We start from the raw sequence: 72089 nt of genomic DNA on the forward strand, positions 1-72089 counted from the left end.
ATGTAAAAATCATTGACATCCTGCAATACACATTCGATTGTTATCACAAGACCTAAGAAGTGACGTATATAATTACTTGTCCTTACGCCGTCTGCTTTAAGGACACCTACCTTGATAATACATTGACATATTTTTATTTCACTAAGGAGCGCCACATTTCCTTATTTGTAGCATTGATGATTCAATCTCTTCCGCCGAACCTTGCCTTTTATCTGGTTTAAACTGGAATAACCTGACCAAAGCTATAAACATGTTTAATTAGCCTGTATATAACGCTGCGTTTCATGTGGTATCCTTGTGGTTGTTGTGACAATGTATATAGTAATTAAAACAAGATCAAATGGTTTATTTACAGGTGTTTATTGATAATGGAATATTGATAATGGAGTATAGTAGTAACATATTAACGTGAGGAATATCAACATCGTCAGGTAACTGAAAATACAGTTCACAATGTTCCTGTTACCTCTCATTTTTCTCTCACTCCAAAAGCTGCAAATGAAAACGGCTCTAAATCAATACGGTCAAGCACACTAACACAACGTTGTTTCATCCTTCTCTTTCTTATACACAAACAAAAACACATGAATGAAAAGAAGTTTTTCAAGATCTTTTATATTTTATTCGCAATTTGATAATAAGGTTACAGTTGCTGTAAGAATATTGCACTTCTTGGCAACGTCAGCTCATATCGTTACATATAATTTACCAATACATACATATTAGTAGCAACCTGACCTAATCCGCACACTGAAAACTAACTTAAGGACCCAACATCACCGACCTATCCGATGAAAGCAAAACCCAAACTTGTAAAGACGTTTCATTATCAGTAGTTTTATGAATAATAGTAAACACCTACGTAAACACCTATTCTGATCAAGAGAGAGACATCATCAAAACACTGTACATGAGCGTAAGCAATAATACAAAGGTGCCATTCTGCTCTCAACTCAAGAATCCAATTACAATAAAAACAAAAGTCCTCAAAACAAACTTCTATTATTATTACTGAGAGAGAGAGAGAGAGAGAGAGAGAGAGAGAGAGAATGTCTCAGTGTGCAAGTTCATCTGCATTTAGAACATACTTCTTTGTAGCTTTTATGGTGTGTAATGTTGTTCAAGATTAAATGCAAACAAAATTGTTTCTTGGGTAAACTCTAGTCATGTAATTAAATGTTCATTACACTTTCCAGTACATTGAAATAAGTCTGAGTATGCCCGCACAAGTCACCCCATGTGATATATTGAAATATAGTTTTGTTGGATTATATCCTGCTGATATTCCAGCAGAATAGAAGCAAATAGATTGGATGTTACAGCTAGAAAAATCAAAAGTATTTGAAATGTAATCACCGGACACTATATTTTGATTTAACAAACCCAACTTCGACTCCGCTATGCTTGTTCTTGAACTATGTTTTCCCAGTGAAATGAAGTTCTTCCTGTTGCAATACTCTGTGTTCTACAGTCTCCTCTAATAACTGGATACTTAACATTATTGATTTTATTCAGGATGTCCATCCATCAAAGCAGGATTAGCTCTCACTTTTCGTGATAGTAATTATATATCAGTTATATCAGTCAGGTTGGGTTGTTGCAGAGCAAAGACAAAAGCTTTAGAACTTCTGTAATGGTTTAGCTTTTCATCAACTTAATTTATCTAATATCTAGAGATAGTCAATAGATGATGAAATAATAAGTCCTAGCAGATCAAGACTGATTGAGGTTTTAATATACATTGATGGATAATTTAGAAGTTTTATCATCATCCGTAGTGCATCATTGTTTGTGCCATAGCTCTATATTGAATATCGTTGTATGCTATGGTAGCTTTACTTTGTAAGATAATTTTTGTGACAGAGAACATAACAATCACATAGGTCACATAATTCATATTTGAATGCATACGTAGTAAAATAAATGCACAAAACACTATAAAAGTAAATTCACAATAAACAAACTCCTTATTTTAAACAGGTAACAGTGTATACAACTTTTACATTACATTGTATACAACTTTTATTTTAGGTTTAAAGACGTTACGTTCTGAAATACTGTTATGTGGTTCTATTCCACACAACAATATTCACTCGTTTTCTGTTGTTTCGTTTGTTTTGGGGTGGTGAGCCACATTAAAACAGATATGTTTTCGAACAAATGATTCAATTCGTACAAATGATTCAATTCGAACAAATGATTCAATTCAAAATCAGAAGAGTAGGGTGTAAATGCAATTGTACTGAACTGATATATATATATATATACTTTTAATCCATATTTATACCTTTAATCCATATTTATACCTTTAATCCATATTTATACGGTTATCTGCACTGAAATGGGAAACGTCTATTTTAAAAAGTGTATAGTGAAAAGAACATTTTTGCATTGTCACTTATGACTTAGACAGTGGTGGCAAGGTAATGTTTCAGTTTTACTAGCAACTTATTTACGTATATATACTCACGAACGCCTTGATCTCTATGTCGTTATACGAAGCCACTAAAATATATTATATTGTATAGTATTTTATATCTTGTTCAGTTTATTATACAATATGTTTGAGTTTTTATGTGTGGTTGGGGTCAGAGTCGAATGGAAATGAACAAACAAATGTTGACGAAACCGGACAGCGGCATAGTATCACCTGATTCAACGTCCCTCTCATAAGGTGATAACCAATCAAGTGCTTGGATACTTGGTGGTTGGTTGGTTGGTTTTTAACGGCACTTTCAGCATAGTATAGGCCATAATGATTAATTGGCAATAAGTGCCTTTCCCCGAGGCAGCCTGTTCAGGATGAACTGAGAGGGCATCGAACCCGAGACACTAGGAATATGACATCAATTACAGAGGCCCCCTGAGCAACCGCATCTCCGTACAAAAAACAAAGATTTGCCTTCTTTTAGAAACACACTCATTCCCCCTGCTTCTGACGTTTATAGCCAAAGACTAAAATTATAGAATTACATCATTCCATAATTAAACTTGGGCATTTCAACGACAATTTAATATAAAAATGTATTTCAAAATGTATTACAATGCATAAATGTAATATTCTGTAGGGTTTTTCGATTATATCTGCCCCTATCTTTGAACAAATCGTAGATAATCTGATTCTAGATTCTTCCTTGTTATAAAAATTTACCTTAATCATCATTTTATTTCATTCTTTCTTTCTTTGGTTCTTTTTATCATTTATTTATTTATTCAACGTATTTCGCAACATATATAGTAATGTTTGTGTGGTACCGTATACATCTCCCTTGTATCATAAGTCAGCAAAAAAAATAATTACACTCGGAAATAGACGAACTAGACAAATTCCAAGGATTCCTTCTAGAAGGGTAAATTAGCTGATCTAGCAGAATTGTCTACCTACTGACGTACATAGACCCAGACAATAGTCTGTAGGGAACGTTGGAGCCTCACTCTGACGGAACACAAGAACTAGACCTATCTCCATATTTGGCCATGTCCTAAGAAACCGGTATAAAAATCATCACTCCACGGACACGCCAGTTCACTCGTCCGAAACTCAAAGAGGCTTGTATCGTTACAGGTACGATTATCCTCTTTGTACAATTTTTCATATAGTATAAGGATTTTTAGTGTTAAGATGTTAATCTAACATCAGTACGTTGCAACATTAGATTATTTTAATATTTCTTAACTATTCTTTAATAAAATGTATTGGAAAGTTTAATTGTTTGAAGAACTTATATTTACTTGTAATTATATTATTGATTATCGTTCTCTACCAACTTCATACTCAGTAATAGTTAATTTAGAAATAAAATACTCTTTAAACAATTGAGTTTAATATGTTGACATTTTAGATTAAATTCAGTAAAATATATTTCTACTAAATGATTGCGGTATTAGTGTGAAATACTGCATTTTAGATTCTTTAGCTATCGTGAATTTATTCGATATTTAATTATCTGTATTATATTCTAAAAGGCAGAAATTATACAAATGTATGATGTTGGTAAGTGAAGGAATATCATAGTTTTATAGGTATCACTTATATCCGTAATTTAAGTTTATGTAGATTGATATTGGAATGTAATTTTATATGTTGAGTATTTCAATAAAGAGTTCACTCGTCAGAAACTCAAAGGGGCTTGTGTCGTTTCAGTCGATCCAGAAGTACCTCCGCTTACCTACACCTTTATGAGTGCCGCCCTCTTTCAAGACAGCCCGGAACTAACTCTCTCTCTCTCCATGGGCAAAGACCTTTCTTAACTGATGAGAGTCTTTTTTCGTAAAAATATGATTAATTTTTGTATCACAGCTTCTACTACTGCCACATCATAACTGACCGTACCACCAAACAGTTACAATGTGTCCAAAAAATGATTGAAAGAGTAAAAGCAATATATTTATATCAACTAGATTCGGTGCTCATAGAGGTAGCGATTTATTTAAGAGTAAGTCAGCGGAATTGCAAGAACTCTGCCCCTCCCAACTTAATTCTAGGACCTACTAAGACCTACTCTCAATAAAAAAAAATTTTGCTCCCCTACCCCACCCCGCTTTTGCTCCTTCGTTCTTGTAAATCTACACAGTAAAATCGATTCGCCCTAAGTTGTTGTATAACGGGCATAACTGTGACTTTTCTACAGTAAAATTGATTATGAGATACATCTTTACATTAAATTCTTGTTTGCATGAAAAGGTTTGACCATGGATGGAGATAAATCTGAAAAATTGACGTTTTGGCGACAACCTTGCAATATTGTGCAGTTGTGGTCTGAAATATGTTTATTCCTTTGTGGCATAAATTGCATAATTCATTTACATCTGTTCTTCATATTTCAAACGAATCTATGTTTGCTGGCCATACCAGGCAGACGTGGATTGAATGCATCTCTCTCTCTCTCTCTCTCTCTCTCTCATCTGTTCTTCATATTTCAAACGAATCTATGTTTGCTGGCCATACCAGGCAGACGTGGATTGAATGCATCTCTCTCTCTCTCTCTCTCTTGTTTTCCTCTATATCCCATTCTCAAAATAGAGCTTAAGGGACAATATGCCTTATGAAGAGTTTTCTAAGGTAATCAGGTCAGATTTTCTATGTTCCCACCAGAGGACATCAGCAGAAACAAACAATACCTAAGAAGGTAAAAAATGCCGTTTTTACTTGAAGAATGTGTTCCATGAACATTATGTACTTTTTGACAACTAGACAAGATATGTTGACAAAACTTCATCCCTGTAATTCTTAGTTAATCATTTAACTTCAAACGCATTATATAACAAACTGTAATCCACGTCGGTGTTACGTAATAGAGACGGAAAGAAAAATGACTATAAGTTAACAGACATACATGCAAACTCTTATGTCGCTTGTTTAGGCTCGAATAAACAGTAACACAAGAAAGAGTGAAAACAACAATCTTTGAAAAATACAATTTCTTTCCCTGGAAAAATTCTGTGATAATATGAACTGACGGTTTCATAGAATCAAATCCAAAAAAATTCCAAACATAATCCGAGAATAAAATTTGAGTAGTCCTAATAACAAAATGTTCTACTGATTTTACGTTCGAATCCCGATGAAGGCTCCAAGATGGAATACGATGACGTATGCTGAAATCTGTAGTGCTGAAGTCTACAGTTCCTTATAGAAATAAAAATTATCACTCCGGTTTCAGATAGCTGAATAAATATTTATTAAAAAACTGTCCTTGTTTCACAATATTACATGAGCACACGTATTTTCCAGAAAAATAATGGAATTATTCCTTTGGAATCCAAGTAATTTGAAATAACTCCAAAAACCAATTAATTTGAAATAATTCCAAACAGCACAACATACAACTAACAGTTAAACAGCCCAGCTACTATGAGATTAATTCTCCAAAACATGGGTCATATGGGCTTTCTAAAACGTAAACAAAGGTCGCGTGATCATCTTCTGGAAGTTTATAGAAGCAAATACTTGTTACAGATCACGTTGACCCAGTGTGACCCTGAGAAAAACAAATCATTCTTACTTTGAGAAATGAAAATATATAAAAAAGTGTTTATATCTTAAAGACAAAGTCCCATCATGACCATGGAAACAACCGATCATTTTAAAATAAAATAGAACTTGTTTGCGAAGGTTGCTACAAATTCTGAAACAAGATCCGGATTTATAACAACACCTGGTGTTAATAAACTAACAGTCAAGTTCAAACTATTTTCATAAAAACGTATCATCTCTAGTGAGTAAATTTACATTACAATATCATGTAATGAAAAATAAAATATAAATACAACTGACAAATAATTAAATTGAAATAAATATATATTAAATCAGATATAATTAAATCAAATATACATAACAATACATACATACATCCATACATACATATTTCTACGGATAGATAGATAGATAGATAGATAGATACATAGATATATAGATGGATGGATAGTTAAATTGATAGATAGATAGATCGATAGTTAGATACATACATACATACATACATACATACATACATACATACATACATACATACATACATACATGCATATGACTTTTAAAAAGTCAATGAAATTAAAATAAATTTGCTTTTATCAGAAACATTTAAACATATCATAAAATCAAGATATATACATATCACATCTATCATGGAGTACAGGACCGGGGACAGTAGGCAACTAAGAAATACAAATTGTGACGGAAGGCCCATTGACGGTTGTGGGCCCCAACAATTGTCTCCTAGTTGTCCTACCCTCTACCCTATCAGAGGCCCTGTTCGTGGTGTGTCATAAGGAATTTTTTAAAAAAATGTTTAAGATATCTTTGAAAAACTTTTAAATTTTATATATATATATATATATATATATATATATATATATATATATATATATATATATATATATATATATATATATATATATATATATATATATACGGATCATATTCATGTTTGAGAGTATCATTTGAATATTTAAAACTATAATCTACTTTTAACAATGTAATGAAATAGTCATACTCCAATACAAAACAAAACACTCTTTATAATACTACGCAGTAGATATATATTGAGGCATGTCTATATTGAGCGCAACAGCTGGACATTTTTTTATGACATAAAATATGAGGTTCATATTAATAACTTTACTTATTATATGCTCATTTTTTCTCCGTTAACTTTACATTTTCAGAATCGTTCAATATTTTACGATATTGCACACCTTCATATTGCACCCACGCGCAGGACACGTGTGCTCAATAGTGTATTTGGAACTACTTTGGAAACAAATCATGTACATTCGCATAGTAGGCGCAATACGTTTTGGTTGATTAAATTTGTTTCTGAATGAACTAAAGCAGATGTTTCGTGGACTGCAACATACATACTGCTTCGCTACATTCTAAGTTAACTTTCTGATACATTGTTTCAGATTTTGCGATAGACACCAGATTTCATAAAATTGCTTGGTACCTAAGAATAACATGCAAGCTATAAAGGAATAAACCTTTAGCTGGTAATAAGAATGGCAAAAAAATATATTTACAGTTTTACATCCAGAATTTCTTAGTTCTGCAAATCCGAATTACATGAGCCGTGTCATGAGTTATCAAGCTTGATTACACATTTCGAAATTGTACTTTACTTATAGGTTACTGCATTTGTATGGGAAAATATAAACGAGTTTTTGGGATGGAATATTGCGCGACCTCAAAATGAAATAAACATTAAATTCAATAGCGTCTTTTTGATAATTGCAATTGAAACACTTCATAATTTCCCCACATTATGATTTAAAATAGTCAATGACAGAACAAACAGTTTTGCAGATGTAAACACGCTTCTCCCACGTTGCTTCAGTCATATGCATTTCATGTACAATTTGCACAGATGAATCCAGTCCAAAATCACGAACTTTCGTAGAATCGAAACAAAATACCAATATCGATTCATTCCAGAGCAAATCGAAAAGTTGTTGCAATGTACATTAATTCACAATATGACTGCAAATTTAAATTTTAACTAGACACGCCATTTTCTTTCGAAAGTTGTGCCGACCGCGCGAATAAATTCAAATTTATCTCGGCGGAGTTATGTGCGCATTAGTAATGTTGTTGTTGTGTAGTGATGAATCTGTACTTGTGTATTTAGTTTGGAATACGGCATACATTCATTTACGTTGTTTCTTGTAGTGTACTTTGTTTATATAATTAAGCCTTAGGTAGAATAAGAAAATGAGCATATAATAAAAAGGTTACTGCATTTGTATGGGAAAATATGAACTCGTTTTTGTCAGATGGATATACTGCACTCCCAAGGTCGTGCAGTATTCCATCCAAAAAACTCATTCATATTTTCCCATACAAATGCAGTAGCCTATAAATATTAGCATCATAATTAGATATTTGAATTACTGAATTGTACGACAGATTACGTCAATTTATAGAAAGTATATCAATTAAGTAATTGTTATACATAATATAAGACCATGGGACAAGCGGTAGAACTGTTGGCATATTTGTGACATTTTTATACGATGATCTGAGAGAACAAGGTTAAAAATAGATAGATATTCCACTGGAGAATATCTCACCTACCATTAATACAGATTGTAATTTTAGGATGAAAAACACGCCTTTACTATATAAAGATAGACAATCAAATCAGCAATAAATGCTGACACATGTATAATAGAAATGGTGCAACTTGTGGAGGAATAATTTTCACATTTTGAGAGGAAAAACATTTTGTTATGTCAAAGCTCCATATTCCATACCCAACCTTTTAGTGATAATGATGAGGAAACATAGGAAGAACAGCTGATGAAATAGGAATACCATTGCAAATATATTGACAAGAAGGAAAGTAAACATACGCTTATGATATATGAGAAAAGGCAATTTAACACAGCATTAGTTACTTCATTATTCAACTATCAAAGGTATTTTATGTGGAAAAAATTAAAAGACATGACTATTTACATTAATATAGCGTACATCAAAATCGGTTTCCTAGTAAAATACAGTGGAATTATAGACACAGTATTGATGTATTTCATTATTATCCATCTTTATTTCAACATGTATTTGCCTGACATCTATTCAGTGTCAATCATAACTGGTGGAAAATTAAGTAGCAGCTTCTTATTCTAAAACATCTAAAAGTGAGACTATATCTCTATCACTAGGAATTGATTCTTCATAATAAAATATGTCATAAGAAATTTACCAGGACATTCATCTTCGCAGCGGAGTGATTTAAATAACGGAGTTCAAAATCAAATCATTTATCTCAATAATTAAGATTAATTTGATTTGTTAACTTTTTTTCAGCGATTATTTACAATCACGAGTACAAACTCATCCTATACAAATATTTATCTACATATAAAGTCGAAAAACGATCTTTAGAACAATGCCATATCGTGAACTGATACAACTAGTCCTAATTTTCGAAGTAGGATATACTTTGCTCTTTCCAGCGAAACTTTAAATGAACATGAATTGAATGAAGCTTTTCTAAACTGTCTCTGATCTTAGAAACTTTCTTGAGAAATGCTTCCGGATAGAATGTGAGAAAAGAAATAATAATTGGAAACTTTAAGCTGTCGTTTATTCTCTCGTATTTGTTTATCTAGATACTTTGAATAAGCGTGGACATTAAAAATATCGATGCGTTTTAAATATCAGGAACACTCAAAAATGTTTTACATGGACTACACTTGCATCACTTCATCCTGAAAAGTCATCTCAATAATCAGTTGAACATTATATCCCGTTTGAGCACGAACTCAGAATTGTGGCATTGACTGCTTGGAAGCATTATCAATACTGAAAGAATCTGAAACTTAAATTGCAACTATTTCTCTTAACAACTTTACATTTGAAAACATTCGGAACACATTCAAGTTCACCTTGTAAATTTATGGCTATTAAAAAGTAAGGACATGCGTCATTATTGTGTCATAAAGAGTTTTAAAAATATTTTTTCATTCAGAATACATTTAAATAGTTAGAAACATTTCTTTACACAAGAGATGATTGATGATCAGATTACTTTCTGCTATGTACTTGGAGCTCAGATGCAAGTATCTGAGCCTACGAACTCAGTATGTTAGAGTTTAAAGAATTTGAAAAGCAATTAAGAGAGCCGGTTGTGATTTATACAGATTTTATAAAGTTTCAACAAAATCTGGATTCATGACCTCCAAATCTTGAATGAATCTAATACAACACCAATTATATTGTAAAGGCCTTCCAGTTTTGGAAACAGTTGTTTGTATTGATTCAGGGTATATAGAACCTATACTCATTTACCGAGGAGAAGATGCGGCTAAAGGCTGAAGAGATAGAAGAGATTTTAGAGAAGATAGAGACAATGAAAATATCGAAAGAAGTTGAAATAAATGTCATGTTAGCTAAATAGTCTTGCATTTTCCAAAAACCATTTAGTGATAAAGATCAAACAGACATCACAGACGAGTAGCGTTGATGTTGTATGGATTGTCGCGTCAAAACTAAAACTTACAGTGTTCACAGGTTAAATTTATTCCAGTCATTTTGCATGGTTCAAACACTGTATTAACGTATTCTCTGCCATAGCACTGGACAATTCAAAGATACTGATATTAAGTGCATTCCACAAAATGTTGAATGCTACATCAGTTTTTCATTAGGATCTCCTCGTTTTGTTGACAGGTTCCAATTCTTAAACTCATCGTCAAAAGCACTGGTGGAAAATGTGTCGTTGTGATGGGGAAAAAGCATTTGCACATTGTGAGCGAGAATCCTCATTACCATCTCTCGCCAATATGCTATTTCGTAAATGTGCATCTCTATATGACTGATGGGGTTTAAATTTCAAGACACTCAGCTACCGCGCCAAAATGCCTTTTACTCTGCCATAAAAGGACCACTGTTTTACTTGGAATATCAGCATATTTGCATTGTATTTTTCAACGTTGAAGCTAACACATTTAGGCGATTATCATGATTTATATCTTAACACAGATGTGATTCTCATGTGTGATTTTTCGAACATTTTCGAAACACATGCTGAACCAAATATGAATTAGATCCTTCTACTTTTCATAGTTTTGGACGAAGGTCAGCTTGTTTAACAATGAATGGATTATGTCTTGAATGAATGACTGATATTGATCAAATTTTATGTATACGGAAAGGATAAAGTGGTGGAATTTCCCATAATTCTGATCGTTACAAAAGTAAAAATAATCCTTTACTTGGAGAACAAAACGGTTTTCCATTAAAACCGACATCACGTTGAGAATATATAATTATCAATACTCTTATGGCTATGCAATGCTTCATCAACTACCCGCACGTGTATTCAAATTTTAAGTGAGGAAGTAAGAGATTTTGATATTTCATCTGTACCAAATGATGGTGATATAGGCTATATTTTAGAAGTCGTCTTCAAATATCTAGAACATGTACACAATGATCATACATGCGAACATTATGTCCTGTAAAAACAACATCACACACGATGAATTATCGGTTTATACTAGAAGAGTATGAGAAAATTAAAATGGAATACTCGGAGAAGATAAAACATTTCGTGTAAGCCATAAAATAGAAATATTGGTGAGAACTTTGGGGGACATGGATCATGCTATAGTACATTTACAACTAGGAATGGAAATGGAGCAGGTTAATCTAATGTTGGAATTCTTTCAAGAAATTAGGATGAAAAGAATGTTCGTCATAACACAGATATTAGAAAGAAATCAATGAATAGCTTGCAGAACAAAACGCATAAGCTGTTGATTTGTTCAGCAATAGGTAAGTATACTTTTATTGTTAAAAAATGAACAAATATATAGTTTTAAAGTCATTGCAACTAAAGTCGTTTTTTTCTACTTTAAATTTAAAACTTTATTCATCAAGTAAATTTTTCATTGATATTAAAATGTTATGCTGTGTTTAATGAGGTGTAAATTATCAGTTAAAGTATTTGGAATTTTTTTACTTTCACATTATTATAAAAACGCCTTCATAATAATGTGTGTTACAAACTGTGTTATAATTAATAATTTATTACAGGCAAGACAATGGAAAGAGTTCAAAAGTATGTCTATGTGTCCTTGGTTGAGACGAAGAAGAAACTACATAATCTCACAATAAAGTCGAATTTTAAACATGTAAAATTATTTAGTAAAGATTTGGTGTCAGTTGGATTAAGTTGTACAGAAATTAAACTGTTTTAGCCGGGTTACTCGGATTGTGTATATTCGATATATCCAAGCTTGCAATGTAAAATGTTTGTTATAATTACACTAAAGAAATTGCAAAGACCAACTTCAATTGCAAACGACTGAAACAGGTTGTTTGCTGTTTTACTGCGAAACATAGACTATTTATGTTGACATGAAGTAGTGTCTGGATTTACTTCAGATTATACAGACATTCATTTCTTCAAGTTCTTGATAAAGTGAAGGATAAAAAGAATGGAAAGCCTGTATAATATACGTGTGCTCTGAGACCAAAAAACGTATACTTTTGCCTCTGAAATAGAAGTTATAATACAACTTTATCTTTTTACCTTTAGTATCTCTTTACTTCTATCTTTTCTTTCTCTCATGATTCAATACTTTATTCAGCAACATATTATTTCTTTCTCGCATTATTTAACTTTGTTTTCAAAGAGCGTCTATTTTCTTTCTCTGATAATCAAATATTTTTTAAAGAGAGTATCTTTCCTTTCTCTCGTGATTAAATTTTTAACATCATTTTTTCTTTTTCTCATGATTGATTTTTATTTTCCTTTAAACAGCGTGTCGTTTATTTCTCTCATAATTCAATTTTTGTAAACAGTACATTTTTTATTTCTCTCATGAATCATTTGTAAGCACGTATATTTTCTTTATTTCATGATTCAAGATTTTTCTTAAGCAGCTATCATCAAATACTTAAAACTGTATGAATGTAAACATCTTAAGAAAAAAATAATATATATATGTGTGTGTGTGTGTGTGTGTGTGTGTGTGTGTGTGTATTCATGCATGCTTCGGCTCCAGAACGACGTGTATGAGAACACCAGAATAGAATCTATTTCCCTTACATCAGAGCTCATCCATTAGGTAGGAGATAATATTTTAAAAAATCATTGTTATTTGATATAACAATGTGCATAATACTTGTAATTGTTTTGTATTGTTATTTTGTACCACTATATCGTCTACAAATAATGCAGCGTCGGAAATGTTTTCCTCATTATGTTCGGATTCTTCGTCCTCGAGGTTCAAATCAAGAAATTATGTTGCATTTTCCTCTAGGTCTATTGTATTATATGTGATAATATCATCATCCGATACCATCGCAAGAATGTGGATGCCGGAACTTTACCACAGTATTCTGAAAATTATATCCTCCAATTACAATTAAATTAATAAACGCAACTTATACTTAATTCACTAAGATTTGGACGAGGAAAACAAAAATTACTGTGTAGTTAACTGTGTAAATATCCAGATAAAAGTTTTGACTACTTCTCATAAAATAATAAGATGGTACCGATTATTATACTATAAATTACCTCATTGTGCCCTTTACAAATACCTGCTGAAACAAATTCACAAACGTGTATACTCAAGCGTAATGAAACATATTGCTCTATATTACAAAGTTACTTCTGTTTGATTTAACAATATAATGTTAAATTAAGTCTTTGTCGATCTTCGTATTTTTATAATTAAACCTTCAAAATATTTTCAGCATTTAATAGACTTGATAGTTTTTTTTATTATTGGGAATAGGCTTGATTATAAAATCGAAATAAACAAGATAGTTTTATCACCTATTCTTTTAAATTTAAAATGCTCCTTAATATAGAATTTAGTTCAAAGAACAATGGAATAAACTGCAATTGGATTGTTAACCTTACTCCCTCGGACAGTCGAGTAAAACTATTGAAAATGTGTGTACAGTTTTAGCAATTGCGCAACAGTCATATCTTTATATAATGAACCATGCACAGTTAATGTAGTCTGCATTTAATTGATGTATTACAATATATAAATTCAACACTTAATTATGATGCTGATATGTAAAGTTGTTATTATTATGAATCGCATGTGTATGGTCATAACTAATGTCCAGCTGTTGCACTCAATATTGCCATGCTTCGATCTATACCGACTGATCATTATTACAAATAGTGTGATACGTTTTATTAGAGATTTACTAATTCTTTTATATTGTTCAATGGAGAATGTTTAAAATATTTAAAAGATGTCTCAGTCATGAATATGATATAAATATGATTTAATTTTATTGTGAGTTCAATCTTTTTGGAGATATTTATATAATCCTTACAAAACTCTTAAGATGTTTGTGATAGACATATTTTGGTTTTATTTTTATTTGTTGAAAGTATGTAAAAATTACTATATATTTTTTTTAAAAAATTATATGTATTGGTGTGCGTATGTATGTATGTATGTATGTATGTAGGTAGGTAGGTAGGTATGTATGTAGGTAGGTAGGTAGGTAGGTAGGTCGGTATCAATGTATGTATGTATGTATGTATGTATGTCAGTCAATATTTGTTGTAACTCCTGGTACATGTTGTTATCTAATTTTTAAAGTTTTTATAAGCTATGGTCATGTTCTTTAGTTATAGTTTTCCTAAATGACTAGAGTCTGTTTTATGGATTTTAAAATTGCGTAGATTCTATAAATAGATGTTTCTGTACATCTTGACAGTTTCTAATAATATTATTATTGGTAAATATGTTTACGATTTGCGGCCTTTTTCCCAATTGCCTGGTGAGATTTCTGGAAGGATTAAGAAGTAGATAATTTTCCATTGATTGGGCTAGATCACATGAATATGTGTTTCTAAATATTAAAATTTGTAGTATTATTTGTCACGTTGGGGTATGTTGTGAAATATAGTCTTCATAGACGGTGTAGTTAGATATTATTAGAGAGGGAATAAAACATATGTCTAGACTATTCAGTGGCAATAGAAATAAAACATATGTCTAGATGGCAATAGAAATAAAACATATGTCTAGACTATTCAGTGGCAATAGAAATAAAACATATGTCTAGACTATTCAGTGGCAATATAAATAAAACATATGTCTAGACTATTCAGTGGCAATAGAAATTGCTCATGCTTAAACTATTCTGGAACTATTTGTAAATTATTCAAAGGCGTTCTGGACAACTTTATTTGACATTGTTAGTTTTTAAGTTTTACAAAACATTATGGCTTTGCTTGTTTCTGTGTTTTAGTTTTTGACCATAGAGTCGTAACAGTATGTACGTATATATTAGAAGTTCGCGGTATTGCCGGTTTACCGGTTTAGTTCGGTATTTTTTCCGGTTTTACGTACCACAGTACTTATTCACCGTACAGGTACTTTGGTAGCTTTCGTCTGTAAGGATTGTACAGACTTTTCCGATGAATCTTGTTACGACTTTAATGCTGTTAACATCATGTTTTCATTGTTCATGACAAAATAGTTTTAAATAAAATTATTCTTTTTTTAACACAAATATTGTCTCTCTCACATATTAATGGTGAATTTTACAAATATAATAGTATTTAGGATCTTTTAATCACATGTTTGGTACTTGTCACTTACACCAACGCAGTGGCCAAGTGGAATATTGTGAAACAAATTTATGACAACTGCAACTTTTGAAGAAAGTCTGAAGAAGAACACCCACATATCATGCATTAGTTATTTACTAGCGTATATGAATGTGTTAAGTTTATTTATTCCTTTGTAAGCCTGCGATTTTCTCGTTCTTGGGGTGTAGTTTATGTTTACTCACCGTCTCTGATAAATATTTTGACCGGACGTTAGCATTCTCCTCAAAGCTTACAGGATTCTGTATCAACACCTATATTTATCAATAGGCTCTCTAATGTCATTCCCACTAAGCTTGATCACCCCAAGTTCGTTACAACTTTAAGAATACAAGATCAACAGCAATTAGCACACAAATTGCAATTTCATCTAGTATACAATACCCGTCAATTAATTGAGAGTGGGGGTGGGTAGGGCATTGACCTTTTCAGATGAAATATGTTCTCTTCTTTTAATTTCAACATATAATTTATATTTTTCCAAATTATATCATCGATTTCATAGGTAGGATATGATGCTATTTTGATATAAATTGGAGCAAGATATTTTTACCGCTATTGACAGAAGCAAATTAAACAAAGAATGTGCAGGCCGTTGGTACCAGGATATTAAATTGTCGGTCGGTAAGATCATTGTCGAATACTGAGGTACGTATTGCGCGGTCCGTTCAGAAGTACCGCGGTACACAATTGTTGCATTGCGCAGCTCAGGCATGTATGTATGTATGTATGTATGTATGTATGTATGTATGTGTGTGTGTGTATGTATGTATGTATGTATGTATGTATGTATGTATGTATGTATGTATGTATGTATGTATATGTATGTATGTATGTATGCATGTATGTGTGTGTATATGTATGTATGTATGTATGTATGTATGTATGTATGTATGTATGTATGTATGTACGTGCGTATGTATGTATGTATGTATGTATGTATGTATTCCAAGATCGAGATGACATGTATATTTGGTAATTTTATTGTATTAAAATAGATTTGATTCTCTTTAAAATTCTAATGATATACTTAAGATAGCTGTGATAAGTATATTTTTGATTTTGTTATCTACATTCTAAAGTTATAGTCGATATTTCTAAATTTGCGACACCATACGAGTAAGAGAACAGCAGTTTACTTTAGATGATTTTTATGAATTATTTTAAGTATGTTATATTTCTATAGGTCTTAATGTTAATTTCAAGAAGGATGTGATACGTATATATTTTTATCGATATATGAATTGTTCTTTACATTTCAAGTTGTGCATGATACTAAGTCAGATACAAATTAAGTTTCTACATTCAATCTAAGTTGAACAAAATCTTAATTACCATTGAAAATACATTTCATTTTCATTATATATCAAATAAATTTAAACATAAGTGAACATAGTCATTGTTCTAATTTTACACAAAGTAGCCCTCAGTTTAAGTAAATATTAAGGTTTTATCTCAATAAAAATTAATGATATAACAATTTAAAATAATTTCTAAGTTTAGCAATATCTTGAAAAATATTTTATACCAAATTATTCATCTTAAAATTATGCTACTTCAATTATGATTATTGCTATTAAAGACTAGTAGATATAATCTATAAATGGCATCATATGGTGAAAGGTTTAGTGGTTGAGAATGGGCCTTACTGTATCTATTAACGCGCCCATGGGTTGAGTGACTGGGTAGCCTGAGTAGGAGAGCATATCCATTAAAGTACATTTGATTTTATATTTAGAATGAGGTGAGAACGTGTAAATAGATTATATCTACCAGTGTTTCGACATGATAGATAATTCAGTAAAATGACCTGACTGGTAGATTGTATGAAGACTTTTTTTTACCTTGCATGGCATTTAGCTAATCCCAAGAGTCTATCGGCCAATAAAAAATGGTGATGTACATCAGATCCTTCAAAGTGGTGGTGCGAGTAGGTTACTTTTGTGATCTTTGTTTATTGGTCCTTTTCATCCAATAAACAATATTTTTTTTTCATTCATTTCTGATGGCCAGTGTAATTCACTCAAATCGTTAATACCATCTTTAAGGTTAGACCTACGCAAGTCGATTTGTGCTTGGGTCATGTCTTTTAAGATTAATGCTGTTTCATATTGGGTATTGATAATTTTATCATAACAATTACTCCCTATATCAATATGTCGGTATAAATTATCTAGGATTCGACCATCCATAAAATTTTGGTAGGCTTAATACATGGTTACGCCCATAATGAAACGTGCCTTCTTAATTTTCTGAGAGGAACATTATTACTAGGTGCCAATTTGTGTCTCTATCGAATCAAAATGTCGCACATATTTGTGCGAACGTTTGATGACGTCACGTGAAAACGATGGATAGTGTGATCTGTGTTTCACCCGTGAAATCCATCCAAAGGTCAATACAGCAAAATAGCCGTTTACTCCACAGTTTACGTAGGGTGGCCATTGTTTAACCCCACACTGTCAAAATATCGGAATGCTTGACCGTTGTTTGACCAGAAGCGGAAGTTCTGTACTATTGATGTCATCCAAACTTTCTATTCTGATCTACTGCCTGTACTAAACATAGTACCTAGTTCAATAGTGTCTATAACGGGATGATATTGCTGTATATGCAGTTTCTTACGTATTCGTTTCCTTTTCCATTCTTTTATGTATCCATCCATCCATTCATTGATATATAATTTGTACAGAATGAATATTAATTGCTAGACTTGCGAAAATATTCTTCATCGCCAAACTTGTTTTTAAGAGAACCGGAAATTCGAAATTCGTGAGCCTTTGTTCTCCTTAATCGCGCGTGTGTGTGTGTGTGTGTGTGTGTGTGTGTGTGTGTGTGTGTGCGTGTATGTGTGTGTGGTTTGGATTTGTAACGTAACAATTTTTTAGTCATATCGCTACGATGTCTGCAGTGTGACAGTTTATAGCGTTGTCTAGCACTGGTGCATCATGCCGCAGACATGTAGAATGATGTCCCACCCAGTTACATTATTCTGACACCAGGCCGACCAGTGCTAACACTAACCTCTTAATGCTGAGCGCCAAGCGAGGCAGCTGTTAACACCATTTTTGTAAGTCTTTGGTATGACTCGGTCGGGGATCGAACCCACGACCTCCCTCATCCGAGTCGGACATTCTAACCTCTAGGCCACCGGAGCGGTCGTTCGTAGGAAAATATTAACAATTTGTAAACGTATCATCCATCCATACATCAATCAGAGAAAAGAAGAAAAAAAAACATCAATCATTACATCATCACTGTTACTAATTTAATTTAATTAAAGTTTTATTTATAGTCTGGTTTATGGATATACTATAGAGTAAAGTATGTGTTTATATAAATTTGAGTTAGTCAGGAAATTTGAATGGATGGTGATGTTGATTAAGTGCATGTAATGTACATATTAATTTGCATTGACTAATCCAATATTTCATAAGTAATAACATACAATTTCGCAAATAATGTGCGTGTTTTGGATTTTTAACATAGATTTCACAGCATGAGTCAGACCACAACGTTGTCTGCAGAGTGACAGTTTATTGTGATGTCTAGCACTGGGGGCATCATGACGCTGACATCTAGCATCGTGTTACTCCAGTCTCATATCCTCAGACAAGGAGGACCAGTCATATCTCTAGCCTCTTAATGCTGAGCGCCAAGCGAGGTAGCTGCTGGTACCATTGTCATAAGTCTTTGGTATGAATCGGCCTGGATTCGAACCCGCGACCTCCCGCATCAATGGCTTATGCTCTAACATAGACCATCGGAGCGGTTATGCAAGATTTTATTTCATGGAAAACTAATTTTGTTTGCTCCTAACATCAAAATGCAGTCTATTAAAATAATTACCAAAATCAAACGTGAAAACAAATATGAACGCAATACAAATTCCTTTTTGATTTGGTTTTGCATATAGACTTCATGTTTGCTTTGGATATAATCTATGCCAGTTTGTTGTGCATATAAACTATGCCATCTTGTTGTGCATATAAACTGTGTCGTTATGGGAGTGCGGAGGGAAATTAACTTTTTGCCAAGAAATTAGATATACTATTTTGCAACAAATTCTCTAGGTTTCTGGTATTGGTAAAACAAATAGCAAGCAAATAATAAAAAAGAGATAAAATCAAACAAAAAAAATAACGCAAATACAAAACAAAAAGTAAAAGCGGGTAGATGTTCTTGAATGGTGTTGTTATTTCAGAATTGCAATTTTCAGATTAATAATAATAATAATAATAACAACAACAATAATAATAATACATATTATTATGATTGTCATTATTATTATTATTATTATTATTTATGGCATCGTTTGCAACGTCATTGTCGTACATCACAAGCAGAGTCGAATATATATGGCGCTAAATTTATTTCCTGTCGGAATATCTGATAAGGATTTTTATGAGGACTTACTGTTCGAAGAAAAGAGAATTAGTGAAATTTCTTTTCTTTTTTATGGTATGTATATTTCTTTCATTTCACAAATGATAACAACATAATTTTGAACAACAATTTCTTTCAGTGTGACTCGATGTTGATAGTATAAACAAATGATGTAGCTGTGACGTCAATGAGGCGCGTTCTCTTCAGAACAGTGAGTTTATGACTCTATCAGAACAGGGCGTGGGATGATATAAATAGTAAAGACGCTGAAAATGTTGATCTTAAATTATCGTGTTGTAGAGGGCGTGCTGAGGCATTGCACTAATAGCACTAAATGCTAATGCAGGCCTGACTATCTTATCTCATTTGAATTGTCATGTTCCCTTTGATGTTGGACGAATCGTACCTACCACTTATCCTGACCCTTTTAGCCATATTGTTTTTGTCACTATATCTATGTAGAGGTCAGGGTCGCGGAAATCTACCCCCAGGACCAAGGGTTTGGATTCCACTCATTGGAAACGCCCTGGAGTTTGCAGAAGAGGATATCAGGAAACCTCTCAGACGGTTACGGAAAAAGTATGGCAACGTGTATCGCTTGTACGTGGGGACACGATTAACTGTTGTTATATGCGGGTATGAGGCCTTCAAAGAGGCTTTCATCAAGCGTGGCGGCGAGTTCTCACACCGACCAAGTATGTTCATCATAGATACGATATGCCAAAACAAAGGCAAGGACTCTCTCCCTCTCTCTCTGGTACACACATCTACACACACACACACACACACACAAATCTGCAGAATCATATAATGATGATAACAACAGTAACTATAATGATAATTATACTACTACTACTGTTACTACTACTATTACTACTACTACTACTACTAATAATAATAATAATAACTTAAGACTAATTATGATGATAGCGCTTTACATTTATAATGTACTTAAGAGAAAGTGGCCGGTACCAGGTGATGTTGTTAGCATTGATAACATGCATAATGGATAGAATGGTGGAATACCTCCGTGAAACATTGACATACTGTGACTGAAATGTCTTTACATGTGATAATTATGGAAATTATGCATAAAGCATCTAAAGCAGATAGCTGAAAGAATGGCTGCTCCCATTTGCCAAAAAGCCTGAACTAGTATAAAGTACACTAACTTTAGCAGTTATTAAAATAGGGAAAATGGCTTTTTTATGATTATGATTTAAAATATCAAAACTGTTGTCAGCTCAGATTTTCTTTTCTTCTTCGAATATACCTTTGAAGTAGAGGGAGTGCAAATAACCAAAAATAGCATTCTTGGAAATAAAGAATTGAGTTTTAAAGTTAAATTTCAAGTAAGGAGATATTCTTGGATTGTGTCATTGTTATCCAACTGAAGATTGAGGGCACATCACCACTACACGGGCGTTCACAAGTACATAAACACTTCCAGCGTTGTATTTAAGTTGAATTTTAACTAAAGTTTATTCAGAACTATAATCATTAGGACTTGTATCGGTAATTATATGACTAGTTGGGATTTAATTCGCAATACCGTAAGTTACTTGTTTTTACATTTTCACTTTCTAGTGTAGGGAAAAATACTTTGTTGACTTTTACAAAGATTATTGCTTCTCACCTTTTTCTATTACATGCTTTAAGACCATATACTGGTAATACTCTACTTCTTTCCAAATGAATGACTATATGAAAATGGGGTTTTCAACCAATAGACGTAGGAAGATACCCAGTTTGCATTATGTGAAATGGTGCCAGTCGTACATCCAATATGGTTGCCACAACGACTGCTTAAAAATCTTGTTGTCATTTCTGCCCCTGAATTAATATCTATTTTGACCTAAGATTTTCACCAAAAGACTTCCAATAAGGTCTACTTTGTCCTAATTGAAAATGGTGCCAAGCTGACTTCCAATATGTTTCAGAACAGCTTAATTGAAAAATATTGTCATCGCTCAAGAATACCAGAATTGTTTGTCAACATGCGACAGTTAGAAGCAAGAAACAGTCTTATCTTGAATTGTTATAAATTATTTCCTCCCATTCGAGCATTAGTCCCTTCGAAGGACTCTTGTTCCATTTATGTATTAATCGTCCAGTTGTCATCACTTGGACATCACTTCTCTCATGTCACTTTTAAGAGGCAACTGCTTTCAATAATTGACGTTATTGATAGGTTATATATATAAGGAATGTCCGTAGAACATGGTATTATAAACGCATGTCTGTTACTGACTCACAATAATCAATATCATAATACTACTCTAAGAACCAATAAAGAACAGACCATACTGATCAAGGTGGATTACCTTCAGTTAGAAAGAAAATACCACTGCCAAACAGGGGCCCCGAGTGGCCGAGTGGGTCTAAAGCGCTCTCCGTTACGGATCACTGCCACCTCACCTGTGTCTGCGTGGGATCGAGTCTTGGATTCGGCCAATGTGGGTATGTGAGAAAGCTTGCCAATAGCTTCTCGAGGGTCGGTGGTTCTTTCTGGGGATTTCCCGGGTTCGTCCTCCACCAATAATACTGGCCGCCATGTATAACCTATCGTGTGCTGAAAAATAGCGTTAAACCTTACAACAACAACAACCACTGCCAAACCACATGTACATTTGGTGATAAACTGAATCGTGGAGGAAACTGCACGCTTTGACAACTGCATCGCACGAAAATCATATTGTATGGGTTTAGTGAAGAATGCTAAGATTTTACCTAATACATGGGGAGAAAATGTCCGGTGTGTGTGAGTTGGATTTTTAACGCATCTTTAAAAACTTTTTTGTCATATCGCTACTATGTCTGCAGTGTGACAGTTTATAGTGATGTCTAGCACTTGGGCATCATGACGTAGACATGTAGCATGATGTCACACCCAGTCACATTATCCTGACACCTGGCCGACTAGTCCTAACATTAACCTCTTAATGCTGAGCGCCTAGCGAGGCAGCTGTTAGTACCATCTTTGTAAGTCTTTGGTATGACTCGGCCGGGGATCGAACCCACGACGTCCTGCATCCGAGGCGGACACTCTAACCACTAGGCCACCGGGAGAATGTTAGGAATTCTTTTATGTGAAAATACGATTAAGAATGTTTAGATGACCCTGCGGTTAAAACAGCATTCAGGCATCAATATGTTTTGAACATTTATGAGCCGTGTGAAGCGTGAGAAATGGTAGAAATGCGATTAGAAAATTATTATCCAATTTATAAACTTTTTGCAATTGTGTTTTGTATTTGTTGGTTTTCTCGGCACTTCCAATTGGATATATCACACCGATGATATGGATGCTAAGAGCCGTTCCAAGGAGGCATCCGACATAGGTTGGCCTGATTGGGTATCCAACCCGTGACCCATGGATTACGAATCGGACGCTCTTCCAACTGATCTACCTTTCATAAGTTGATAAAAAATCATTTAACTTTTGTCTCTATTCGTACAACATTTTATAGTATTAACTAACCATACATGGAACTCATGCAAGAACTTCAGGATATTTTGTTACCGTTTTCACGTTTCATTTGTTTATTACTAAACTGATATACCAATAGATTATAATGGTTTTGAAACCATTTCGCATATCACAAAGTTTGTCATATTTAGTTAATATTTTCCGGAGATCTGGTATTTACCTGCAGGTTGATAACTGACTTAGCTTCCGTCTTTGTCAAGATCTATCTATATATGTATCTGTTGAAGTATGCATGTATGTATGTATGTATGTATGTATGTATGTATGTATGTATGTATGTATGTATGTAATATAATAGGCATTTTTCCCCATCTCGATGACATAATACTGACGTTGATTGCAGATCACGATATAATGCGTCTGAAGTAAAATGATTAACTGATCATTTGAAGGATTATGTTTTCTCACCGCAACATGTTTAGTTGTTGCGGAGTAAATTATTTCCCTGGAAGAGACTGTGCAACTAAGATTGATCTTTTTCGATTTGCAGGCATTGTTTGTTCAACAGGTGACCTCTGGAAGGAACATAGAAAATTTGCTCTCATCACCTTAAGAAATTTCGGAATGGGGAAGTCGATTTTGGAGGAAAGGATACAGAAAGAAGTCTCAGCATTATTATCGTCAGTTAATAAACAAAACCGACAACCATTTCATCTTTCTGCGATTCTCAGTACCAGTTTATCCAACGTCATTGCTGCCATAGTGTTTGGCGGACATTTCCATCATGGTGATCCCCAGTTTGTGAAAATATTGGCAGCCATGAATGAGAACAATAGAAATCTTGGAAGTAACGCTGCCATGAACTTTTACCCTTTCCTCAGATATCTACCTGGTGATCATTTTAAAATGAAGAAGTGTCTGAAAAATGTTGACTTGGTTGAAGAATACATAAATGAAATTTTTGATAAGCATATGGAAGAATATGATGAAAGTAAAGTGGAAGATTTTGTGAGTGCGTATATTAAGGAGATGAAAGCGCAGCAGAATCAAAACGAAGCAACTACATTTACAAGTAAGTTGGAAAGCCACAACAGCTCGTAAATATCTGTTTCTTGTACAGTTTTGGAATTTCAAAATATATACTAGCTTTTCTGAAGGAACTGAATTATCATCTGTTATGAAAGATTTTTAACTGATGAACCACGTTATCACGAGATAATTATTTATGCTGAGTTCTTTCCAACAATGTTTTTAGTGGGACAGATCTCTGATCAAGAGGGAGAGAGAGAGAGAGAGAGAGTGAGAGAGAGACTTTCTGACCTCTTTTACGGAGGTGTCATTTTTTTCGATGTAGATAGTTACATCGCTGGCGTGTGGAAAGGTGCTGGATTTCGAACTGTAAAGGAAAGGAAAACTCTATAAAAAGTGTACGCAAGCTATTTTATTAAAATCACACAACACTCGATATAGGAAAATTACATACATTAAATGATAGGCCTACATTTTATCCGTCCTTTAGGATATACTGTGAATAGTTAAATATAGTTAAATCTCAAATGCGGTAACGAACACCAAAATGCGGATGAATGAAATATTTCAAATGAATACCAGAATTGTTTGTTGTAAACCTAATTGTTGAATGTTGGACCTTAAATGCCACATATCATGTTCTGTAACTTTAAAGGCATTTTATTTCTAAATTAAATACCTCTTAGAATGAAGTTGGTAGCGAAATCATTTTACAATAGTCAATGTTATGACTACAAATATATACAACTTCTTATTACAGTTTAGACAAGCCATTAAACAATATATTTTCATGCTTAATGTTATATAATATAAAGGAATACACAATGCTTTGAAAGATAATTGAATCAGTATAAAGTCTCGAACCATTCACGTTATTGCATTACAGTACAAGAGAAAATCTTTAAAGAATATAATTAAGACCTTAAAGTTTTAAAATAGTTTTAAAATAAAATGTTTAAAATGTTGTAATGTATTTTTCTCTTACCTGTAAAGGAAAGGGAAACTCTATATCTAAGTATAGGCGGCGTTATCTCCAAGACTCAGGTGCCCGTATGTACGTGTGATTCTGAGCATCGATGAATGCAGCCTCGCTCCATAAAAGGTCACTGGTTAAGACCATGGACTCAGTCTCGCGCTTCAGGGTTAAGTACAATTACAAGATCCGTATTTCGGATTGTACGTTAAATTACGGACTTGTTTTATAACGCATTCATTTTCAAATATGGCCGCCTGCTTTAGAAAGATTGGCTCCCTGATCATGCTTCATAACCTTTCCAATATCTATTTGCACTTGTAACATCAGCTCAGAAACATTAGCTGAAATAATAAGTTCTCTTCACGAAGTATCTGTGCTGAGTAATGTACTAAGTTATTAGCTTAGTATGTTAGAAGAAACACTGCAATATATTTCTGCAACATGAAAATTTTTGCGGCACTTAATCAGTAATCAAAATATGTATTGACGTTATGCAAATTTGGATTACAAATATAAAAATTTTATTATATGAAAAGCACGAGGAAATTTAATCCTGACATATCTAATTGTAAACCCCTCCTGCTTGCAGAAATTTACTCGCGCACTGAAGGTACTCAAATGAATCATTTATGTAATAGTAACGAATTAATTATTTGTATAGCGTGGCAACTCTGTCGTCCTAGCCACAAAAGGGTGTATATCGCCACTGATATGCGGATACTATACGTATCTTGATACGCTGGTCCCGATCCAATATGTATCTTGGTAAAAATTGCGAGTTTACTTTCAGGTACGCAACATATAATCAGCTTAACATTATCTCAAAGACTCGGTAACATGTTAGTCTTATTGGCTTTTCAAATATTTCAATAAATGCAACAAGTGTTTCATTATCAAAATCAGGCCTAATATGATATAATTTCAAGAAAATTGATGCATGATGAAACAATGTCGACATTCAAAATGTCCTACAGTTTTAAACAATATCAAGGCCTAGTATATTTATAAGATGACATAATTATGTTAAGTTCTCAAATTGTATCATGCGTATCGCTAGCTATACGAGGGTTCCGATAGAATATATTTGAAAGACACGGAATTATCGATATCACCGATACGTGTAACAATATCGTTACATTCTTACTACCAATCGAATACATATTATTATTCTCTTTCATCATGACAATATCAAGTATGTTTTGTCTGGCAAGTTCCAAAATCTAATAATCTGTGTGTCTTGGATGACCCTAAACTATCTTACAAAGTTTTATTGTACTCCAATAGGCGGGCTCTTACATTATTCTGCCCAATCTCGCACGTATGCACGCAAACACAAACAGCTTATTTCAGGCTGCGATCTCCGCTGTTTGTTTATTTATCTATATAGTTACCTTTCTAGCATACAATTTCCTCTCAGAGCCCATCGATGAACTCACATAATCTATTTATGCAAAAAAGTGAATTTCAGCATATACATACATATACAATATTTTTTATATTTCATTTCACTGCTCTTTCATGCTCTTTCTCAAATTGTATCATGCGTATCGCTAGCTATACGAGGGTTCCGATAGAATATATTTGAAAGACACGGAATTATCGATATCACCGATACGTGTAACAATATCGTTACATTCTTACTACCAATCGAATACATATTATTATTCTCTTTCATCATGACAATATCAAGTATGTTTTGTCTGGCAAGTTCCAAAATCTAATAATCTGTGTGTCTTGGATGACCCTAAACTATCTTACAAAGTTTTATTGTACTCCAATAGGCGGGCTCTTACATTATTCTGCCCAATCTCGCACGTATGCACGCAAACACAAACAGCTTATTTCAGGCTGCGATCTCCGCTGTTTGTTTATTTATCTATATAGTTACCTTTCTAGCATACAATTTCCTCTCAGAGCCCATCGATGAACTCACATAATCTATTTATGCAAAAAAGTGAATTTCAGCATATACATACATATACAATATTTTTTATATTTCATTTCACTGCTCTTTCATGGCATACATAAGATTTCATTGTTTAGAAAAATTGATCTTTTATAAAGATTCTAGTGTTCGTTAGTAACATAGCTTTTTTAATTAAAACATTGTGATCAAACATAAAAAAATAAAACATGTTCCATTCAAAAAAGGAAAATCAAACGTTCTTTGGGCTGAACACACGCAGAATGTTATTTAGTTGTACTCCGTTAATACCGATTAATGGTAACATAAATTAGAAGGCGATAAAGGTACATGTTATGAGTTTAATTATTCACATTATACGAATGTCGGGGGGCTGATATTATAAATATTATATATAGGTCAGTTTATGTCACCACTGACAGTGATATTGTTATCTCAAGACATGATACATTTCTCAAAATATTCGACTGCACGTCGTAAACGTTTCTGTTCTCGATATTCAAGTGTATGCTGTAAAGTTTTTTTTTTATTTCAGGGGATCAGCTTTGCAAAACAGTCGCAGATTTATTTGCCGCGGGAATCGAAACGATTGCTGTCACAATTCTATGGTCGATGCTGTACCTCATTTGCAAGCAGGATGTTCAGGATCGTATGTTTTCAGAAATCAGGAACTGCGTTGGTTTGGAGCGGTTGCCATCAGTACGGGACAAACGTGATCTCGTATACACAGAAGCATTTACCATGGAAATCTTGCGCCATGCTCAAGTTGGCTATTTGGGCTTCCCGCATTCAGTAACCCATGACGTCTTATTTCAAGGTTACACCATTCCGAAGGACGCAATTGTACTTCCAGAAATGGATTCTGTGTTGTCCGATCCTGATGTATGGGGGGACCCAGAGGTATTCCGTCCAGAAAGATTCATTTCCAAAGAAGGAACTCTCCTTCAACCGGATGAGTTTATTCCATTCTTTGCAGGTATGCGTTCTCTAGATGGGGAGGGGTGTATGTATCACCACCACCACCACCACCACCAATAATAATAATAATAATAATAATAATAATAATAATTGGTTTTTAAACATTGAAAAAAGATTTTACAAAATAATCTTCACAGGTTTTACAAAATTATCTTTAACAAAATTATTTTATATTTGGCATATGGACAATCTTCAGTAACAGGTCATTTCGATTTATGTTAACGTCGAAAGATATATATATATATATATATATATATATATATATATATATATATATATATATATATATATATATATATATATATATATATATATATATATATATATATATATATATATATATATATATATATATATATAACACGTGGACTGAAACAACCAGAATACCGGGTTATATATCTGATCAATTTGGCAAATTAGTATAAAAGCAAGCATGGTAGTATTGAGAGGGGAAGAGGTTACATGAAAGTCAATAATTACTTATTATGAGTTGGAGACTATATTACATTAATTGCAAAAACTTTTCAAAAGGGTAAAATGATATATGTAGCTGAAATTAACATTACAGATTTTAAAAGAAATATATGAGATATATAATTAAATATAAATTATCAGCTTTCAAAGAAAAACATTTTTAATAATGATAAGGGAAATATTTTCAAATATTCTTCGACAAATAAAAGAAATACCAATTATGCAGGGTCTTTAGTTTGAAATAAGATATTGTAAGGAGCATTTGGAAAATAGAAGCGTTGTTTAAAGTTATTTTTAAACGGTATCTGATGCAACACGTAACATTCTTGACAGCTTCTTTCACGTCGGATTGGTTGATTTTATACGTTTCTTTCCTTTGTTAGCGGAAACATCATTCGTTTAGCTCGTCATGTGAATATTAGTTCGTTTTATGAAGGTCATGCTTGTAGTCTTCATTACGAGTACGGCCTGATGCTATGCGGCAAATGAGACGATTTCAACTGGTGTTCAAACATCGCGATTAGGATTGAAATGGTGGCCACTATAGGTAATTTTTTTATCAATGAGAACACATTTGTTGAGAAAAGATCTTTAATAATACCATTTGAACATTAGTCAAGTGCAAATCAAGGCCCTACTCTTCACTGTGTGAAGGGTAATGATTAAATTTTCACCCCAGGCAAAATGAAGAATCACCTCAAAGTCCGCAGACTTAAAAGTTCAAACTATTGATCAATCGGTAATATTTCTCTTTGCTTCTAAGATGCATCGCTGTCAGAGTCAGTTTACACTTTTAATTTTGTTCTCAACTTTTAGCAGAAGAGAAATTACTTGTCTGCTGCTATATAGAGGTTACCCAGCTACATAGACGTTACCCATCTCTAGTGTTTGGTTCCTTTTGGTTGTGATCACCATTCTTTCTAATTCTAACCATAATATTTTGGCACGGCATTCCAAGATTGGAGTTTTTAACTACTTTCCTAAGGCATCGTCAGGCCAGAAATGGCATTGTATACCTATGAAGACACCAGTGCTATAGTTGTTTTTGTCTACAGTAACACAGAGGTTGGCCAACACATGTGACATATGTTTTAGTTCCTTTTGACTCTTGTGTTCAAGATGATTCTTCACCTGGTAACTCCCCATACTTCAAGTATTTCGTGTAATTATCGACACCAGGATTGATACATTTCATGCACATTCATCAAGTACAATCTACGTCTGCCCAGTCCAATTAATTGCAGTATAGATGATATACACCAACACCGGATGTTTAGAATCCGAAGAAATATAAGAAGGGTCACCGTCTGTACTTGTTTGCTCTAATGATACTCAATGTTTCCGATTGACATTCTAACTCAGCACCTAAGCTAGTTCAGTACCCATGCAGCATCTGTGGGAAAGTGTGTGAGGTCCAGAACTGTTCAGTTTGTCGACAGTTCTAATTGTTAACGTTCGTCACATAAGGATTGCATGAATATATCCAAAGTAGTACACGAACCTTAAGAGCACACAGCCGTAAGTTGGTATTGTTGCATCTGTGGCTTACCGAACTTTAACATCAGCTTATTTAAAGAATTAAATTCCTTTTACATCATTTTAGCATCCAAAGCCATTATTCGTCTTTCAGCAAGGGAACTACTACAGGCATGCTACAAGGTGGTTGCATTGAAACAATGTCTAAACAATTCTCATGGAAGAGTTGACATCATCGCCAAGTACGAGTTAAGTGCATCTGGGATCAATAAAAACATAACAGGTGGGTTTGGTGCTGTATCATTTGCCTGCAAGTGACAAAATAAAGCCATCATTATTGGCATTCTCCATCGTCCCACGGTCAACAATGTCGTGTACAGCCAGGGGATGTGCTGAGCAAGCAGCGACCTACAGATCAGGATTAAAGACACCTTCCTATGCTTTGGCTGTGATGCAGACATTCCATATTTAAACTGGACTACTGACTCCATAAAGAGACAAAACTAATCTATCATCATCAACCAAACATTCATTTATACAATCAACGAAATATACTGAGTACAAACAGTTGACTTTCCTACCAAGCTAGAATATACTTTCGATATCTTTAGCACCAACCGACATTCTCCTTTAGATATGGGTTCCACTCCCAGGCCCCAGTGACCACGATATTGTCCTTGTTGACAGCATTGTATTATCTATTAGGAGCAAACAAACACGAAGACTAATATATCTAAGGAAAAAGGCAAACACTCAATCCCTAGCAGCATAACGTAACATATTCCATTAGGCTTTTTCATAGAGCATAGCATAGAACTCTATATGGTCTATCTACAAACAGAAATGCGGAGAAATCATCAAATCCTTCGTACCCTCTAAACATACATCAACACGCTTTACTCAGCCATATTGTAATTGCCCTATATGTTGCTTGACGAAATGGAAGCAGAGAAAGCACGCTCTACCAGACTGCAAACTGACTGCCCATTCACACAAACACCCAGTCAGCAGGCCTGCAACAATTACGTCCATTACATGGTCAGCGAGCCAGGCGCTAAGAGCAGGGAGCTCTACGCCATATCTCGTGTGATTTCATTGAGGAAGGGTGGTATTACATGCTCTGTAACCAAGCCAAGATTGAGAGGTCCTCAGCAATCAGTTCTCATCGGTCTTCACTAACGATGACTGACAACCTTCTTCAGATAAGATAAACTCCTTCTTCAACTGCTCCTCCACTTTTTCAAGAAAACGGTGTGAAGAAACACCTTAAAGGACTGAACCTGCATACGGCAATCTGTCCAGACCAAATATCTTGTTTCTTTAAGAAAATAAAACCCTAATCATTCAAGAGTTACATGATCAAGGTCAAGTTCCAGAAGACTGCAAGAAAGTGTACGTCATTCCACTATTTAACAAGGGTGACAAGAAAAATGCCTCCAACTATAGACCAGTATCCTTTAACGTCAATATGCTGTAAGGTTATGGCACATAGTGTCCACAGCCACTTGATGAAGCATCTGGAACAATACAACATCCTTTGTGACCAACAAAGTTGTTTAAGAAAGAAAAGATAGCGTTTGACCCCAGTTAATAACTACTATTCATGACCATAGACCCTGATTGAACAAGAAACAACAGTTAGATGCCACCATACTGGATTCCAGCAAAAACGTTTGATAAGGTGCCTCGTCAGCTTCTACAATATGGCGTCAAAGACCGAACACTTGTTTGCATAGAGAGCTTCGTTGCAGATAGAACCAACAAGTTGTGCTTGTCGGTCTGTTTCATCATCAACCATGTGACCTCAGGTGTCACACAGGGAACAGTGCCAGGGCCTCTCCAATTCATTGTATATATCAAAGACCTGCCCGTAGCTAGACTTTTCGCGGATGATTTTCTACCAGATCGAAGGGTTAATACCCAAGAAGATGCAGTGTCACTAAAGAAGATCTCAACAACTTCTAGGAGTGGGAGAGCAAATGGTAAAAGAATTTCAACCCGTCCAAGTGCGAAGACATACGCAAACTATCAAATGGAAGGTTATTAAACCCTACTATTCTATCCACGAGCAAATCTTGAAAAAGACCAATAAAGCCAAATACGCTGATTTCACATTGGACAGCAAATTATCTTGGTACTCCCACATAGTCTCGGTTACCAAAATAGCCAATCAAGCGACATCTTTTCTACAAAGAAACCTTTCATTTTGCCCAAAACACATTAAGACTTGCTACAGGATTCTCGTACGCCCAAAGCACGAATACTTCTCCACGGTATATTACCCACGCTCCAATGCAATTAAACTAGAAAGAGTCTTGAAGCGTGCAGCAAGTTTTTTTCACGGTGACTAAAGTTTGTAACGAAGGAACTGATTTGTTTTTTAAAACACTATCTGACATAAACCGCTCTTTAAAATAATCAAGATGTTAGGTTTAACTGACTTTCAAATATTTAGCTGGAAAGAACAGGTGCCACTTCTTAATTGAGTCCCGAAAGTCGCTCGTAATCCCATTCTTTATCGGGAGTGTTCCAAAAGTAGTAATGTGATAAATTCGACAAATTGCATTAGTGACTAATCTAATAACAACATTCGTACGGGGTGGACAAATTGAACATAGCGTATCACATAATTATACGACATAAAGTGGTATTAGCTTATTTTATTTACAACGGTGAGTCATCTAATCTTGTGTTCCATCTTCCGACTAAAATCGGTTGACCCACGGATGTCACTCATAGCCGGACAACTAATATCGAGCTGGAAATTGTGTTTCTCATAATGTGATCAAACGTCGATATTATCAACTTTCAATGGCACCCAACGACTTTTAGGAGCAATATCTTTCAAGATTCAGTATTTTTCAAATACTCTGGCATATAGGACTCTTTGCAAGTGACGGCGTATTAGGGACTTAAACTTGCCGATGTTTAAGACTAATGTAGACAAGCTACAATAGATAACAAATTCATGTGACTAAGGGTGGCGTGATTATAGCTATTAGATACTTAACGAATTCTCTATAAAGTCACTAATAAGCAAGAAGCATGTAATGGGCACGAAAATATACGTATGTCAAATAAATAGGCATGTCAGTCATATTCAGCAAACATGTAATGGGCAAAACAGTATATTCATGCCAAATACATATATTATCAGTAATATGCAAGAATCATATAATGGGCAGAACAATAAATTCATGCCAAAACACAGGTCAATCATGCTTACAAACTTCAAGTTTTGATGGATGGACGTATGGACGAACATGAGCTAATCATAAAACTCCAGTAGCACTTTTCTGTGTATGCATAATTAAAATGACAATTCAGCCTTACAAGTCAAAGATGATAGCTCTTAGTTATTTGAGCCAATACAAATGTAAACTGAAGATTCCAAGACATTTATTGGATTTGATCGGATATAGGGTTTACTATGTTCATTTACCTTTCTGGTCTTATTTTAATTTTCAGTAGCTACAATTTCTAGTGGATTCCTTGAGTAGTTTAATGCTTCTTCTCAGTCTTCTGTATCCCCACCCACCAAAATCAGTGTTTCCTTACGTTTGTCACTTCAGGTAAAAGAAGCTGTCTGGGCGAGTCGCTTGCCAAGATGGAGATACTGTTATTTGTCAGTGCTTTGGTTCAAAGATTTCATATTCTGCCGCCACAGGGAACGACGATGAGTATCGAGGAGTATGACGGAGAATATGGTTTGAACCACGCACCAAAGCCGTTCAAAATGCGTGCAGTGCCTAGATCCGTATCCTAGAATAAAAATGATGTTGAGGGCGTTTATATGTAGCACCAAAAACAATACAGCAAAATGACGAAAAATCATCAAGAGCAATAATTCGTACTTTTTAATTTTTTAAAGTGTTTTGGAACTCCATTGTTTATCGGCGCCCAGATAGAAGCTTCACACATGCAGAACTATTCAACTTGAACTATACTTGAGACCACTGTGTGAAGGACGATTACACTTTCAAATAATATATTTAATATTACTTTCGTGGCTGCGTTTTATGATCATTTTTTTGTAGACAAAAAGGTTGTTTGCAGAGATCGCATCATATACTTTGTAAGTGATATTAACGGTCCACATCTTTTCTTCTCGTTTCAATATGCTTCGCGGCTCGTAGTGAGTGCGATATTATGTTTGTCATAATGTCGATGACCTGAAGTCCGCAAATTATGATAATGATATGTGGAGGGGTAACATTTTTACATTAAGTTTATTTCTAAGGAAAGAAAAAGATATTTTTTTAACTGTGTCAGATCTTTAAAAATCCAACCAAATTTCACAAGCATATGTTAAAATCAATACAACTGTATGATCGAACAGTTTCAGCTGACAATTCAATGGACAAATAAAAATTGTGTATCAGCTTTTCAAATAACTGCATACCTTTAATGTCTATTGATATTGGATTTTTCAGGCCATATGAAAACTTTTTGTTCGTGTGAAATATGAAGCCTACGTATCTATGACATCATTATAGACATTTTTATCTTACATTTGTATGTGTGATCTTTTCGGAACCAAATACAATAATGTCTGATTTTTCTAAAGTGGTTGTAAGTTTCCAGATTTTGGAATCTCTACTAAAATGTCATGGGTCGATTGCAGGTGAACATAATGATTTACGACAAGTATAGTATCATCAGTGTGTATAAGCAGCCTGATATTTAATACATTTACTAACTTCTACACCTAGTTACTAGTAGAAATGATTCAAGCTTATTGAGAAATATGAAGAGCAATAATGGAGATTGAAATTCTCTTTGCCTTAAACCTTTGTCACATGAGTTAAAACGGACAGTTCATTATGTACACAAATAGATGATTTTTTTTTATATCTGTATGAATACTACCACATTAAAATACCTTCCAGCGATGCATATCGAATACTACATATGGCAAAGACCAACTCTCCATACATTACCAATGGCAATTTTAAAGTCAACAAAGGTTCAAAAGAGTCTCTTCTAATAAATTCCTTAAGGCTGTGCAAAAGAAAGATTCATTTTATTGTCGAATAGCCATTCGTAAATCCAGATTGATTATGACAAAGTAATTTATTCTTGTCAGAAAGGAATTTAGAACAATCTTAAATTTAATATAGCATAAAAAATTCTTGAGCAAAACAGGTAACGAAAACAATCAGTATGAAATTTGTTTGTCGGTTTAATCACCATTATTGATTGAGAAACAAGATGGCCGCTATCGCTTAACCGGCTTGAACCAGCTGTTCCGTATTTTAGTGCCGTTTTCATGATATTTGTGCTTGCTGCCTGTTTTCATCTTCGCTATTGTGTTCATTATGTATTGGCTATTACATTCGTATGTGTTTCTTCATCTCCTAGTTTTGGAAACGAGAATAACTAGACTTTTTCTCAGCTGTCTTGCTCCACTGTTTTTGAACAAACTGCAATCACGTGATACTCGCCAATCAACCCGTTTATGCTACGATGGATCCCAAACCCAAATATACTATCCATACAAACGTACGCGAACGCATGCAAACCCCAAATATACTATCCACACAACGTCGCTAACGCGTACAAACCCTAAATGTACTATCCACACACGGGAGGAAGTAGAAAAAAACCCAACCAAATATACTATCCATACACGGGAGGAAGAAGAAAATAAAACAACAACCAAATATACTATCCACACAACGTACGCGAACACACATACAGACACACACACACACACAGACAGAGGGAAGAGGAAAAAACAAACCCCCAAATATACTATCAACACAGAGGGAAGCGGAAGAAAAAACCCCCCAAAATATACTATCCATACGGAAGGGAGGGAAAACAAACCCAAATATACTATCCATACAAACGTACGCGAGCGCATACAAACCCCAAATATACTATCCACACACGGGAGGAAGAAAAAAAACTCCAACCAAATATACTATCCAGACACGGGGGGAAGAAGAAAATAAAACAACAACCAAATATACTATCCACACAACGTACGCCAACACACACACACACACACACACACACACACACACACACACACACACACACACACAGAGGGAAGAGGAAAAAAAACAAACCCCAAATATACTATCAACACAGAAGGGAGATAATATAAACCCCTAATATGCTATCTACACATGGAAGAGGAAGAATACAAATCCCATACCTACTATCCACACAGAGGTGAGATGTAAAAAAGATAAACCCCATATCTACAATCCACGCAGAGGTAAGAAGAAACAAATATTCCAATATACACTATCCTCAAAGAGGGAAGAGGAAAAAGCCATAATATACTAATCACACAGAGGGAAGAAGAAAACCATTGTACAATATCTACACGGAGTGAAGAAATAACTCTTTATATATACTATCAACACAGAGTGAAGAAAATAACACATTGTTTTATTGATGGAATTTCAGTCCTTTAACATTCTTGAGTTTGGAACACTCATTACTAAAATTAGCACCTGACTCTTTGGTGCAGAATTGAAAGCACATGTTTCAAACAAATGCAGGTCCAGAAAATGCCGCGGCTCATATCCTTTCCTCTACACAGAAGCTGACATCCAGGTTTCATCTATACTGATAAATATAGGTTTGATCATGAGTACTCAAAAACTGTAGGCTATTGAACTTTGAAGATCATGGGGTTTGCATAGGATTAATATGGGGACTGAATTAATACCGTGACTCCTAGAACAAGGCGCGTTTTGGTGCTGCTTTTTTCCCCGCCTTAGATTTGTGAAAGCTCTTCAACATTGTTAGTCGCGTGTGCCACGAAACACAGGAGATCTCTTAATTTTGAGATATACAGCAAAATGTTAAGCAGTCAGTTGACAATAGATATCACAATACCTTTTTAATAAAATTGATGACTGAATGAAAACAATGAACATTTCTCTCATAGAATGTGAGGTTGTCTTAGTTATCTTTGTCCTATAATACCGCAAAAAATAACAAACCAAAAATGGTGTCCTACGTTTTTTCTTTACCATTCTTTCTTTCTCTCTCCAATGTAATGTTAAGTCTGCCCATTTCTCAAAACACTCCAGACTAAAGTACTGCCCGTTCTATTGTCACCCAATGCAGTAACACGTGTGTGTGTGTTAGCTTTCGCTTACATACATGTGTTGGCATCCGTTAGTCTCGAGCGACGATGGAACTGCGCCCATGAGAGATGTCCCAGTTGGTGGTTGTGCAGCGTCTGCTGTGGCTAAGTAGTCCAATGCGGGAGTGGCAGTCCCTGCTGCACTTGCTGCACTTGAAGGTTGTGTCAGGTGTTGGTTGAAGCCGCTTCTTCTTCCTCTGCGATCGTCTTTCATCAGCTAGCAAGCGTTGTTTGTCCTCTCCGGCTTTCAGACCAGTGATCAGAGCATGTCGCCAGCTTGATCTGTCTAGAGCGAGCTCTTCCCAGGTGTTGACATCAATATCAAGGGCTTTGATGTCGTGCTTACAGACATCCTTGAAGCGGAGATGTGGCCGTCCGATCGACCTTTTGCCAGAGGCAAGTTGCGAATAAAGAATGTCTTTGGGGATCGGTCCGTCATCCATCCGACGTACATGGCCCAGCCATCTGATGCGGCGTTGGCGGAGGAGTGTGATCATGCTGGGAATCTTGGCACGCTCGAGCACCTTGTTGTTTGTTACTCGATCGCTCCAGATGATCCCGAGTATGCGTCGGAGGCATCGCATGTGAAAGGCGCTCAGTCTTTTCTCTTGTGAGGCGTACGGAGTCCAGGTTTCACTGGCATACATGAGAGTGCTTAGCACGCATGCACGGTACACGGTGATCTTAGTGTTCATGGTCAGCATGCTGTTGTTCCACACTCTCTGCGACAACCTGGAGAGAGTTGTGGATGCCTTTCCGATCCGCTTGTTGAGCTCAGCATCGAGCGAGAGGTTGTTGGTGATGGTAGATCCGAGATACATGAACTGACTCACCACCTCAAGTTCGTAGTTGTCGATGATGCTTGGGGGGTCCGCGTCCTGAACCATCACGTTTGTTTTCTTTAGGCTTATGGTTAACCCAAACTCATTACATGCTTTAGCAAAGCGGGCCATCAGACGCTGAAGCTCAGCTTCTGTGTGGGTGGCTAGAGCAGCATCGTCTGCGAAGAGCATGTCCCTGATGGTTACTTCACGCACTTTGCTCTTTGCCTTCAGTCGTGCCAGGTTGAACAGTCTGCCGTCTGATCGTGTGTGCAGGTAAATCCCTTCTGTGGACGTCCCAAAGGCGTGCTTGAGCAGGACTGCGAAGAAGATGCGGAAGAGCGTGGGGGCAAGGACACAGCCCTGTTTAACTCCACTGCGGATGTCAAAGGGGTCGGTTGTTGAGCCATCATACTGCACTGTGCCTTTCATGTCATCGTGGAAGGACTGGATCATGCTTAGCAGCTTTGGAGGGCAACCAATTTTCGCCAGGATTGTGAAGAGTCCGTCTCTGCTGACCAGATCGAATGCCTTGGTGAGGTCTATAAAGGCCAGGAAGAGGGGTCTGTGTTGTTCTCTGCATTTTTCCTGCAGTTGCCTGACAGAGAAGATCATGTCGATTGTGGACCTCTCTGGGCGGAACCCGCACTGCGACTCTGGGTAAACTCTGTCAGCAAGCGTCTGCAGTCTGTTCAGGATGACGCGTGCGAAAATTTTACCCACGATGCTGAGAAGTGAAATGCCCCTGTAGTTGTTGCAGTCACTTCTGTTGCCCTTGTTCTTGTACAGGGTTATCATGTTAGCATCTCTCATGTCCTGAGGCACTGCCGTCTCGTCCCAGCACTGGCAGAGGAGGTCGTGCAGGTGTGTGAGAAGCACGCTACATCCACACTTGATGAGTACTGCTGTGATGCCATCCTTCCCTGGGGCTTTACCTAGGGACAGTTTCTCTAAGGCTTTCTTTAGTTCGTTTACAGTAGGTTTCTCGTCCAGTTCGGCCATTAGTGGGAGGTTTTCAATGGCGTTGAGGGCATCATTGTTCACGTGGTTCTCTTTGGAGTACAGTTCGGAGTAGCATTCCACCCAACGCTCCATCTGCTTGCCCTTGTTGTGGATGGTATCGCCTGTGGCAGACATCAGTGGTGCAGTCAGTTTCTTCGTGGGACCCATTGCTTTCTTTATGCCATCGTTCATGCCTCTGATGTTTCCAATATCTGCTGCTGACTGGATACTCTGACAGAGCCGAAGCCGGTATTCACTGACACACTGCCGTGCTAATCTCTGCACTTTGCTTCTGGTAGAACTGTATGCCTGTAGTGTCTTCTGAGAGGGGGATCACTTATATTGCAGGTGAGCACTGCGACGCTCTTCTATGGTTGGCATGAGTGTGGCAGAGTTAGCCTCAAACCAGTCATTGTTCTTTGATTGCTTCTTGCCAAAGATCCGTGTGGCTGTGCTGTATACAGTCTCTCTGATGTAATCCCATCTTTCTTTGGCACTGCCGTTGGGGGGTTCTGAGTCAAACGTCTTGGAAAGAGCATATGTGAATTCCTCAGCCTTGTCTGGATATGATGTCTTGCTCACATCAATGCGTGGTTGACCCTCTTGCCTAGAGTGGTGGATCTTCTTTGGCCGAAGCTTCATTTTTCAGCACACCAGCGAGTGGTCGGTGTCGCAGTCAGCACTGTGGAAGGTACGGGTAAGAAGCACACCCTTCATGGCTGACCGTCTTGTAATGATCAAGTCCAGATGGTGCCAGTGTTTAGACCGGGGATGCCTCCAAGACACTTTGTGCTGTGGCTTTGTCTGAAAGAATGAATTGGTGATGCTGAGTTCGTGGTACGAGCACATCTCTAGAAGGCGCTGCCCATTCTCATTCATCTTCCCAACGCCAAACTTGCCAAGACAGGAGGGCCAAGAGTCATGATCGGCACCCATCCTAGCATTGAAGTCGCCCAGCAAAATCAAATTCTCTTCCTTGGGAATTTTGTCGATGAGCGAGTTTAACTCATCATAAAACTCACCCTTGGTATCTGTGGCGGATCTTAGTGTGGGAGCGTATACACTGATCAGGTTGACAGGCCCATTTGTGGTGTGGAGGCGGAGGGATAGCAGTCTTTCATTTCCTTGTTGGCAGGGTTCTATCATTCCCAGCAGAGTGTTCCTGACAGCGAATATAACACCAAATTATCTGGCTTCATCTGCGCTCTTTACTTGCCAGAAGAATGTGTAGTTCTTTTCTCTGAGGGACCCAGAATCTGGTAGTCTTGTTTCCTGTAGTGAGGCGATGTCGACCTGGAGCCTTGCAAGTTCGTCGTTGAAGACTGAAGTCTTACGAACATCACTGATTATCTGGAGATCATCTGAAACCCCAGTCAGCATGGTCCGGACATTCCAGGTACCTAGCTTGAGGATTGAAGACTTCTTTTTTATTTTTATTTTGTTATTTCTTGGTGCAGTAGTTGCAGTCCGCTTGTCAGGAACTCGCGTACCTTAAGCCTTACGCACCCAGCAAGGCAGGCGAACTGTGGCGGGACAGCACCTTATTGTCTGGGGGCTGCCCAGTTTGAGGCGGGTGGTAGCTGTCCAGTGAAATATGTTGGTCTCTCCCACCGTCAGAAGCAACCCCTGGCGTCTGGCTCTACGCCAATCGAGCGGTGACTTATAACCGGTAGACTGCTGATTCCCGTGTTGTGTCGACGCTATGGAGCGAAGCTGGAGTGTCCTCTCCAGGGCGCAAGCCTGGGAAGGGTGATATGGAGAATCAACTGTTGCCCATGCAGCTATCCCCCCCTCTCCACGCAGCTGATGGATCCAAGGGAAAGGGCAAGCCGATACGTCATGGCACCAGCTGCGTCGCAGGAGTTGCCGAGATGACACTGAAATCAATGCCAAGTCGCCTTAGGGACTCCGACTCCGGATTTTCTGTTGGGGTTTACTCCCTTAGCCTTTCCTCTAAGAGGGTAGAGTCGCAAGGCAGCTAAGGTTTGAAATCGGAGTTTACCTTCTCCTAGATGGGTGACCACCCAAGGTTAACGAGCCCCATCTGCCCGAAGCATCTGGTTTTGAGGCGCCAGAAGCTCACCTGTCATCCCTTCTCCAGTCAGTTTAAACAGGTTCCGCCACTCGTGAAGGCCTGGAGCTGGATTTGGTTGTCAGAGGCTCTATCAGACGCAAGCCATTGGGAGATTTCCAAGGGAAGTGGGTGCTTACCTCCCACAACCGCCCCCGGCGATGAAAACCCTTGAAACCCTTGAAACACATCGTTTGTACAAAACCTTAATTACAAATAGAAATCATTGGCGTGCACCATTTAATTTAACCGTGCAGATCGCTAGAAAAAACCTCTAATAATACATTTTGAAAAGTGTTGTGTGAAACGGATCGCCATTATCACTTGGTGTCTGCTTTCTTCTTCGAAAATAGATCGTTTCGTCTTGACTATAAAAATTTAATTTGACTAAGTTTTACGCACTACTTGAACTCATACATTTCACGTTGTAGGTGTAAGCCGTCGTTCTCAGTTTTCTGGAAGTTCGTTTTCCGTTTCTCAAATGTGATACTAGCACTGGTCAACAGTGAAATCATTACTGACTTGAAAAGGCCCTAATCTGTAGTATTTTGGTGTGCCGAACACGAATATAACCGTGAAAAATTTGTATTGGCTCTCGTTTTGAAGATATTCATATACCTCATTTTCTATGTTTCACTGTGTAAATTTCTCCAGTAGGACTGCAGCAACATACGGAATAATGATGTAACATTGCATAATACCATCATGCTCACATCATCCACAGTTGATTGCATCATTTTCTGATGCAATGCAATACTAATGCCATGCGGCTGCTGAAGTAAGTTGACGTCAGCAGTGTACTATACATGTGTAGGCCTATTATACTAATGCCAGGCGGCTGCTGAAGCTGACGTAAGCAGTGTACTATATAAAGCCCAATCAGATAGGTTCAGCATTTAAAATATTTTAGACGTTGTGCGAGACAGTTCAAGCTACTGTTACATAAAACTTATTATTTTATCCATTTACGTACAATAAAGAACAGTAATGCCTCGAAAGTGTGTTAATACCGCGGACAATTTTTGCTATATTTGTGGGGAAGTGACATTTGCCAACCAGAAGAAAAGTATCAATTCTCAAGTGAAGAAGGCATATCATCTTTACTTCGGATGCAAGGTTGGTGACCAAGACAAGCCTTGGGCTCCGCATATATGCTGTGCTACATGTACAACACAGCTTTCACAGTGGTTGAATTGCAAAAGGTCATCAATGCCGTTTGCAGTCCCAATGGTGTGGAGAGAGCCAAGCAACCACCTAAATGACTGTTACTTCTGCTTGGTTCCTCCTCTTTCCGGCGGAATAACGAAGCGAAAGAAGTCGAGAATAGTCTACCCAAACATTCCGTCTGCATTGAGACCAGTTCCACATGGTGAGGGACTTCCTATTCCAGAACCTCCAGCAGAATATTCTCTTGATTCATCTGACGAAGACAAAGGTGAGTCGACCTGTTCTTCTCCTGGTCCATCAGCATGCAGTGATCCAGATTTTCACTGTGGTGCATCATCAACCCCACACAGAATAACACAGGAAGAACTAAATGACCTGATTCGTGATTTGGACTTATCAAAGAACAAGGCAGAATTGCTAGGATCAAGACTCCAACAATGGAATCTTCTAGAAGAAGATGTCACAATTACTGCATATCGAAAGCGCCACCAGCAATTGGAGCCTTTCTTCAGAAAGGAAAGTAATCTGATATTCTGTTCCGATATTGAGGGCCTCATGAATGCTTTAAAAATCACTCATGACCCACAAGAATGGAGACTATTTGTGGACTCTTCGAAACTGAGTCTCAAGGCTGTGCTTTTGCACAATGGAAACATTCTTCCATCTATTCCAGTAGCGTATGCTGTCCACATGAAAGAGACATACGATAACTTAAGGCAGCTACTGAATTCCATTGAGTATAACAAGTACAGCTGGCACCTCTGTGGTGATTTGAAGGTAGTTGCCCTTTTAATGGGACTGCAGCAAGGATATACAAAATACATGTGTTTCTTATGCGAGTGGGATAGCCGAGCAAGGGAAATGCACTACATGAGGAAGGAATGGACTCACAGGCAGAATGTAGCCATTGGAGAGAAGAATATCCAACACCCAGCTCTGGTTGAGGCTCAGAAAATCTTGCTACCACCCCTTCACATCAAACTAGGTTTGATGAAGAACTTCGTGAAAGCCATTGACCGGACTTTGCCAGCATTCCGATACCTGCATGAAAAATTCCCTCGACTCAGCGAAGCAAAGATTAAAGAGGGAGTTTTTGTGGGTCCTCAGATTCGAGAGCTTTTCAAAGATGACCGGTTCAACAACTTGCTGGAAGGTGACGCGAAACAAGCATGGAATGCTTTTCGCCTAGTTTCTACAAACTTCCTCGGAAATGTTAGGGCAGAAAACTATAAGGAACTAGTAGAAGACATGTTGATGAAGTATAAGAAACTTGGCTGCAATATGTCTCTAAAGATTCACTTCCTTCATTCCCATTTGGATTTCTTTCCTAGCAACTGTGGTATTGTTAGTGATGAACACGGCGAACGTTTTCATCAAGATATCGCAACAATGGAACAAAGATACCAGGGAAAATGGTCCACTACAATGCTGGCTGACTACTGCTGGACACTCCTCAGAGATGCTCCCGAATAGCTGTACAAGAGACAGGCGAAGAAATCTAAGATGTAGTCAATGACTTGATTTTTTATAGGTAGGCTATTACAGTTGACCTTTTACTATTGGAATGCATTTCGTTATGTAAACATTAATTTCTTGCAGATTACAAAAAAACTAGAGCCAATTTTGCAATTTGACTGTCATATTCGTGTTCAGCACATAAAAATTGATAAGAATTGACTAATTTTTTTTCAGTAACATGACTTTTGTAAAAATTTGTTGTCCAGTGTAGTTTTTATGGACCGAACGAAATTTCTTTTGCTGTGAATCAGGACTCGTGGTTTTGTGGCATAATTGGAGAGCATTGATTAAAGCTCCAATATGTCGTCTTCTAAATCGCTGACACGGATTTGAGCTAACACTTCAGCTCTTGTGTGAGGCGACACGGCACGTCATTGCCTTTTACTTTCTCAACGAAATCGTTTCATCTTATTGCAAAATTACATTTGACTATGTTTCATACGCAGCAGGTCCCTGTATATAGGGAGAGTGTCTTAGAGTCAGAGTATTCATTCCACTCTCAAACGATCAAGAAGAAGACGGAAGAGTCAGCACAGATCGACCTGCTGGTCAAATATTTGCTAAAAGTCATACGAAAGCATAATTCACAGGCGAAAGTGGCAACAAAACTTACTCTTTTGGTCGTTGATTTGATGAGAGTCATACGAAAGTGTAGAAGTGCTAATGAAGTTTGCTATATCTGCAAAGGTAAATGGGTATTTTTCCCCAGAATACCTGCTTCGTCTAAGAAAGAGAGACAAAAGTCAAGATACCTATTATCGTTGTCGGGAGAAAGGACACTGGGATTCAGAGTGCCCTACGAGAAAAGAGAAGAAACAGAAACAAGACGAAAAAGAGGAGAGGGATTCAGAAGAAGAAGAAATTGAAGATGAGAAAGAACTCGTGCCAGTGAAGACATGGAAATGGAAAAATTGACAATGTAAGCCGATGCGTTGGCCTGATGTGGAATTTCATACTACCTTCTAAAAGAGAATAGACCAGAAAGAAATATAATAAGGATGGTGTGTTTTGTTTTTACTCACACTTCATGAAATTGTGCTCTTTCACCTCTCTCTATCCCTCTGGATCATGTTTTAGTTAGAATTGAAATGGAAGGATGTTTTCCTTCACGCACGCTCTTTAGGCATGCAAGTCCGTAAACAATAGTCAATCTATTCATCCATCATTTTGTGTCTTGATGTTTCCTAGAATCACACACTGATGCCATAAAATAACGGGTTAAATGGGTTTTGTAGTGTTGGGGGTGGGGGTGGGGTGTAGGTGTTTAGTAGAGTTGGTCATTGCAGGTGAGGGCTTAGGTGCTTTCAAAGACCTTTTTCTTCTTCACTCTGTGTTGATGGAAGATAATGGGTTATTTTCTTCACTCTATGTTGATAGTATATATAAAGGGTTATTTCTTCACTCCGTGTGGATAGTGTATAATGATTTTCTTCTTCCCTCTGTGTGATTAGTATATTATGGCTTTTTCCTCTTCCCTCTTTGAGGATAGTATATATTGGGTTATTGGTTTCTTCTTCCCTCTGCGTGGATTGTAGATATGGGGTTTATTTTTTTACATCTCACCTCTGTGTGGATAGTAGGTATGGGATTTGTATTCTTCCTCTTCCATGTGTAGATAGTATATTAGGGGTTTATATTGTCTCCTTTTTGTGTTGATAGTATATTTGGGGTTTGTTTTTTTTCTCTTCCCTCTGTGTGTTTGTGTGAGTGTGTGTGTGTGTGTGTGTGTTGGCGTACGTTGTGTGGATAGTATATTTGGTTGTTTCGTTTTTCTTCTTCCTCCGGTGTGTGGATAGTATATTTGGTTGGCATTTTTTTTTTCTTCCCCCCGTGTGTGGATAGCTTATTTTGGGTTTGTACGCGTTAGCGACGTTGTGTAGATAGTATATATGGGGTTTGTATGCGTTCGCGTACGTTTGTATGGATAGCATATTTGGGTTTGTTTTCCCTCCCTTCTGTGTGGATAGTATATTTTGTTTTTTTTTTCTTCCGCTTCCCTCTGTGTTGATAGTTTATTTGGGGGTTTCCTTTTTTCCTCTTCCCTCTATGTGTGTGTGTGTGTGTGTGTCTGTATGTGTGTTCGCGTACGTTGTGTGGATAGTATATTTGTTTGTTGTTTTATTTTCTTCTTCCTCCCGTGTGTGGATAGTATATTTGGTTGGGGTTTTTTCTACTTCCTCCCATGTGTGGATAGTATATTTAGGGTTTGTACGCGTTAGCGACGTTATGTGAATAGTACATTTGGGGTTTTTAAGCGTTCGCGTACGTTTGTATGGATAGTATATTTGGGTTTGTTTTCCCTCCCTTCCGTGTGGATAGTATATTTTGGGCTTTTTCTTCCGCTTCCCTCTGTGTGAATAGTTTATTTGTTGTTTTTTTTCCTCTTCTCTGTGTGAATAGTATATTTTGGGTTTGTTTTTTCTTCTTCCCTCTGTGGTGTGCGTGTGTGTGTGTGTGTGTGTGTGTGTGTGTGTGTGTATTGGTCTCTGTTTGTCCCTATAAAAGTCCCTTTATCCCTATGAAATACATTCTACCTACCTACCTACAGTAGCGCGTATTCAGGTCAACCACTTGCAACACTCTTGCCATTTATCCCCTAGTTTCCGGTACAGTGACGTCACTGACGCTGGAAATTTTGAGACTATAAATATGGACATGGGGTTTTCCACAGGTTTTGGCTATACATATGTACTAGAGTTCATAAACAGGAACGTCACTCAAGCTGAGGCTATGAAAAGATAGTGGGGTTTTCCAAAGGAATAACCCACAAGTTGTAGGTATAAATAGATAGTGAGATTTCATAGGAATTTCAGCTGATTATAGCTATAAATAGATACATGGGTGTTTATCCACGATCGTCACACAAGTTGATATTGTAAATAGTTACTAATTTTATACATTTTAGTCTAAACCATTGTAACTTAATTTTCGGGGATATGTTTTAAATTATTAGACATTTTAGCGTTACTTTTAGTCACATTCATTTTGTCGTTGAGCATTTTCTTGATTATAGCTATTTATAGCATCATTACAATTATGCAAATTTTTGAACACCCCAGCAAAATTTCAGGTCTTAGTAATGCTTTATATATAAATCTCAGGCTTTTACTAGTGTATGTCTGTCTCTGTCTCTGTTGTGTTTGGCCCTCTACCATCATTGTCCCTAGACAGGCCCACCATGCTAAATTCCCCTTGACGCTATACAGACCCACCATGTTCAATTCCCATGGACGCTAAAAAGACCCACGATTTATTTCCATGTTCAATTCCCCTTGGCGCCAAAGTGCCGGGCCTGTATATCCCATGTTAAATTCCTCTTGACGCCAAAGTGCCGGGCTAGTTTTCCCCATGTTAAATTTCCATTGACGCCAAAGTGCCGGGACCCTATTTTAACATTAAAGTTCCCTTGACGCTGAATCGCCCCCACATACTACTATCATTCATCTGCAGCTTTTTACATGTCATCCATGATTTTACATCAGAAATGCACCCCTCTACACCTTGGATGGTAGCATCAACTTCAGTTGGGTGGCTAGATTTGTGTATTTGGGTGTCATCAGCACACAGTTGGTGAGACACTGGATGATGATCTATGACACTTGAGAGCGGCTGAGTGTACATAACGAAGAGAACAGATGCAAAAACAAACCCCTGTGGAACACCACAACATAGATTAACTGGGCTGGAGTGTATTCCATTTGTATACACAATATGTGTCATGTTGACCAAGGACTTGAACCACAGTAAGGCTGTATCATGAATATCAAATAGATGTTGGAGACGGTGAAGTTATATATCATGGTCTATTGTGTCAAATGCTGCAGACAAATAAAGGAGGGTGACGACTGTAATCTTTCCGCTATCCAACGCAGAGAGAATGTCATTACCTACTTTTAGAAGAGTAGTTTCAGTACTGTAGCAAGGGCAATATGCAGATTGTACATTGCTAAAAAGACTGTTTGAATTTAGATAAGATACATGCTTGAATAGAACAACCTTTTCTAAGATTATTTTTATATGAATGGGAGATTAGAAACTGGGCGGTAGTTCTTTAAATCGATATGGTCTAGTGTTGGTTTATTCAACAGTGGCTTTACAATGCAGTTTTGAAAAGTGATGGGAATTCCCCGGGTGAGAGAGAGCTATTAATAACATCAATTAGTGAAGGCAATACTGGATCTAAGCACTCAAACAGCAGTGATGTTGGAATTGGATTAAGTTTGTGTGGATAATATATATTTTGGTGTTTTTCTTCTTCCCGTGTGTGGATAGTAGATGTTGGGTTTGCGGATAGTATATATTAGTTTTTCTTCTTCTTCCAAGGAGTAGATAGTAGATGTGCTTTTTACTTTTCCCTTCTGTGTGACAGTTGATATTTGGGGTTTTGATAGTATAATTTGGGTTTGTTTTTTCTCCTGCTCGTGCGTGGATAGTATATTTGGATTTGTTTTTTCTTCTTACTGTGTGTGGACAGTAGATTTTGGTTTGTTTTTCTCCTTCCCATGTGTGTGTAGTATATTTTGGGGTTTGTAAGCATTCGCGTACGTTTGTGTGGATAGTAGGTATTGTGGTTTTTTCTCCTTCCCGTGTGTGGATAGTATATTTGGTTTTGTTTTTGCTCTTCTTCCCATGTGTGGATTTTATATTTGTGGGTTTTTTTATTTCTCCTCACCTCTGTGTGGATAGTAATGTGTGGTTTGTTTTTCTTCTTCGCGTGTGTAGATAATATATTTGTGTTTTGATTTATCTTCTTCGCGTGTGTGGATTGTATATTTGTGGGTTGTTGTTTTTTTTTCTTCCCGTGTGTGGATAGTATACTTGTGGTTTGTTTTTGCTCCTTCCGGTGTGTGGATGGTAGATTTGTGTTTTGATTTTGCTTCTTATCGTGTGTGGATGGTATGTTTAGGTTTTTGATAGTATAATAAGAGTTTGTTTTGTCTCCTTCTCGTGTGTGGATAGTATATTTGTGGTTTGTTTTGGCTCCTTCCCATGTGTGGATAATATATTAGTGGTTAGTTTTTGCTCCTTCCCGTGTGTGGATAGCATATTTTGGGGTTTGTAAGCGTTTTTGTATGTTTGTGTAGGCAATAGATATTGTGGTTTATTTCTCCTTCCCGTGTGTGGATAGTATATTGTGGTTTGTTTTTGCTCCTCTTCCCGTGTTTGGATAGTAACATTGTGGTTAGTTTTTGCTCCTTCCCGTGTGTGGATAGTAGATAATATGTGAAGTGAGTGATGGGGATGTTTTCCTTCACATCCGTGCTTGACAACTATAAAGTCCAAGCGTTCGTCGTTCGCGCCATTCTACAGAATAACCAAAGAAGCCGCCTCAGTTTTATTTAACAACTTGAAGGACTGTTGGTATTGGATAGTGGATGGCTCGTATGTAGCGAAAAGGCTTGAGAAGGAATGGAGGCATCCAGTTACCAAGGATTGATGTCACAAGACAAGTAACCAGTCTCAAAGTAGCCATGGATCTTGTGAAAGACATGATAGAGGAAGAATTGAAGAGATTAAGAGGCATCATTCACCCTCAGTATGTGAGAGTGTGAACATTGAAGGACGCGCGATATTGTAATGAACGTCAGGTGATTTTTACAAGATATATTTAATTTCACATATATAATTCTATGTCCCACTCTTTTTTCCACATTGAAGTCAGTCCGGTGCACACTTGTTTCTACCATTGTTGCAAAATTGTTATCAATCTCCTATACCGTGACGTCAGACGCTATACAGACCCCACTTTCCGTTGTCCGTAAACAACCCCATTATCCCCCATGTTCAATTCCCCTTGACGCCAAACAGCACCAGGGTGATTTTTAAAACCTTTACGCCAAACAGCCCCCCCCCCCCGCAGGGGGGGGGGGCTGTAATGTATTTTCCCATTGACGCTATAAATTTTGACGCCAAATAGCCCCGGGGGATCTGTAATTCTAATTCCCATTGACGCTAAACAGCCACTACTTATACCCATTGCTTCATTTGCATACCCATTCGATTACCATGCATGCCAAATTATTTACTATGCATACCCATAGGCATACAATGTATACCCATTGTCTCATTTGCATACCCATTCGATTACCATGGATACCCAATTGTTTACTACGCATATCCATAAGCATACAATGTATACCCACTGCCTCATTTGCATACCCATTCCATTACCATGCATACCCAATTGTTTACTATGCATGCCCAATTGTTTACTATGCATATCCATAGGCATACAATGTATACCCATTGCCTCATTTGCATACCCATTTCATTACCATGCATACCCAATTGTTTACTATGCATATCCATAAGCATACAATGTATACCCATTGCCTCATTTGCATACCCATTCCATTACCATGCATACCCAATTGTTTACTATGCATATCCATAGGCATACAATGTATACCCATTGCCTCATTTGCATGCCCATTCCATTACCATGCATACCCAATTATTTACTATGCATATCCATTATTTCACTATTCATACTCATTTATTTACTTTCCATACCAAAATGCTTACACCACCAAGGAATGGTTAGACTTCTCTTCAAACTGTCGTGATTATTTAATGTTTTTGTTTCGCTCACTGAAATAAATCTAGCGGGAAGAAAAGAATGAAAGTCGATGTTGCATTCAGAGAACAAGAAACGTAAGTGTGTTTTTGATGTATTTGTTTAATGCCCCAGAACAACAAACAATGACAAGGTTGGGGTGCTTTCAGATTACCGTTCACATAATGACTAACATCATTTTTGTAATATATTAGTTTATTAGTTATTACATAATGAGATATTGAGATGCATCTTTGTCACACAAATTAATATCTCCTCAATAGCGATAAATGGTACCACCACCTGTGGCAATAACAACTATGCAATTATTGTATTTTTTCCATGTATGTATGTATGTATGTATACATAAATGCATACGTGACCTTTCTTATTTCCATATCTATTTAACTTACCTCTCTCTCTCTCTCTCTCTCTCTCTCTCTCTCTCTCTCTCTCTCTCTTTGAACAAACTGTACACGAATGTAAGCAATACTTCAGAGCTGCCATTAAGTACACTGTTTAAAAGAAAAACTCCAATCAATAAGAAATAGATCCTGCCGTTCTGTGATTCTATCCCAAATCAATGTTTACTCGTTGAGGGTGGGGTTGATTTATTTTTGGGAAGCGGGGGAGGGGGGCTGCATGAAAACAGTACAAAAAAATAAAGTATTGAATGTAGAAGAATGGTATGGAAAAGCGGAATTGTCGTAAAATCTGAACCCTACCTTTTATCGATGTCTATACTGTTAACTGCATTACAGTGGCAAACAAGACTATGCAAAATCAACGTTTTCCGCATTTAAAAATGTATAACGAAAAGAACATTTTTTTAATTGTCACGTATGGCTTAGGCACTCGTGTCGGTACAATATTTCCGTTTCACTCGGGACATATTTCCTTATATATACTCATGAAAACGTTCATCTCCTCTATGTCGTTTATACGAAGCCATGAAAAATATATTTTTATCTTTTTCATTTTAACATTTTGTATTAGATTTTATGTGTGCTATTTTGTGTTTGGAGCGGACTGAGAGTCTAATGCAAACGGATAAAGAAATGTTGACGACACAGTACAGCGGCAGATTATCACGTGAGTCAACCCCTCGTCTGATGAGGTGAGACTCAGTAGCGTTTTTGGATTGTTGGTTGATTGGTTGGTTAGATGGTTGGTCTTTAACGGCGCTTTCATCACAGTATTGGCTATATCATACCGAGGATAGGCGATAAATGCCTTCCCATATACACAATTTCGATTTGTCTATTAATTGTGAGCTGAAACTGTTCGATCTGACCTTTGTACTGTTTTTAACATACGGTTGTGAAATTTGAGGGATTTGTAATATCTGACATGGTTGAAAAACTCATCTTTCTTTCTTAAGAAGTATACTGTTATGTCAATGAATGTACCCTTTCACATAGCATTATCATAATCTGAAAACGTATCATCGACATTATGATTAATTTAATACCACACTCAAGACGACCCGCAACGTACATTAAATTCAGAGAGAAAAAACGTGCACCTTTAGCATAACTTCCTATGCACCTGATGTGACCTTTAATGTGAATAGTTCTGCATATGTGAGAAGCTTCGCTCTCAGCGTCCGTGAACAATTGAGTTCCAAGACACTTAAACTACGAATATGAAGGCCTTTAGTGGCGGTAGGTAATAGTTTCTCAACAAAGTGTATTGTTGCTCTTGGTGATTCTTTTTTGTCGTTTTGCTGTATTGTTTTGGTGTTACATATAAGACCCTCAACATCATTTTTATTCTAGGATACGGATCTAGGCACTGCACGCATTTTGAACGGCTTTGGTTTGTGGTCCAGACCAAATTGTCCGTCATACTCCTCGATACTCATCGTCATATTCTCTGGCGGTAGAAGATGAAATCTTTGAACCAAAGCACTGACAAATAACAGTAATTCCGTCCTGGCAAGTGATTCGCCCAGACAGCGTCTTCTACCTGAAACGACAAAAGTAAGGAATCCTAGAGGTGGGTTACAGAAGACAAAGAAAAAAATCTTTAAAAACTCTAGAAATCCAGGGAAAGTGTGACTGCCAAAAAATGAAATATGACTAGAGACGTTTATCAAAACATTAAATTCTGTCACCAATCAAACCCAGTAAATGTCTTAAATTTCCAACTTACTATTGTATTCGCTCAAATAACTCAGAGAGGTCATCGTCCACTTGTTGCCATTTTAAAATTATGCATACAATGCAAAGTGATGCTGGTGCTTCATGATCGGCTGGAGTTCCTCTATATACCCGTCCATCCAAAGTAGACTGTACGCATCAACTACGTTACCGTGACAATTATGCGTCAACCACCTTACCGTGACAGCTATGCATCAACCATCTTAACGTGACCATTACATATGAACCATATTACCGTGACATTTATGTATCAGCCATATCACCGTGACAATTTGCATGAACCACTTTGCATCCACAATTATGCATCAACCACCTTACATGGACAGTTATTCATCAACCACCGTGAGAACTGATTTAAGGTTCCTTTGAATATTTAGTTCACCTGAACAGATATCCAAGCCCTTTTGGATTTTTTATTTCGCTTTATTAGTTTTTGTAGTTGTCCACTTATTCGTTTTGTCAGCACGATTAGTGTGCTGACATCCCTATGTATTTGAACAAATATATTGTTGTGCCCATTACATGATTCTTTCATTCATATATATATATATATATATATATATATATATATATATATATATATATATATATATATATGTGTGTGTGTGTGTGTGTGTGTGTGTGTGTGTGTGTGTGTGTGAAATTAATATATTTTTGTCTACCCATTATATGAATTTTGCATATTACAGATATTCTTATATAGGTGACATAAATAGATATTTTTGCCCATCAGATGAATTTTACAAACGACTTTGCTGCCTTTCTATATGACATGAGTCTACTTTTGTGCCCATTAAAGGATTCTTGCTTATTGCTAACTTTACAGGGATTATGTTACTAGTCTTATAGGTATAATCACACCACCCTAAGTCACAGGAATTTGTTACGTGTCTAACAGCTACAATATAACAACCTTAAGTCACTGGAACATGTTATCTATTATGGATTATTTGCCTTAGCCTTAAGCCTCGGAAAGTTAAAACAATTGGTGAAAGTGTTTGAAATATTTAGAACCGTTATGGAAAAAACCCCACCTAAAATAAATAGTTACTACTTATTTTCTCTTTTTTGCGCTACATCCTTTTCACAAAGTATTCCTTAAAGTACGATGGATCAAACGTGTTTTTGAAGAAAACGGTACCATATTTTTGCCTGTATTTGTACGATGAGCATTCGCTCACGATAAGGATTTAGCGGACAAAAGACAGATGAGTAGAAGATATTTACTTCAGCCGATTTTCCTGTTTGACAGCTGTGAACCGTTTTGATTTCTTTAAGCACTTCGACCCAGAGACCCTTTTCAAAAATGTCGCGTAAGAGTTGTCTCCCGTACTGCTAGATTATTTAGACATTTCCATCATTTTCTTTAGTGACATCGACCTAGCATTCGAAAAGGGAAGAATTGTGATATAGAATTAGATACCATGAACGGTTCAAAGTGACCACATGGTGACATTCTTAACATTACACGCAAGATGATGCATCAGACAAGCATTTACAATTAACTTTAATCGGATACCGTCTAAAATAAATGTAAGCGTAATACGTCTTCATGTAGCATTACTGCTGACGTGGTTACTATGAATACGGCAAATGTTCTTCAGCCACGTAACAAAACATTGATAAAACTAGCGTATACAATTAAAACCTGACGTCACAAAAACTTGCCTTGATTGAATGGTAAAAAAATTAAACTATTCATCGATTTAATTTAATGAGCTTTTTACCGTTTACGTTTTATCCACAAATAGATATATATATATATATATATATATATATATATATATATATATATATATATATATATATATATATATATATATATATATATATATATATATATATATATATAACACTAATTGATGAATTCTTCGATAAAAGAAATGACAGAAAATCTGCTTTCTGCAGCATTAACAACATACATTATTTTTTGGTGGGGATGGCTGTTTGATTAGAAGTTTTTTTTACTTTGCTTTGGGTTTGGGGTTTTCCCCTCAGAATTCCCATGCACTCTCTCTACTGATATTTAAATAGCTGATAAAAATTACATAAGTGACATAATTTATCTGATGTAAGTTTCAACCTTCAAAAGGACATTGTTAAGTAATATAATACCTAGAGGGGTTGCGCTCGAGTTGATGCCCTCGGAAAAGGGATTCTTTTTGTGAAATATTTCTCTATTATAATGCATTTATGCTAAGATGTTAATTTTTACTTCAATTTCTCTCACACTAGAACCATTAATATCCATTAACTGAGTTAAGAAGGCTGTTTGACTAAATTAGTCTATTATTTTCCTATGTACCAATACACGTGGAATACATCTTAAGCCTTTCGTTCGATCAGCGAGATTATCCAATGCACGTAACCTTTGATTACTGGCGATTGTAACATTTGTCTTTTGTTGCAGTTTAGACGTCACGATAATGCCAGAAAAAGTAACCCATGAACTCCTCGTATTTTGTAAGCAGCGATGATGAGATTGAGCTTAAATTTGAAATTTCAAAAATAAAGGGACAACATATTTACAGTTTCAAATGATGAGTTGACCTTCATACGACGAGCTGAATGCATACTGTTCCCGTTAACAAAGAAACGAATCTGTCAAATCATGCAAACCCGCGTGAAATAAACTTTCTGTATCTATTTATTTTACTGTTTATAATAATATATTTTAAGATGATGCATCAGATTCCGTATTAAAATAACTTTAAGCAACGTAATACTGCTTCATGTAGCATCGCTGAATCCGATACCGTTCAAAACTAACGTTAAACGTAGCAACACTGCATCAACACTGTAATACCGCTTAATGTAGCACCAATGTTTACTTGGTAGCTAAGATCAAGGCAGATGTTCTTTAGCCACGCAACCAAACATTGATAACCACCGTATCTAATAAAAACCACGTGGTCCGTTTTGAAGAGAATTTTTTATCTGTACATGACGTTTTAAGTCTAAATTGTAATGTTTATCTTGTAAACAAATAATATTATAATGTTTTTTTCTAATAAAATGGAATGCATCTCACCCTTTTTGTATCTCTGTAGCCTGTACAATTTACAAAGAACCTTTTGATAGTATTATCCATTATTAACTACTTCGATTCAACACACCTAACTTTTTTAAGCTCACAATCTGAAGCACTGGCTTGTAACAAATATCTGCATGATTGGTACCCTGTGAATTTTAATAAATAAAGCAAAACGAGACACTGAAATTCAATGCCAGTTATAAATTAAGCCAGGTTCCCCGCTATATTTATAACGGATAACACAAGTGTAATAAAATGAAAGACCACATCATTTTAATATAACTAACAAATAGCACAATATATCCCCACCCAAGGAACAAACGATTACGAAGAGACTGTTTTTGTCAAGGAAACATTACAGCAGACTCAAACATAACTAAACACAGTGCAACATGTGCATATAACTAATTTGTAAAATAAAAGAATTACTACTTACAAGTTTATATATATATATATATATATATATATATATATATATATATATATATATATATATATATATATATATATATATATAGCATGATCTACATAGTTTATATTTATGGCAAGATGTATTTAACAATTTATATTTCGAGCAAGATCTACATTCGTATATACCTCAGCTGTTAAAATTTAATAAACGGAAAAGAATTGTTTTCCTTTTGATGCCGACAGTTTTCTGTCACTTTGCAGACATGAAGTGCCGCTAAATATCGTCTTCAAATTACAATGGACTAACTGTATTTATGCTTACTTTATTAGTGCCCTCACCCCATCTTTTATTTACTCTAGATAACGCATACCTGCAAAGAATGTAACAAACTCATGCGGTTTATGGAGAGTCCCTTCCTTGGAAAAGAATCTTTCTGGACGGAATACATCTGGATCTCCCCACACATCAGGATCAGACAATATAGAATCCAAATCTGGAAGCACAAATGTGTCCTTCGGAATGGTGTGACCTTGAAATACGACGTCATGGGGTACTGTATGAGGCAAACTCAAAAAGGCAACTTCAGCATGGCGCATGATTTCAAGGAGAAAGGCTTTTGTGTATACAAGATCACGTTTGTCCCGTAATGATGGCAACCTTTGCAAACCCACGCTGTTCCTTATTTCTGAGTATATGCGATCCTGAACATCGGGCTTGCAAATGAGGTACAACGTCGACCATAGAACAGTGATTGCGGTCGTTTCGGTTCCCGCAAAAAATAAATCTCCAACTACTTTGCAAAGCTGTTCCTCTGAAATAAAAGAAACTGTTACTATGTACACTCGAATATTTTGGGAAAAGAAACGTTTACAATTTATAGCCATCTTTTGTGAAGAATACATCATGTCTTGGGACGGCATTAACACTGATAGTGATGACGTAAACTGAACTATGTGATATTTATAATGTCAATCTCCCCAAATGTGTACAAAGCTAATGATTTAAACTCCTGACATGTACCTTTATAGCCTTCCATTTCATGTAACGATTATTCCGTATAAACAGAACTCAACAAATTACCTTCTGCGTTTGAATAGCCACAAAACGATTGCTTTTCGTTTATTAAATTGTAATTTTTTATGTTTGACCCTAGTTACTTCCATCTTTATTAAAGATTAATTGTTCTAAACAATGAAATCTTATGCATGCTCTGAAAGACCAGTGAAATGAAATAGAAAAGAACGAGGTATGTATATGCTTATGTTAAAATTCACATTTTGCATCAACAGCTGATGAGTATTCCTCGACGGACTTTGGGAGCAAAATGCGTTCTAGAAAGGTAACTAGATAAATAAATAAACAGCGGAGACTGGAGCCTGGAAACGGCTGTTTGTGGTTGATTGCATAATAATGTGACAGCAGGCCGAATGAAATTCAATCCAACTTTATTTTAAGGTCATTCCAGACGCAAATTATCAGTTTTCGGGCTTGTGAGTAAAACACACTGGGTATTGTTGTGGCACAACAAGATTAATGTAAAATAATAGTATGTATTCGATTGGTAATAAGAATGTAACAATACTGTGATAAGTATCGGTAATATCGAGACTTCCGTGTCCTTAAACTAGATTGTATCGCTACACTCGTATCGCGATAGGCATGATGCAACCAGGGAACTTTAGAAGTATCGGTAATATCGAGATTTCCATGTCCTTAAAATAGATTGTATCGCTACACTCGTATCGCGAGAGGCATGATACAACCAGGGAACTTTAGATAATCATGTCATCTTATAAACTGACTGGGATATGAAATATGACAAAACTGTTAGATCTTTTGCTGGTCGATCTTTTATCATCATGCGTCAATTTTCTTTGAAGTTATATCATAATAGACCTGTTTTGATAACGAAATATATTTTGCATGTATTCAATTTTTTAAAGTAAGTAATACTAAGAAGTTACCAAATCTTTGTGACAAAGTGAGGCTTATCATATGTTGCGTACCTCAAAGGAACCTCGCAGTATTGACCTAGATACATATTAGATCGATATACAGCCTTAATGGCTAGGACGATATAGACGCCACGCTATAAAATGACTAATTCTTTGCTGTTACATACATGATTCATTTGAGCACTCTACTTGCGCGAGTAGGAGGGTTTTACAGTTACGTATTATCTATCAGTTCCTTCGGCAAATTTGGTATATATTTTCAAGTTATCAAAACTGCTTATAAAATCAGATATTTACAATAGTTGGGATTCTATGGTAATAAACCAAAAAGAAACAAAACCAACATGTTTTGTAACACTTAACATGCAGTATATTTTAACATTATCAGAAGAAGAAGCTGTTCACAGTTACAGATGATCCTTCAATTCCTTCAGAAAAGGTTGTATATAGTTTCAGATCATCAAAACTGGTTAATATATCAAACATGTACGAGCTGTTCTGAAATTCACACCTACTTGTAAATGTAGTTGCCTCGTTTTTATCCTTCTGCGCTTTCATCTCCTTAATATACGCACTCACGAAATCTTCCACTTTACTTTCATCATATTCTTCCATATGCTTATCTAAGATTTCATGTACATATTCTTCAACCAAGTCAACATTTTGCAGACACTTCTTCATTTTAAACAGATCACCAGGTAAATATTTGAGGAAAGGAAAAAAGTTCATGGCAGAGGTACTTCCAAGATTTTTCATGTTCTCGCTCATTGCTGTCAACATTTTCACAAATCGAGGATCGCCATGGTTGAAATGTCCGCCAAACGCTAGGGAAGCAATGACGTTAAATGTACTAGTATGGATAATCACAGAAAGATCAAATGGTTGTTGGTTTTGTTTATCAACTGAGGACAATAATGCTGAGACTTCTTTGTGTATCCTTTCCTCCAAAATTGATTTCCCCATGCCAAAATTTCTCAAGGTAATAAGAGCAAATTTTCTATATTCCTTCCAGAGATCACCTGTTGACAAAACCATACCTGTAAGGATAAAAAGTCATTCTTAATTCAAGATTGTATTCCAGGGAAATAATTTACTTAGCGACAATTGAACTTGCTATGATGACAAAACTTCATCATTAAAATTCTTAGGTATTCGTTTTACTTCAGACACATTATAACACGAATGGTGGCATCAATTTTACACACACACACACACACACACACACACACACACACACACACATACATAAATACATACATACATACATACTGTGACGTTTACTCAGCCCAGTTCGTAAGTCGTGTATAAACTAAGTTATTAGTACAAGCCATGTTTGACGTCTGAACATAGCCGCAGGCTAGATTTAATCTCTTACGCAAGGTTACCGTAACCAGAGAGAAGATCAGGCATCTTGAATCGGCACAGGCGTTAGATTGAGCGACTTCCAACCTAGGTATTACAGCTTTGTCCTAAGAACAGCGGTACCGGGGGGTGTTTTAAGCCGTCTCCACGTGGACAGACAGCGAGAAGGACATTGTCCGCTAAGTTTGATTGGATCGAATCAAAGAGACATCCAATCGGAATTGAAACGAAGGGTGTGATAGTAATCTCGAGCCAAATTATAGCTTTTAACAAGCAAGCGAAACTTTAGTCTCGCCTAGAAAGATTGATGTGCAATATAGGATTACTCCGATGGAACCACCCGTAATTTGGCGGTAAAACTTAGAGAGGAGATTCTAAGGAAATACAAAGCTTCGTAAAGGTCAGTAAGTTATTTGCTCGATTTTGAAGAATATTATGGCATTATAATTTTAATTATGTGTAGTATGTATACTTAATTAATATGATCGTTTAGTACGTATAATTACCTTTGTAGTGTTTAATTTACATGCGTATTTGAGAAATGAGCTTGAGTATTATGTAGAAAATAATGTAGATTGTTAGCTTGTGGTCATAATTCATTTTGTAATTTACTATTAGATTACTTCGGAGTAAACTAGTGCAATTATTCATGTGATATATTAGATTTTACACATGCTTGAATTGTCAGTTTGGAAAATGGTTGAAGTGTGTAAGATCAGTTAATATGGATGTATGGATATATCAGAGCATGGATATTTGAATATTTTTGTACTTTGAATGAGTTGTAATGTAAAGAAATGCGTCTGATTGTTGTGATATCGTATAGTATAATGGGATTAAGGAATATGTACTGATGTGACGCAATTTATTGCTGTATGTCTGAGAAGTAATTGATATCGTGCTTTTATTACAACGTTGTTTTACCATACAAGGATGTATGAGCATTTCGATGTGAATGAATGCGTGACCGAAGAAATTTAGTAGCTGTTATCTGATGATAGGCTGGGTGTAGTATGAGATGAGAGGGCTTAGGAAAAGATTGTACCGTCCTTGTGTTTTCACAGGAAGCTTTTGGGGGACAGAACTTTCGGTTCAGTTAAGTCCCGAGTCTCTAAGAGGGGAGACGGAAGTGCGACTAGCAGAACAGTCGGAGTCGACAAGTCTAGTCGGGAGAGAGTCGTGGAGGAGGAGGAAAAGGAGTCAAGGAGGAGAAAGTGAAGAAGGAGGAGGAGTATCGAGGAGTCGGTGGAGAAAAGAAATTTGGAGAAATTCGAGAGGAAGAGAAGAAGGAATTAGAGGAATATGAGAGAAGAATACACATATGAGTAGAATACAAGGACAGGTGGAAATATATCTCACACTACAAATCAAATGATGCAATAGGCTATCACAGGGTCTAGCGGAAGAAGAGTACTTTGGAAATTTTAATTATTTGATTATTGAATTGTCACTAAATTGTTAATAGCTGAATATCACTTTTTGTATATTCAATCATTTAACCATCGTCATTGCTGACTGGGGGCTCGGAGCTTTACATCGATCTTTAACTAATTTAACTTCCAACCAAAATCGAGCCTGGGTGGGACTTCTATAATAATTTAAATAAAATATTGGAAGCACCCCATCCCACACCTACCACAGTGACGGCATAACAACCCCGTACATACATACATACAATACATACATACATACATACATACATACATACATACATACATACATACATACATACATACATACATACATACTTCTACTGATAGATATATACATAGATAGATAGACGAGGCAATTAGTGGATCTTAACAAAAACCGGAGCTAAGTCAAGTTTATCAATGGGCAGGTAAAAACAAAATCTGTAGGAACTAAAAATTAATAAACTGTGTGATATACAACAGAGTTTCATAACCATATAACCTTGAATAAAATATCCCGAAGTTCTTGCATGAGTTCCATGTAAACTCAGTTAATAAAGTGAATCAATGTACTAGTACAGACAAAGCTCAAATGATATATCCAATAATGTGTTAAAAGTGACGTTAAAACCAAAAAATACAACAAATCAACTTGTAAAAGGTTTATAACTTAGATAACGATTTTCTAATCGCATCTGTCATTTCTCAAGCTCCCCGTCTCGAGCTCGTTCAGAATATATTGCTGTCTGAGGACTGGTTTAACCTTGGGACAGCTAAACCTTCGTAATTGTATTCTCACATTATTACACGAGTATACGTTGGCTGGTTTATATCTGTAAGGTATTATTGCAAACTGAAATCCAGTGAAAACAAAAAGGTATAAACAGTCAGATTGTGCAATGTGGTTCAGGGCGCAGCAATGAGACATTATCGGCACATTGTGACGTCTGCCGCGTGCTATGGTGTAATATCGTCAGCGTTGTGATCATCTCTTCAAGAAAAGAATTCCTGACTTTTCTCCCGATGAATTAGGTAAAATTATTGCATTCTTCACAAATCCAATGTAGAGAACATATCGCAGAAAATGGAATATAATTTGAATGCGAGGCAGTTATCACAATGTACAGTTTCCTCTGCATAAGAGTTTATCACCAAAATTACATCGATGTGGAAGTGGCATTTTCTTTCTAATTGTAGGTAATCCACTTTAAGCAGAATGGTCTTTTCGTTTCCAAATAGTTTCTTTGGTTAATATTATGTGATCTATTAATCTCAGTCAGTGATAGTCATACATTTATCAGATCATATTCTGCAGATATTCTTAGTCTGTGTAGCATACCAATAATGTCAACTATTTGAAAACCAGTTACCTCTAAAAAGTTCCATGAAAGGATTGATCTTCAAGTGATGACGACTGGACACTCAATGAATAAATTGAACAGGAGTCCCACTGATGCTCTAATGGGCAAAAACAATTTCCAGGAAATTAAATAACCTTATTTCTTCCACTAAATTGTCGAGTGTTGAAACCATCTCTGATATTCTTAAGCGATAACAAATTTTTCAAATTTGTTGCAGTAATATAAGTATTGGAAATCAGATTGGCACTATTTTTTTTTTTAGGCCAAAGTAGACAATCTTTAGAAGTCGTTCGGTGAAAACCTCATGTCATAATGGTTATTTATTGTGGGTATTACAAGATGTTATAGACAGTCGTTGTGGCAACCATATTGGATGTACGACTGGCACCATTTCATTTAGGGCTAACTGGGTATCTTAGGAAGTCTATTGTTCATATAGTCATTAATTGGGAAAAGAGTAAAGATAAAAAAAAATTAATGATACTACAGGAAGAGCAGCAATAGCAAGATTTTCAATGTTGGTTGTATTGGCTGTTGTTGGCCATATTGGACTTCAATCGGCACCATTTTATTACGTTGTTCTCTACAGTTTTGCACTTTACACGGTGTTTGATATTTAAACAAAAAGAAGTTGGCAGGGTTTCCTCATTGGTTATCCTGGTTACTTAAAGCAGACATTGTGTATTTTCGGTATTGTTAAAACTTTTAATCTCCTTCATTTTTGTATATGATTCATGGGTGTCTTTGGGTGATAGAGAATACATCTTGGCATTCTTCAGTAGTGCACTTTTCATGAGACTGTGTTGGTATAACCAACCATTCATTCAGGAGTAATGGTTATAACAAGAGTTTCAAAATGGCCACTGTGACGGCCGTACTGGATGTCCGATTAGTGCCATTTTCATTTATGACCAATTCGACTATGGGATGAATGTGTATGTAACGTTTCAAGGGATTCTTCCAAGTAGCTTAGGAAAAGCAACGATAACAAACGTATGGTGTCTAACAGACAAAGGACAATAAAACATCGTATAAGCTCTTCCGGTTAATGGCCAGTAGAGCCACAAGCTGGGAATGGTGCGACAATTTGTATGGGTTCTTCGATCTAGTCGAGGCAAAATAGGTAGAACTTTACATGTGTGCATAAGTTTGCATACTTCGACCAATGCATTATTATTATTATTATTATTATTATTATTATTATTATTATTATTTGGATTGAGTGTGTGTGTGTGTGTGTGTGTGTGTGTGAGAGAGAGAGAGAGAGAGAGAGAGAGAGAGAGAGAGAGAGAGAGAGACCTTGCCTTTGTTTTGGGATATCATATCTGTGATGAACATACTTGGTCGGTGTGAGAACTCTTCGCCGCGTTTGATAAAGGCCTCTTTGAAGGCCTTATACCCGCATATAACAACAGTTAGCCGTGTCCCCACGTACAAGCGATACACGTTTCCATACTGTTTCCGCAACCGTCGAAGAGGTTTCCTGATATCCTCTTCTGCAAACTCCAGGGCGTTTGCGATGAGTGGAATCCAAACCCTTGGTCCTGGGGGTAGATTTCACCGACCCTGGCCTCTATGTAGACATAGTGATAGCAACAATATGGCTAGGATAAGTGGTATGTACCATTCGTCCAACACCAAGGGGAACATGACTATTCCAGTTAGGTCGGATAATCAGGACTGTGGATGTACATACAAGCAGTATACTTGCCTCAGCAAGCCCTTCAGTACAAGATAATAGAAGATCAAATGTTTCAGCGGAGTTACTATTTATATCATCTCACATCCTATTTTGTCGCAGTGTCAGAAACTCGCAGTTCTCAAGCGAACGCGTCTCTTATTCATGTCACAACAACAAAAGTTGTTTATACTGACCTACATCGAGCCATTCTAACAGAAACGGTTGTTGAAAATACCGTTTTATCATTGGTGAAATGAAACAAATATACATACCATAAAAAGAAAGTGCATTTCATTAATTCTCTTTTCTCCAAATAATAAGTCCTAATAACAATCCGTATCAGCTATTCTGACAGGGCAAATAAACCTCCGGTTATATATATATATATATATATATATATATATATATATATATATATATATATATATATATATATATATATATATTAGACTTTGCTTGCGATTTACAACAATGACTTTACAAACGATGAGATAAATAATAATAATAATAATAATAATAATAATAATAAAGATAAATCAGAACATTCACATACTGAAATTAAAAATAGGACCAGTCAAAAGCCCATCCCCGCTGTTGCGTTTGGTATTGTATTGAAGTGGGAGGTCGTGGTGCCTTTGTTTGTTTTTATTTATTCTGTTGGTTATTTTTTTTTTCACCAGTACCGGGAACATGAAGAAGTATGCGCCTTTCTTTGCAATAACGTCATTTCCTACCCACCACACTCCAAAATGGAATTCACCCCACCCCAAAGAGAAATACAATTCAAATTTTACTAACCGAATACTTAGTTACACATACTGTTCTTATATTCTGTCTATGTTATTCAAGTTCCCACAACAACTGGCATAGTACATATGCACAACAGGGCCCCGAGTGGCCGAGTGGTCTAAAGCACTCACCGTTTTGGATCACAGCCATCTCACCTCTGTCTGCGTGGGTTCGAGTCTCGGGCTCGGCCATTGTGGATATGGGAGAAAGGTTGCCAGTAGCTTCTCGTGGGTCTGTGGTTCTTTCCGGGGTTTTCCTTGGTTCTTGCTCCATGTATAGTATAGTCTATCTTGTGCTGAATATGACGTTAAACCCCACAACAATAACATATGCATAACAAACTGGCATAATATATATATATATATATATATATATATATATATATATATATATATATATATATATATATATATATATATATATATATATATGGAGAATATACTGACATAATCTATATGACAATAAATATGACAATAAACTGGCATAATCTATATAAACAACAAACCGGCATAGTATATATGCACAACAAACTGGCACATTCAATATGTATACAGTGCCCACAACAAAATGACATAGTCTATATGCACAACAAATTGGCATAGTATATCTGCACAACAAAACCAGATCAAATTAGTAATGCGTTCATTATTGTTTTCACGTTGGATTTGAATAGATTGCATTTCGATAACAGAAGAAAACAACATTACTTCTACAGGAGATTAAAAAAATCTTGCAGTCCGTATAATAATAAAAAAAAATATTTTATTAGTTATGAAATATTTGGATCATTCAGTGCAACCTAACATGCATGTCCACGTTCACTTTATCACAATCATAATATACTCATATTGACTGACGAACTTAAATTTATATAAACACATAGTTTTCTTATCCATATCCACAAAGCAGAATCTCATTCAAACTTTATTAAAAATATACAACTGAATAAGCGATATCGCTCATGTAATGATTGATGTTGTTCTTTGCTTTTTATTTGTTGAATGTATTGATCATAAGTTTAAAAAGTATTCGTATTTTCCACGACCGATTAAGGAGAACAAAGGCTCTACAAAAATAATTTCTTCTTCTCTTATAAACATGTTTCGTAGTGAAGAATATTTTCACAAGTCAGTTAAGCAATCCTGAAAGAATTAGATATCAGTCAATGGATGGGTGAATAAATAAAGCAAAATGGAAAAGAAAAAAATATATAACTGTATGAATCTACATATATAGCAATATCTTCCCGTTCAATACACTATTGGGACCAGGTACTATGTTTAGTATAGGCATTAGGTCAGAATAGAAAGCTTCGATGACATCAGTAGTTGAGAACTTCCGCCTGTGGTCAAACAATGGTCACCCATTCCTATATTTTGACAGTATGGGATTAAACAATGGTCACACTACATAAACTGCCAGTGGAGTAAGCGGCCATTTTGAGGTTGTTACGGATGGATTCATTTCACGTGTGAAACAAAGATCACACTATCCTTTGTTTTCACGTGATGTCATCAAACGTGTGCACTCCCATGTGCGACATTTTAATTTCCTAGCCTTGCAAACCGGCACCTAACAATGGTGTTCTCCTCAGAAGATTATGAAGGCACGTCTCATTTTCAGCGTTGGTACTGGCCATAGACTAAACATTCAATGCCATCATCTAGCAATTATATCGTTTATCGTCGAAACATTTAATGAGAATTACTTCAAATTAAACTCATGTTGGTGTTTACTTAGTTTCTTGAAACAATTTCTGTTTATACGTTTCGAATCGTAGATCCTTTATAAACTGTTACTTTACCAATACCTTTCGCTTTCGTTTCTTCTTTTCCGCCGCAGACAAAAGCACGCATTTTTGTATCTCAGAGTACACATATAATGTATAGGTTTTCCGTTCATTTCAGATTTTATTTTTCCAAGAACGTGTCTGCTTTCATTGCGATAAAGAAAGTGATCTTTTGGATAATCTGAAATATCAAGTAAATCCAAACGTACCTTCATGTCATCATAAATATTCTATCTTTCAAAGTAAAACAGGAAATAATCTGTGTCAGCCATTTGCAGTTTTTTCCGCCAAGCAATTATAATAAACACTATACATAGCAAGCTTGGATATATCCAATATGTACATCCCAGAGTAACTCGGCTTATATACAGATTCACTTTTGCACCACTTAATTCCACTGCCACTAGATCTTGTCTAAATATGTTACAAAAGTTTTCAAAGTCAAAATTTTAAGTTTAAGTTTCTGTAGTTTCTTCTTAGTCTGAACAAAGGTCACATCACCATGATTCAAACGTTCCTCATTGTCTTGCCTGTAATAAATAAATAAAACATCATGATAAAGTTTGTTATACAAATTATTAAGATGTTTTTATAATAATATCAGGCCTGTGAGTGTATAAACAACACAGTGTATTAGTGCTTAGTGCTATACCCAGTGTATTGTCTCAGCAAGCCTTTTAATCAAAAGATAATATAAGATCAACATTTTAGATGAGTTACTATTTATAGCATCCCTCACCCTGTTCTGATGCAGTCATAAACTCGCAGTTCTTGAGAGAACGTGTCTCTCATTCACGTCACAGCTATCACATTTGTTTACACTGATCAACATCGAGTCAAGCTAACAGTTACAGTACTTGAAAATCCTATTTTACCATTTGTGAAATGAAACAAAGATACATACCATAAAAAAGAATGAATTTCACTAATTCTCTTGTCTCCAAACAGTAAGACCTCAAACAAAATCTTCTCAACTATTCTAACAGCGCAAATCAACTTCCCGCCAAACATTCGACTCTGCTCGCGATAATAATAATAACAATAATAATATAGATAAATCAGAAAACTGTCATACTGAAATAAAATATAAGCCATTCAAGAGCTCACCCCCGGTGTTACGTTTGGTATTGTATTGCTGGGCACGTAGTATTTTTGTGTTTATTTCTTTTTCGGCTGGATTTTTTCGCCAGTACCGGGAACATGGAGAAGTGTGCCCTTTTCTTTGCAATAAGGTCATTTCCTTCACTCCCCACTCCATAATGGCATGTACCCCACCCCAAGAAGAAATACAATTCAAATGTTTACTACTGAATAGTTACAATTCTCTTATATTGCGACTAATTGCATAACATTCACATAACAAACTGACATTATATGCACAACAAACTCGAATAGTCTGTATGCAAAAGAAACTGGCATAGTATATATGCACAACAGAAGCAAAAAGAACTTGTAATGCGTTCGTAGTTGTTGTCACGTTGAATTTTGGTCAGTATTTCAATAGATGCTATTTTTAAAACAGGAGCAAACTAAATTATTTGTCAATGAAATTAAAAATTTTGCTGGCCTTATATTATTTACAAAAATGGTATATTATAGCATATGAAATATTTGGATCATTCAGTACAAACTAACATGTACATTCACGTGCTAATTATCACCATCGCCATACATTCAAATTGGTTGACGAACTAAAATTTCAGCAAATAGATAAGTTTTTATTACTATCTCTATAAACAAGAAACTCTTTTAAACTTTAATTAAAATATACAACTGAATCAGTTACACTGACCTCGTAATGATTGTTCTTTACTTGTTTTTGTTGATAGGATTGATAGTACATTTAAAAATTATTCCAATTATCCCACGACCGATTAAAGAGAACAAAGGTTCTAAAATTTTGAACTTCGTCTTCTCTTAAAAACAGGTTTGGTATAGAAAAACATTTTCACGAGACAGCCTAGCAATTAATCTGCATTCTGAAAGAATTTGTTACCAGTAAGTGGATGGATAGATAAATAAAAGATTGTAAAACAACAAAATATATGAATGTATCAATCTACATATACAGCAATATCATCCCATGCCAGACACTATTGGGACCAGGTATTATGTTTAGTATATGCAGTAGATCAGAATAGAAAGGTTCGATGACATCAGTAGTGCAGAACTTCCGCCTGTGGTCAAACAAAGCTCACGGATTTCGATATTTTGATAGTATGGGGTTAAACAATGGTCACACTAGATAAACTGCCAGCGGTGTAAGCGGCCATTTTAAGGCTTTCAAGGATGGATTAATTTCACGGGTGAAACAAGGATCACACTATCCCATGTTTTCAAGTGATGTTGAGACTAACTAAAAACCATGCAAAGTAAACCTGTCTACTATAAAATCTACCAGTCAGGCCATTTTACTGAATTATTTATAATATCAATATCTCACCTCCGTGCACATATGAAACCAAATGTACACTAATGATATGATGACCTACTCAAGCTACCCCAACTCGTGGGATCATTAATAGATATGACCCATTCTCTCCTCAATGAATCTTTCACCATATGAAGCCATTTACAGATAAAATCTACTTTTCTTTAGTGGTAAGAACTGTGATGCAGTAGAATGATTTAATTTCAATAGTTCTTTAAAAAAAAATATTTAAAATACTACATTTTTCTTTATAAAGATTGCAAATAATTTTAAATGGGTATATTATTCATCTGATTCATGGCAATTTAACATCATATTCTATCTATGATATTTGGAAAAATATGACTTGTATTGAAATTAAAAGAAAATTACACATATAATGTATAGGTTTTCCTTCATTTCATCTTTTATTTTATCAAGAACTTTTCTGCTTTCATTGCAATGAAGAAAGTCATCTAATCTGAAGTATCGAATAAATCCAGACACGCCTTCATGTCGTCATAAATAGTCTATGTTTTACATTAAAACAGGAAACTATCCGTGTCAGTCTTTTGCAACTGAAGTTTGTCTTTGTATTTTTACAGGTAATGTCCGAGGCATGATTCGATAATATGATTAATAATTGTATCACAGCCCCTACTACTGACCCAATCATAAGACGGACGTTGACCGTACCACCAGAAAAGGTCACAATGTGAGATAAAGAATGCTTGAAAGAAAAAAATTAGCATTTCTCGGAAATCAATTCTTATATGTTTGCACGCGAAAGATATTTGGTGATCATACAGTCAGTGATTTCTTTAGAAGCAAACTAGTGGCGTCGCAAGAATTTCTGTCCACTAGCAATAAAAAAGGAGCGGAGTGTTTCATCGGGTTTGTTATGCCACTAAAACGGACAAGAATATGACATTGGTAACAGAAAAATAAATCGGGAGATTCTTACATTAAATTCCTGTTTTCGTGCCAAGGATGGAAATAACTCCGAAAGCTGGATATCATAAAAACAACCTTGCAATATTGTGTAATAATGTGTCAGATATGCTTTCTTTTATGACAGCAAATCCACAACTTATTTACCACCTGTTCATCGCATTTTAAAAGACATGGTGGATGTTGACCATATCCAACCCAAATTGTTTTTCTCTCTCACTCCATATTTCTCTGTATGTTGCTCCTTATGCATGATAGGGTAAAGACGAACGGAAAAAGAAAGGATTGCGATGAAATTGTGTACCATGTTAAATTTAATTAGAAAACGGGGACTATTAAACGTTTTTACCTCTATTTTCATACGTCATTAATCATTAATGAGTGCAAATTTATCATTGATATATAGGCCTGCAGTTTAAAAAAAAAAAAAACCACACCTTATATTGAATGGAGTCACTACTATAAAAACAACAAAAACAAACGCGAAAAATCCAAATTAGGGATAACGTAAATAATTATTCTTTTTTTAAAAACTAAATATGTGCTCTCAATAAATGTTTACCTATTATTTAAAATGATGTGCCCATAATGCAGATTTAAATGTATTTCACTACTAAATTTATTGTCACAATTTACTGATAAATGAGATCTCCAATCTTTGAAATAAAACTATCAACATGTTTTTACCTTTCATCGGAATAAACTACTTCCTTTTTTAATGCGAATCCACATTAATAAACGTTGCAATGAAAGCAAGAGAAATAATTTTGCTCTCTGACATAACGTAGTTCGGGATACATTCAATATTAGGTGGAATCTTTGGGATACAGTCAAAAGTGTCATGGAACAGTGTCATAATTTTCTGTCGTACACATACCGTAGCAGGACTATATTCAATACAAAATGGTCGTTGAGTTACAATCATGGCTATATAATACGAACTTTGGCAGGTACTTTAAATTTTTAAAAACGATCCGCATACATACTGGAATGTGATTTAAAAAAGAAAAGACATGTTCAAAAAATCGCATTACAGAAATGTTTTGAATAGCTTAAAGACATAAACTCAGTGGACACAGATAGTGACGACGGAGCAATCCAACGCACGGTGCTGGGATGTCGTTAACTTTGTCTTAATGACACGATTACACGTGCATGAATATTCAACCTTGTAAACAATGTTAATAATAAATAAGCAAGTACAATACATACTATATTAAATGAATATATAATAAGCTCACTTGATGGAATGTCCAAGGTGTGTCCAAAACCTTTAATATAATCCTTTATACAGGCTGCGTACAAGATGGTTAGACTAACATGGTTATTGTGCCAGTTTATAAATATAATGGTGATAAAACCTTTTTATATCAAATTATATACCTATTATTTTGGTTATCTTTTTGGTAAAGTTTTATACCGCAATATGAAATTTAAGAATGTCTAAATTATTTGATCATAAGAATAAATTACATTCTGAGAATCAGTACGGATTTAGGAATGCCTATTCGACAATACACAGCATCTTTATTTTGCACAGCCAAATGGTATTTATTAGACATTGCAAAATGACACTTTTAAACTTTTGTTGACGTCAAAGGTGCTTTTAGTAATGTATGGAGAGTTGGATTGTGTCCTAAATATTGCATTCTAATAAACATCAGGTGGTGTGCTTTAATGTTAAATTAAATATTAATAATGATATCAAATCACGTGTATGTGTAAATAATGAATTGTCCGTTTTGTTCTCATGGGAGAAAGGTGTAATGCAAGGAGAAAATTCCATTATTGATCTCCTTATTCCTCAATGACCTAGAATCGTGTTTTCCTGGTAAATAGGTGTAGAGGTTGTACTGTTCCTTCCACACGTACCTACTTAGTAAATGTGTTTAATGTTATATTGCTTTTCTATGCTGATGGCACTACACGTCACGCAGATAATACTCCTGAGATACAAAATGTCATTTATATTTTGGCAGATATTGCAATAACTGGAAACCCACAGAAAAAACCAACTGGTTCTAAACAAAGATCACACATACAAATTTAAGATACAAAATGACTATATTGATGTTGTAGATATGCAGGCCTTATACGTAACAAGAATGAAATGTTCTAAAGTGGCCTGAAAAATATAGTATGCATATATAATACAAGTATGCAGTTATTTTAAAGTGTATAACACAGTTTACATTTCCCTATTGATTGTCAGCTTAAATTGTTCGATCGTGCCGCTGTTTTGATTTTAACATATGCTTT

General features: G+C 35.9%; 2 protein-coding genes and 1 pseudogene across 2 annotated transcripts; 1 reads left to right on the top strand and 2 right to left on the bottom strand.

The window, feature by feature from the left end:
• The first annotated feature begins 17335 nt into the window (after positions 1–17335).
• Positions 17336–34035, top strand: LOC149799059 (cytochrome P450 2E1-like). The gene is made up of 5 exons (XM_089958126.1): positions 17336–17340; positions 20445–20677; positions 23963–24484; positions 27877–28317; positions 33842–34035. The coding sequence occupies exons 1-5, from the start codon at positions 17336–17338 to the stop codon at positions 34033–34035; spliced, it is 1395 nt and encodes a 464-aa protein (XP_089814252.1).
• An 18251-nt stretch (positions 34036–52286) lies between these two features.
• LOC149799060 (methyl farnesoate epoxidase pseudogene) lies at positions 52287–56716 on the bottom strand (annotated as a pseudogene).
• A 1743-nt stretch (positions 56717–58459) lies between these two features.
• Positions 58460–59110, bottom strand: LOC149799061 (cytochrome P450 2H2-like). Its single transcript, XM_089958127.1, has one exon. It carries the CDS (start codon positions 59108–59110, stop codon positions 58460–58462), a length of 651 nt encoding a protein of 216 aa, XP_089814253.1.
• Positions 59111–72089: the final 12979 nt, after the last annotated feature.

The sequence above is a fragment of the Sinohyriopsis cumingii genome, chromosome 5 (assembly GCF_028554795.1).
Source record: "Sinohyriopsis cumingii isolate HCF-2022 chromosome 5, ASM2855479v2, whole genome shotgun sequence".
Classification (NCBI taxonomy): Eukaryota; Metazoa; Mollusca; class Bivalvia; order Unionida; family Unionidae; genus Sinohyriopsis; species Sinohyriopsis cumingii.

What these genes read in the sequence shown, in the direction of transcription:
- LOC149799059 (XM_089958126.1), top strand. An exon ending in CGAGTTCTCACACCGACCAA is followed by an intron (nt 20,678 to 23,962) that starts GTATGTTCATCA and finishes TTCGATTTGCAG; the next exon opens with GCATTGTTTGTTCAACAGGT. An exon ending in CGAAGCAACTACATTTACAA is followed by an intron (nt 24,485 to 27,876) that starts GTAAGTTGGAAA and finishes TTTTTATTTCAG; the next exon opens with GGGATCAGCTTTGCAAAACA.
- LOC149799061 (XM_089958127.1), bottom strand. Translation starts at nt 59,110, where the DNA reads ATGGTTTTGTCAACAGGTGATCTCTGGAAGGAATATAGAAAATTTGCT.